This window comes from Lycium barbarum, chromosome 5, assembly GCF_019175385.1.
Source record: "Lycium barbarum isolate Lr01 chromosome 5, ASM1917538v2, whole genome shotgun sequence".
NCBI classification, from domain to species: domain Eukaryota; kingdom Viridiplantae; phylum Streptophyta; class Magnoliopsida; order Solanales; family Solanaceae; genus Lycium; species Lycium barbarum.
The window spans coordinates 119,413,358-119,485,446 of NC_083341.1; the positions used below are offsets into that span (position 1 = coordinate 119,413,358).

At 38.4% G+C, this 72,089-nt stretch overlaps 2 protein-coding genes across 2 annotated transcripts; both read right to left on the minus strand.

Annotated features, from left to right (window-relative positions):
* Positions 1-11,346: 11,346 nt before the first annotated feature.
* Positions 11,347-42,693, minus strand: LOC132641268 (mannosyl-oligosaccharide glucosidase GCS1-like). Its single transcript, XM_060358192.1, has 22 exons — positions 42,268-42,693; positions 41,804-41,877; positions 37,188-37,439; positions 33,114-33,288; positions 30,970-31,056; positions 30,773-30,841; positions 30,595-30,691; positions 22,886-22,968; positions 22,023-22,130; positions 20,882-21,003; positions 20,659-20,766; positions 20,493-20,566; positions 17,021-17,146; positions 16,014-16,081; positions 14,585-14,734; positions 14,460-14,510; positions 14,197-14,253; positions 12,663-12,812; positions 12,386-12,477; positions 12,145-12,254; positions 11,880-11,943; positions 11,347-11,771 (listed from the first exon to the last, which is right to left on the minus strand). The coding sequence occupies exons 1-22, from the start codon at positions 42,544-42,546 to the stop codon at positions 11,624-11,626; spliced, it is 2,544 nt and encodes an 847-aa protein (XP_060214175.1). The 5' UTR covers positions 42,547-42,693; the 3' UTR covers positions 11,347-11,623.
* Positions 42,694-58,193: 15,500 nt separating this feature from the next.
* On the minus strand, positions 58,194-59,405 carry LOC132639688 (uncharacterized). The gene is made up of 2 exons (XM_060356123.1): positions 58,713-59,405; positions 58,194-58,609 (listed from the first exon to the last, which is right to left on the minus strand). Exons 1-2 carry the CDS (start codon positions 59,403-59,405, stop codon positions 58,421-58,423), a joined length of 882 nt encoding a protein of 293 aa, XP_060212106.1. The 3' UTR covers positions 58,194-58,420.
* Positions 59,406-72,089: the final 12,684 nt, after the last annotated feature.

Sequence of the window (72,089 nt, forward strand, 5' to 3'; positions counted from 1 at the left end):
TTCTCAAAACTACTCCAAGCCTTGTATAATAGACTACAAGTCAGTAGAAGTGATTTTGATAAGTGATTTTGATCTAAATATAATTGGAAAATATCCAATGTCATTTACGCCGCAAGGTGTAACTAGTTATGGACAGTGGTACATTCAAGACTGATGATTCTTTGACTGATTATTTGAAGGCGCCTTATGATTATAGGCAATGCATAACTTTAAACGTCCTTGAAATGTATATAGAGAAGGTGCCCATTAATCGACTTGAATTCATGGCTAGGGCTCCTCGGGAAGCCCGAAATAGACCTCGTCGGGAAGTCCCGTCTATAATTCAGGCCGAAATCACTCAAGCGGAACCTACTTATTAACACAACTATCCTGACATGAGTACCTATGAAAGCATTTTGACTAGCCAAATGCCTCTGGATAGTTTAAGTCAGCAATTTGACGGGCAGTGGTAAATATTCATTATTATTATTATCATTATCATTATCATTATTATTATTATTATTATTATTATTATTATTATTATTATTATTATATGTGTAGTGGCACTTGAATGCTACTAATGATGTCGATTATATTATTTAGGGGTTATACACCTGATATGGATCATATCGGATGGTCTCCTCAATTGGGATGGATGAATCAGGTTGGAACATCCTCAGCCTATCCAACAACTCAAAGCGATGGTCCTTCCTCAAGTTTCGGTGCAGTTGATTACTATCGGTACATCTATTTTTTTTAACATCAATAGTGTTATTTGATGTGTAGTAGTTAAAACACCCTAATTTCTTATGTAGGGAGAATGTGGTGGTTGCACCAAATTATAGGCAAAGGCCTGCTATGGATGGTCCGGATTATCCGAATTATATAGTGACATCATCCAGCGATAGTGAGGAAATACCTATTGCGGAGGAAAGTGACGATGAGATTGAGGTTGGAACTAATCCTCAACATCAAGAAGAACTGTTGCAAGACATGATGAATAGTCCGGCACACGAGGAGGAACTGAATTCACAGCAACCATTTGAACAGCAAGAGTCGACTCCGGTTCAGCCGCAAAGCCAATTTTAACAGCAAGAGTCGACGCCGATTCAGTGGCATTTCAATGAGATCCCCTATCTTGATCATCTTCAAGATCGCCCAGATGCCTTTGTCTTTACTAGGGATGATGATCATATTCGGCGAAATTTGTGGAAAGAGTCAGTGGATCTTTTAAAACAAAAGACTCATATTGAAAAAGGGATGATTTTCAGCTCGAAAAAATCAATGCAAAGGACTGTTAAGATTTATTGCATCCAGGGGATGGGGGAGTTTAAAGTTGACGATTCCACACGAAAACTTTGGCGATTGGTCTGCAAGCGAAAATATCAAGGTTGCGAATGAATGCTCCGTGGTAAGGAAACTGTTGAAAGGATGTGGACTATTTCAAAGTTCTACATAAAACACACTTGTGATATGGGTGACCTCCCAGATGATCATTGCAATCTAGATACTAATTTGATTGCGCGTGTATTAGTTGGCGACATTAGAAAAAACCCAAGGTATCCCCTTCGCGTAAGTTTATTTTATTTTTGGTGTTAATATAATGTTCCTCGTTGTTATATGCTGATATTTCAACTTTTTCAGGTTCCCTATTAAAGATTGTATTAGAGTTGTCCTGAAAGTATATAGCAAAACTATTACTAGGAGGAAGGTGTATCTTGGGCGTAGGCGTGCACATGAGATAGTCTTCGGCAATTGGGAGGGCTCTTTCAAGACGTTGCCGAGATACATGGCGGCTCTACAACACTTCAATCATGGTACTGTTGTTGAATGGAAGCTCATATCGAAGCCTGGTGTGCCTGGTAATATTTTTGATTTTGTGTTTTGGGCCTTCAAACCATACATTGATGGTTTTGCTCATTGTCGGCCTGTAATATCAATAGATGGAACACATGTGTATGGGAAGTATGACATAAAGCTGCTAATAGCAGTTGGAATGGATGCAAATGGAACTATATTCCCTCTAGCTTTTGCAATTACAACTAATGAGAGCATTAGCAGGCGGGGTATGTTTTTGTACTACTTAAGGCAACACGTTATTAAGGATCGCATGGGAATTGTTACACGGCGCCTTCCTGAGACTTCTTGGAAGGGAGACGTAAGGCTAAGCAACCGATGATTCCAAGGTTACTGTCCGCCAACCGGGGTCCCCTCCGCACGCTAGATGAGACTGTCAGTGCCGTGCGGGAAAACCAATGTCAAGAGCAATTGAGAGAACAGGAAAGTGAATTGAGAAAGAGAGCTGTTTGCATTAATGAAAGCTATTACAAAGAAAGCAAGCGGTGTCGAGGGGGAGAGAGACCAGTACAGAGAATTGATTGCTTGCTTGAAAGTTTTGATTGCTTGATCCCCCCTAATAATGCTTTAAAAATAAAAACCCAAGTCATAGAACTAGACATAGACTTGCTAGAGAATCACAACCAGAAATACATAAAGTAAGCTACTCTATAATTACAACAAAAGAAACCTAACTAGAGCAGGTCCATGTGCACCCTTGGTCGGAGCACTGCCGTGCGCGCGCGCACTGGGGCGCAGGCACTAGGCGCTGAGTGCTGGCATTGTATCAGAGCTGCATTGTCACTGGGCGCTGGGCACGCGTTGAGGCACGGCCAGCGCAGGGGCCCGAGCGAGGGACATTGATGGGGTGACATTGGCAGAAGCAACCTTGTCACTTGGGGCGACCGAGACCACGGGGCCGTCCATGGCGCTAGGCGCTGAGAGGCTTGCCATGGCGCCATGGGGCGCGCCCAAGGGGTTATGGGGCATGGCTGGAAAGCCGCCCATGACATTCTTCCCCACCTGAGTTGGCGACGTCCTCGGCGCCTTGCTTGCAAGATAGTCATCGATCAGGTGCTTGTAGGCTTTGAGGCTGGTGCCCCTCTCCCACGTATTCTCTTCAGCATCACATCCCAGCCCTTTCACCAGGAACTCTTGGTGATCTTTCCTTGAGGCATGTATGACTCGATCGTTGAGGATGGCTTCTACTACCCTTTTCCCAGTTGCTTGTGGGCCTCGAATACTGGGTATTGTGAGCTGGCTGCGTGAAGGGTCTTATGTGTCTTCTCGAAAAGGTTTAAAATATTCACATGGAACACAGGATGAATTTTCCACCAAGCTGGGGTATCCACCCGGTATGCTACCTTCCCAATGCGCCTCTCAATGGACAGAGGGCCAATGTATTTTTTGCAACAGGCGAGGGTCATGGACCCCTGCAAATAGGTATCTCTTGGGGATCTTCACCATCACCTTGTCCCAACCTGATATTCCACAAAGCGACGATTCTGATCAGCATGTCTCTTCATCCGCTTTTGTGCCTTTACCAGACAGCTCCGCACTATCTCTAGATTCTGCTTCCATTCTTTTGAGAAGCTAGCTGCTCATGGAGATTTGGCCATGTTTGGGGCATTCACAGTGTGTGGGAGTAGCGGTTGCTGCCCGGTAACAATTTCAAAAGCGCTCTTATTTGTGCTAGAGCTCTTTTGTGAGTTGAAACACAGTTGGGCCGCATCCAATAGCTTCACCCAATTCTTCTGCGAGCCGGTAACAAAGTGCCGCAAGTATTCCTCCAACATGCCATTGAACCGCTCCGTCTGACCATCGGATTGCGGGTGAAAACTTGAGCTGTGGCTCAATTTAGACCCCAAGCACTTAAAGAGCTGGGTCCAAAAGTTTCTGGTGAAACGAGAGTCGCGGTCACTAACAATATCCTTGGGAAGACCCCAATATTTGACAGCATGGGTGAAGAAGAGTCGAGCTGTCTCCTCTGCTGATATATACTTGAGTGCTGCAATGAAAGTGGCATACTTAGAAAACCGATCAACCACGACTAAGATAGTCGTGAGATCTCCAACCTTGGGCAAGCCGGTGATGAAATCCAATGAGACGCTTTCCCAAGGCCTCTTTGGGACAGGTAAGGGCTCCAACAGGCCCGCTTGTGTCAAGCGGTCAGACTTGTCTTTCTGGCATACTAAGCAAGTCTTCACATACTGAGCGACATCATCTGCCATCTAGGGCCAATAATATGCACGGCGTAGCAATGCCATGGTACGTTCTTCTCCAGGGTGGCCTTCCCATAGAGTATCGTGACATTCCATCAGGAGAGTTCTCCGCAAATCTCCTCCTTTAGGAACGTAAAGGCGGTTTCCTTTTGCTTTTAGGAACCCATCTTCCATGTAGAACTGGCGAGTTTTTCCTTGACCTGCTAAGTCGACCAAATACTGTGCCGAAGGGTCCTTGGTGAGAAGGTCCTGGATTTGATCTTTTATGGTGGTAGCCACCTCGCTCCCCCTAAAGGTGGCAAGCAGGCATACCGATGCTAGATCGGCCCTTCGACTCAGTGCATCCGCAACATGATTGGTCTTCCCACTTCGATATTCCAGATTGAAGTGAAATTCTGCTAGAAGTTCCTGCCATCTAGCCTGGCGGCCATTTAGGTTTGGCTGGGTCATAAAGTGACTGACAGCCGTGTTGTCCATCTTCACCACGAAAGGGGAACCCAGAAGATAGTGCCTCCAAAGGCACAAGCAATGGACGACAGCCAATAATTCTTTCTCGTGAGCCGCATAGCGCCGTTCCGCATCCTTCAATTTTCGACTCTCGTAGGCCACAGGGTGCCCCTCTTGTAGCAAGACTCCGCCCAAGGCGTAATCAGAGGAATCCGTCTCTACTTCGAAGGGTTTGGTCAAGTCGAGCAAGGCCAAAACAGGGCTACTAGACATAGCCACTTTTAGTGAGTTGAAAGCGTCTGCTCTCTTTGGCGACCAGTCCCAAGGTGTGATCTTCTTGAGGAGCTCTGTCAGTGGTAATGCAATGAGGGAGTAGTTCTTGACGAACCGTCGATAAAAGTTGCATAGGCCAAGGAACGCCCTCAAGGCATGGATATCCTTGGGTGGTGGCCAATCTGTGACAACCTTGATCTTTTGTTGGTCTATCTTGATGCGACCTTCTTTAACAACATGCCCAAGAAAGTCAATCTGTTTTTGAGCAAAGGAGCATTTGGATAGCTTTACGTACAATTCATGCTCCCGCAACCGAGTTAGGACTTTGCTTAGGTGCTCCAGGTGTTCGCCTAACGTTTTGCTGTACACCACAATGTCGTCCAGGTATACCACCACAAATTCATCAATGTATTCTCGAAAGACCTGGTTCATTAGAGTGCAAAACGTGGCTGGAGCATTGGTCAGACCGAACGGCATGACCAGGAAGTCGAACGAGCCATATCTTGTCACACATGTCGTCTTGGACTCGTCTCCTTCAACAATGCGGACTTGCCAATAACCTGTCTTCAGGTCTATTTTGGTGAACACTGTGGCACCGCCCAGTCTGTCAAACAAGTCCGCCATTAGTGGTATGGGGTACTTGTTCTTCACGGTGATCTTGTTGAGGGCCCGATAGTCAACACAGAGCCTTAGGGTGCCATCGTGTTTCTTTTGGAATAGTACAGGTGACCCATAAGGCGACTTGGAGGGCACGATGATCCCCGTGTCCATCATCTCCGTCAACTGTCTCAGAAGCTCGGTGAGTTCGGGTTGTGACATTCTGTAGGGTGCCCGGGCAGGTGGCTTCGCACCCGACACTAATTCAATTTCATGATCGACCGTCCGCCTAGGCGGGAGTCGCTTCGGCATATCTTGCGGCATGACATCCTCAAATTCCTTCATGAGCTCCTTCACAGGCATTGGAATGGGACCCGAAGAACGCTCAATCTCTTCAATACAAAGGGTAGCTAGGAACGTGGGTTCTTGTCGCTGGACCCCCTTCTTCAGCTGCAATGCAGAGATATTTCCTGAAGCCATCTTTATGGTTGTGCATGGGACAATGCAGGATTTGGCCCCGTTTGCTCCCATCATCAGAAGCACATCCGCGTAGGGTATGGGAATGATGTTAGTTTGTCTCATGAATTCCAACCCCACTATCAAGTCGAAGTCATCAATGATCACTACCCGCAAGTCGAACTTGCCTTTATAAGGACACATCTTTACCGGCACTCCTTTGGCTATTCCACCTACCAATTGGGGCGGTGAGTTGATAGCTTTGACACGACCCTTACCCTTTCCAACAACTAGGACAAGGCGTTCTACTTCTGTGGTGGCCAGATAGTTGTGCGTAGCACCTGTGTCTATCATGGCCTTGATATGTTTGCCATTTACTCTCAAGTCGACAAACATCAGGGTCTTCTCCTTTTTGGGAGGAGGCCCGTTGCCTGCCTTTGTCTTTCCCTTCTTGGCAGCTGAGCTTGGGTCTTTCTTTTTGCATATGCCGGCACTGGTACCCTCTACGGCATTGGAAATGAAACAAACAAGTGCATTGAAGGCACCTATTGGTTCAGTTTGATCCGCATCATCCTCATCATCGTCTGTCCCATCATCCAGAATTTGATGGGCATTCATCTGTGCCTGTGGGCATTCCCTGTTCCAATGTGGTCCGCCACAATGATGACATCCTGAGGGGGGTTTCCGCCCCCGATCATTATTATGAGACGCAACACTATTGCTGCCTGAGGAGGAACCTTTAGATTTGGTTGCACTCCGATCTCCCCCACTTCTGCTGGGGCCAGTATTGTAGGATTGGCCCCCTTTGAATCCCCCACGGGCTGGTGGTTGAGGTCTATCCTTTCGAGTATCCACTTGGTAGTCACTGAGGCATTCCGCAGCTTGGATAGCTTTGGGCAAGGAATCGACCCTCTGTCTTTGTATTTCCATGCGGGCATAGGGCTTCAAGCCTTCCATGAACGTAAAAAGCTTGTCCTTGTCGCCCATGTCCCTTATGTTCAGCATGAGTGCAGAGAACTCGCGAACATACTCTCGGACTGACTTCGTTTGCCTGAGCTCCCGAAGCTTCCTCCGTGCATTATACTCGACGTTCTCGGGGAAGAACTGTAAGCGAATGGCTGCTTTTAGTTCTTCCCATGTCTCAAGAGAATCCTCACCTGCCTTAATGGCTTCATATTTCACACGCCACCAGAGTTTGGCATCGCCTTGTAGATACATGGCAGCAGTTGCTACCTTCGTGGGCTCTTCCAATTCTCCCACAGCGTCGAAGTACTGTTCAATGTCAAAGATGAAATTTTCCACCTCTTTGGCATTTCGAGCGCCCTGATAGGGCTTTGGTTCAGGAATCCTGAGCTTCGGGGTTGCCGCGATGATGTTTGCCGTGCCCCCAATAGGATTGCCTCCTCCTCGGAGTAGGCCTTGGAAGGCAGCGTTGACAACATTGAGCTGATTAGTCAAGTTGTCGATGGTTCCTTGCATGGCATTCAGTCTGTCTGCCTCCTGAGTCCTCTGGGCGAGATCCTCATCCTTTTGGATGGCAGCCGCCCGCGCAGCTGCATCTGTGTCAGTAGCTATATTCACAATGTCTTGTTCGGCCTGCCGCATCCTGCAGTCCAGGTCCTCCACCCTTTCGGTCACGGGTCGAAATCTATTGACCGTAGTTTCCAAAATCAAGAGGCGGTCTCCATGGTTCACCATGGTCAGAAAATGATGACAATAGCAACGTGTTCCCTCGTCCGATGTCGAGCCTAGGCTCTGATACCAACTGTTATGCGGTGCCTTCCTGAGACTTCTTGGAAGGGCGACGTAAGGCTAAGCAACCGATGATTCCAAGGTTACTGTCCGCCAACCGGGGTCCCCTCCGCACGCTAGACAAGACTGTCAGTGTCGTGTGGGAAAACCAATGTCAAGAGCAATTGAGAGAACAGGAAAGTGAATTGAGAAAGAGAGATGTTTGCATTAATGAAAGCTATTACAAAGAAAGCAAGCGGTGTCGAGGGGGAGAGACACCAGTACAGAGAATTGATTGCTTGCTTGAAAGTTTTGATTGCTTGATCCCCCCTAATAATGCTTTAAAAATAAAAACCCAAGTCATAGAACTAGACATAGACTTGCTAGAGAATCACAACCAAAAATACATAAAGTAAGCTACTCTATAATTACAACAAAAGAAACCTAACTAGAGCAGGTCCATGTGCACCCTTGGTCGGGGCACTGCCGTGCGCGCAGGGCATGGTGCACGCGCGCACTGGGGCGCAGGCACTAGGCGCTGAGCGCTGGCACTGTAGCAGAGCTGCATTGTCACTGGGCGCTGGGCACGGGTTGAGGCACGGCCAGCGCAGGGGCGCGAGCGAGGGACATTGATGGGGTGACATTGGCAGAAGCAACCTTGTCACTTGGGGCGTCCGAGACCACGGGGCCGTCCATGGCGCTAGGCGCTGAGAGGCTTGCCATGGCGCCATGGGGCGCGCCCAAGGGGTCATGGGACATGGTCTGGGTGACCTCCCAGATGATCATTGCAATCTAGATACTAATTTGATTGCGCGTGTATTAGTTGGCGACATTAGAAAAAACCCAAGGTATTCCCTTCGCATAAGTTTATTTTATTTTTGGTGTTAATATAATGTTCCTCGTTGTTATATGCTGATATTTCAACTTTTTCAGGTTCCCTATTAAAGATTGTATTAGAGTCGTCCTGAAAGTATATAGCAAAATTGTTACTAGGAGGAAGGCGTATCTTGGGCGTAGGCGTGCACATGAGATAGTCTTCGGCAATTGGGAGGGCTCTTTCAAGACGTTGCCGAGATACATGGCGGCTCTACAACACTTCAATCATGGTACTGTTGTTGAATGGAAGCTCATATCGAAGCCTGGTGTGCCTGGTAATATTTCTGATTTTGTGTTTTGGGCCTTCAAACCATGCATTGATGGTTTTGCTCATTGTCGGTCTGTAATATCAATAGATGGAACACATGTGTATGGGAAGTATGACATAAAGCTGCTAATAGCAGTTGGAATGGATGCAAATGGAACTATATTCCCTCTAGCTTTTGCAATTACAACTAATGAGAGCATTAGCACGCGGGGTATGTTTTTGGACTACTTAAGGCAACACGTTATTAAGGATCGCATGGGAATATGTGTGATATCAGACAGACATACTGGCATATTGCACAATATGTTCAATTTGCAGGGGTGGCAGCCACCCTTTGCCTACCATCGTTATTATTTAAGGCATTTGAAGGCAAACTTCCAAAAGGCATATCGAATCCCAGCACTATGCAATTGGATGTGGGCTGCTGCAACAGAGTATCAGGAGAAGAAGTTTAACCTGTAGATGGACATTATTAGGCGGACGAATGAGGAAGCCTTCCATTGGTTGAATGCAATTGATAAAGACAAATGGACATTACACCAGGATGAAGGTAGGCGATGGGGTATGCTGACAACAAACAGCTCTGAGTCATTCAATGGCTTGTTGAAATCTGCACGGGGACTACCTGTTACCGCAATGGTGAGAATGACATTTAAGCAGGTTGTGGAGCGGTTCGTCAGTAGATCAAAAGAGGCCAAAGCACATGCAACAGCAGGTCTAAGATGGATGCTAAAACCGTCAAAACTATTCGAGTACCACAAATATAAGGCTCAGAAACATGACCGGATGGAGTACAACCCTGCAGAGCGCATATTTGAACTCACAACAAGTGTGAACCAAGGTAAAGGAGGTAACGTCCACACAATTTGTGAGATTCCAAGAACATGCACATGCGGCAAGTGGTAATCATATCACATGCCATGTTCTCATGCCTTCAAGTGTTTTATCGCAATGGGAAAGAACTCCTCCCCGTACATGGCTGAGGAATATACAGTTGAAAATTATGCAAGAACGTATGCTGGAAGGTTCTACCCACTTGGTAGTGAGAGTTATTGGCCACCGGATCCATTTTCAATGGTTGCAAATAAAGAATTTATCCGTAAATTCAGAAAGAATGCATACTCGCGTATTCATAATGAAATGGATGTTCCACCAGGGAGATACACTCGAAAATGCTCATTTTGCAATTATGTTGGTCATGATAAGCGCAAGTGTCCCTTACGGCATGGTGGTCAAACTACATTTCGCGGTGGAAGTACCTCTCGTGGTGGAGGAAACTTTCGTGGTGGAAGTACCTCTAGTGGTGGTGGCATATCTCGCGGTGGTGGCGGAAGATCAACTCAAGGGCATTAATTGATGAATGTTTTTTAAGTTTTTTTCTTACTTTGATGATTGTATTTTAAAAAGTTTGGATTTCTTATTAATGAACAAGTTTAAGTATTTTCATTTACTCAAGGTTATGAATGATGCAATTTAATTAAGGTTTTTTTTTTTTGTATGAATGCTGCCATTTTGACTAACTTTTGATTAATTATTAATGAACAAGTTTAAGTATTCGTAAAGAATTTCAAGCTAATGTCACCGAGCCTTCAAACGAAAATGGCGTTCGAGCACTTTTCAACCACTAAAACGGCCATCCGAACTTTTGTGTATCCTTGATGTATTGATCCTACCTTATTAATCGCACAAAAATAAGTAGGGTTCTATATAAAATATTGAAGTTTCGGGATCCCAAAGCATGATTAATCTATGGTCAAAGTACGTTAAAAAGTGTAATGGAAGAAGGGTTAACCAAAAGGGTTGAAAAAAAATGGGAGACACTATAGCGCAGTAAATTACTGCGCTATAGTAGTTAACGAAGCCGTCCCCGTTAACTGCTTTAGCGCAGTAAATTACTGTGCTAAAGGTATTTTGGTAACATTTTTTTTTGTTGGGATATTTTGGTTCAATTTTTTTTTTTTGGGGGCATTTTGGTTCCGGACTCAAAGAACGAAGGTGGATGCTTATCTTGCTGGACTCTATTAAATTCATGAATTAAATAAATCCCGAATCAGCATCATTTTTTTGTGCGGAATGCCCTTCAAATGCATAATTTTTGGCCCTCAAATTGTTGGTCTTTAATTTTTAGCCCTTTTGCCTAATACCATGAGACTTGGGGTTCGAATCCCGACTCAATGAAAAAAAACAAAAACAAAATTAGGCCTGTTCGGGCCAAAGTTAGGCCCTAAAACAGAGTTTTGCCGTGCCTAAGGTAGAGTTTTGCTTCAAAAACTATTTGATCAGAAGAGTTTCAAACTTTGCCTTAAGGTAGCAAAATTCTATTTGAGGCAAATCTACCTTGTGAATCCAAAAATCCACCTTGCGATTTTTTTTTAATTTTTGACTGAGCGGGATTCGAACCCGAAGGGTTCTAACGAAGACCAAAAATTAAAGACCACCCCAAAATAAGGGCATTCCTGCGAATTGCCCAATTAGAATTTTTAAAATTTGTAGATGTAATGTGAAATTATGTCACGGGCATAATAAGTTCTTATCAATTTGAATCTATCACATCGCTGGTTCCGTGCTCGGATAAAGGAGGGTTGCAGTAAGACAACAACCAGAATAAAATTAGTTAATTCAGGGTGAATCCTCACGATACTGATTAATATGGGTAAAACATGAACTAAACCGGCACATCACGGTAAGTGAGGATTTATAGTCTATCTCAACTAGATTGGACTAAAAGTATAGTTATTGCTCGTCCCAGTTTCACATTTGCAGTATGTCAACATAACTCTTTGAGGGAATCAAAGAAGTTACCTTCAAATTCTAGTAAAATGCATTTTCTGGAGATTGGTGGATTATCGGAAACACTGTTACTAGTAGTAGTATACATGTAAATTCAGTATGTCAAAAATGATTGTTTTTTTGCTACATTAGGGTGATATTACCACCACTAAACTTCATGGTAAGCTTCTGCCATGATCAGTAACACAGTGGCTGTCCATCCAGTAAACAGGCGTGCACCTTTTCCTTTCCCTTTCTTCTGTTGATCATATTGTTCCCACAGGTACCCTGTTCGTTTATAGTTCCCAACTATATTTCTGCGACATTAAAAATGCAAACAGTATGATGTATATACCACATCTGAGCAGCCACCCTAATGTTATCAGAAAATTAAGGAACAGTTTCAGGTGGGAGAACACCAGTACCTTATCAAATTGCTCCTCAACTCATTGTATACGGTTTTGGCTTTTTCTCTGTATGGTCCAGGCTCTTCAAAAGTTGAAACATGAATAAAGTAGCATAAGGATCTCAGGAAGGATCAAGAGGTAAACAACTTACATGCACCTAGTATTTACACGAACCAATGAATGCAGGAAATGTGCCCATTACCAAAGAATAAAATGGGTGCGGATAAGTATTTATCAAGGATCAAGAATATCTATAGTAAGATTTTTGTTGTTCATTTCGTACCTTGAGAGTAGTGATGAAGCGACGAAACAATCAAATAATTCAAGGGTATCCAGATTGGCCCTCTCCAATATGGAGCATCATGCTCCGTATTCCGTTTCATATACATGGAGCTGGCACATCCAAAACGAATAAATAAATAAATAAATAAATAATATTGCTTTAAATGTACTTAACAAAGAAACTAACAATAGATAGTAATACACTAGTATAGTGAGAGCACATATATCAGCCGCTGCATCACCTTGTCTTGGATAGGGATCTCAGCCCAAAATCAGTCCACAAAATGCTCCTATTAGAGATAAGGTCAAGCTGACTCTCGAGTATCGACGAGCCCTATATGAAAATAAGCATGCACGAGCAATTCAAGACCAGATCAAACAAGAGATGCCAAAAAAGGAAAAAGAACTAGACATTTTACTGTTAGTGTCTAACCTAAAAAGTCAAATATAAATAAAAAGCAAATCAAGAGTCAAACATCTGGAAATATTATATCGCTGAAATCATGCTAAACAACTTACAGGTGGAATAAGCCTGAGGATAAATGGGAAAAGGCTAACATAACCATGATGAGGAACCAATTGTAGAACAGGTTTTTCTAGGACTTCTCGTACCAACTCTCTCCTTGGGTAGTTGCTTCCAGTCTCCACTATTTTCCAAGTTAATTGAACCTGAAAGGAAAAGAGCGTTGTCAAGAAAAAAGGAGACAGTACCTCTCATTGCCCTAACCCACCGCCAGAGGGGGAGAGAGAACCGATCTTTTGTGTGTGCGCGCGCGGTGGGGGAGGGTTACTGTAAGGATGGAGCGAAATATAGTAAATGGATGAATTAATGCATATTCTTGAAATTCGGGAAAACACTGTGTACGTATAAATATTTTGGAAGAGAGTTTCAAAAATGTATGAACATTTTGGACACCCCTTAAAACGGAGGAAGAAACTATCTTCTAACAACATACAAAGATACTTCCCCAGTCCAATGGTTCCTTCAATATGGTATTGTAGTTCAATGGCAGTTGGGCAGTTTGGTTTAGATTTTGGGGCGCTTGACAAGTTAGAGACAAATTGGCCTATAAGACAGACACATTATTGTTAGGCTAATATCTTTGCTAGGGTTCTCAGTAAATCTACTAGGTGTTTCAGTTAGAAGAATTTGTATTGGTTTTGTAGGCTATAGACTTCCATTCCCAGCAACTTTGTAGTTCACATCTATGTTATGACTGAGAAAATGAAACTTGAGTTAGCAAGCGCAGATCAATCTACAGGCTACTTAGCAAAGTGAAGAAAACAAATTAAGCATGTGTAACGAGAAACCAATTTTTTGATAACAGCAAACATGAGTGCTAAACTCATGTTCTCTTTTGAGCAAGTTATCTGACCTTTTGTCTTGTTCTCTTTTGAGCCGAGGGTCTTTCCGAAAACAGCCTCCTCAGTAAGGTCTGCGTACACTCTACCCTCCCCAGACCCCACATTGTGGGAATTTACTGGGTATGTTGTTGTTGTTGTTGTTGTTGTAGCGAACATGAGTGCTAAACTGAAAATCTTGTCATTAACGACTCAAGTAGGTTGCTTATAAGTTCACTAATGCTTGTATGAGCAAAAGTTGTTTTATGTTTTCCTCCAAAAGCATTTATGAGCTCCTTTGAATTTGAGCTTGAGATGCTTAAAGATATTATTTTGAATTGCACTATGAGGTTAACAGAATGCTTCTAGATCAGGATTCCTCGATTTGGATATAGGAGAACAGAGTCGATGGATAGATTCATTCATATAGGTTTCAGGATTTTACATGCATATCTCTTTACCTTGGGATTCATGTGACAAAAACCCGCCTAGGTTTTCTGAAGTGCAATGTGCTAAATAAGGTAAAACAGCATTCAAAAACATTAGACAAGACTTTCAGTGTGCTAATCATGGATAAGACCATGACGAACCTGGTCATGTTTGGAATGTAGCAAGCACGAATAAAATCTGCATCAATCATCATATACAGTAAACTCTGCCGACTCCGCCCCCCAGGCAATGGTCAGACATGTGAATATGATAAACCACATACCTTCTCCGTATGATTTCCATAATCACAATAAGCTCCATTCTTAGTGTCTAAGTGCATCTGAAACATTAAAAGAACATTTGAGATAAATTTTAATGTTCAATAAGCGCTCCAGACACTTTTAACAGGTGCAGCAGTTACCTTGTGACTATACAGTTACAAGTCAATGATAAAACTTTTCCAGATGGTGGTACAGCCAACTAATAGTCTAAGAGAGCCTCATATCATCAGAACAAATAAGAGAATGCTTTGGAATGATGTCGTACCTGGTTAAGAAGTTCAAAATCTGAGAGTAGCTTTGCAGTCAAACCATACTCCTGAAAGAGTTATTGCAGCACTCAGCAAATTTTGCCAACAATGATGCTTTAAGAAACTTCTGTATTTGTTATACCTTTTGGATATCTTTATCCATCTTCAGAAGCTCTGCTATTGAGTGCATAGAATCTGCTGCAAGATGCATCCAGCATCTAAGGTCCACGTGACGTTCATCTTCACTTGGGTGAGATGCACGTGGATAATCATCCAGTCCAGAGGACAAGGTCTGTCGAAGCCAAAATGGGTAGGTTCTATAGTCAATTCATGCACGAAGCAATCAGCCCCAGGAATGATTAAGCGTGATCACACATTCCATTTAACAGGTTACTTGTTCTTTATGCCATTATCTTCCATTACACTGATCCTTTATTTGTTCTATCCCATGCCTAATTTTGTTCATGCTTCCTGAAAAATATCTAGCTCATTCTTTGTTATGTTTATTATCTAATCGATAATTTAATCAATAAGAGCATCCCTAGGAAGAAACCCTGACAAAATGAGTATGAGCCCGTTTGGATTGGCTTATAAGTTGCTTATAAGCTGTTTTCAGCTTTTTTGAGTGTTTGGCTGGCCAGCTTATAAACCATTTTGTGCTAAAATAAGCCCAAAAAAATAATTTGACCCATTTGGTTTAGCTTATCTAAAGCAGCTTATAAGCCAAAAAAAATAAGTTGGACAACACCAACTTTTTTTTTTTTTTTGACTTATAAGCTGAAAACTTTCAGCTTATAAGCAGCTTTTTTTAAGCCCATCCAAACAGGCTCTATATCTTAACCAAAAGGAAAAACAACCAAGACAAGAAAAGATTAACCCGTCCATAAAGTCAGATACTACTCCTAATTTCTAGACCAAACCCTTAACTAGTCGTGTAATTAAGAGTTGCCCTGTTTCTTTTTTTGTTTTTTAAACGTTTCTCATATCATAATTTAACAGTCACCCTGCCTTCTGGTACTCTTTCTTTTCAGTTGCTTCTTCCTTACCAACACACTCTTCCGATTTAAGCAACAAAATTTCTGACTTCCTCCTCATTATGTCCAGCTTTTTCCCAAAATTCCCCGAAAGCCTCAAATTGTTGTGATTCATTATGATATCTGGTTCTGGTTGTGTGTATCCTTGTTCAAGTTCATAGAATAGACAGAGAAAACTGGTTGCGAAAAGAGACAAGACTAATTGTGAAAGAATGTAAAACTTCGTTCATGCAGGTAGCATGAGGCCTCCCGCCAGAGGCAGAAGCTACTTATATTTTTTACAAAGATCATAAATTCCTCTGATCCCATGTGAGAAATAGATACGGAAGAGAGAATTGAGAGAACCACGAGAAAATGGCTATCCTTTTATAGGTTAAATACAAATTATACATCGATGCGATACCCCTATAGCTATCTCTATTTGGAAATGAAAATTACCCATGAAATGATGCTTGCTATCTATCAGGTTTCGAGAAAAAGGAAGCAAAAATACATCAGTAGAAATGTTTTCAGCGTAGACATATTTTAGATCAAAACCTTAGGATTCAGTTCACGAATCGTTGCAGCATCTCTTCCATGCCAGTAATAGCTCCCCGGTTCCTTTCCTGCAATTGAAAAACTTAATAGGTTAAAACAATCACATGCAACTCAAAGAGAAGATCAGAAAAAGGATCGTGTGTAGTTCAGAAATCTGGGGAAAAAACATGAGCACTGTAAATTAAGCCAATACATTCTTTTCCACCTCACCATCAAAGCTTGATACCTTTTACATCGATTCCTTTTGATAGCAAAACCTTACTGAAGTAGTTGCTAATTTTCATTACATAAATTGCTGAAACCGGTTTTTTCCAATTGGAAAGTTTTCCTCTTCTACTGGTACTTTTACTACTGCAGTTTTAAACACTTCTACAAAGAAGATTGCAACATCCAAAGTCAGCTTCCAAAGACTTATCTGCCAACCGTCAGCAGCAAGCTTGAGGTTATTGTTGCATTGATACAGTCCTGACGGAGTAAAATAAAAGATAATATCCAGCTCATCAAGATCTTAGTGCTCGAAGGTTACAGATACTAGGGCCCAACATAACTCCGTGTAATACCTCCGCTCAACCAATGAAGCACAAAAGTCAAAAGGAAAAGAAAGGACTTCTCCACTTCTCCATCTCCATCTCTTCCCTCCTCCTAAGCCCTCTTTAAGAGATTAAGGCCTTATTTGTTTGCACTTAATGAAGGTCCTAATTTTAATCATTCAGATCTCAGTCATTAAGTATGTTTGTTTTTAGGTCCGAATCTTAATCATTCAGATCTTAACTATTGAGTATGTTTGTTTCTATATTTCAGACATTGAATGGGTCTAAATAGATCTGAATAAGATCACTGGAAAACTGAAGGCCATCTTCTTAAATTTTTCTCAGAAAATGTATATATACAAACTAAAGTTAGGCCGATACCGTAGTAACTAGTAACATCACATTCCCAGCTTATCAACTAGTAAAAGCAGTAAAGATGGACCTTTTCGTAAATTAAATACACAACAGGAAACTTACCAGCCTGAGTAGTGTTAAACCATTTGAACCATGCTTCAAGACGGACAAATGCCCGATCCAAGAAGACAGAGATATCCCTGGCCTCAGCAGCAGCAAACTTTTCTTTTTTCAGCTTGGAGATCAGATCTGCAACAAGAAACTTACTATAAGTCCACAATTCCACGCATCTAACCAAAAAGTCCCTTCTTCTTCCAACTTTTCGATCTTCCCATTCATTCCCTGTGTGCCCTTAGAATTCACAGGTACAACTAATGGGGCTGATACTATCAGATGGAGACACAACACGATGGTGTCTTCTCTGTTAGTAGAATGTACAAAAGAGATAATAGGGCTGCTTGTATAGGGAGGCCAGCTTTATGGAAGAACATTTGGGAGAGCATAACACCACACAACGTGAGATGCTTTACTTCGCTGGTTGCAAGAAGAGCATGTCTAACTCAGGAGGTCCTACAGAAGAAAGGCCTTCCAGTTGAGCCCAGATGTTTTCTATGTATGGAAGCTAGAGAAACAAATAGTCATCTCTTCCTTCATTGTAGATTTACAGCCCAAATTTGGACAATGTTCTTCAGTCAAATTGAAGTCAAATGGACAATGCCTGAACACACTGCTGATCTGTTGAGTTGTTGGATAAGAAGAGGGGGGAGTAAGAGTCAGAAGAAATGGTGGAGAGCAATCCCTGCAATCAGTTGGTGGTCAGTGTGGAAGGAAAGAAATGGAAGATGCTTTGAATATACATCTAATTCCATTCATATAGTGAAATGGAATTGTATTGTATCTTTATATTTCTGGTGTAAAGAACATTGTATAGACGATGTAGATGATCTAGTAGCTTTCTTAGGATCTCTGTAAGTTTGTCTTCTTAGCTCTTTTAATTTTGTCTCTTTTCCTTTTCCTTTTCCTTTTCCTTTTCCTTTTGAAGGTCTCCAGCATGTCCTCAATGCTGAGGAATACAACAGTACCAGTTCCAAAAAAAAAAAAAAAAAAAAAAAGGCCTCAACCAAAGGAAATTTCATACTTTGGTTTGCAAGTTGGGCATGTGGGACATCTTTGCTCCAACTTGAGGGGGAATGTTGATTGTGTTAATTATTTAGCAGTAACTTTTTTTGCTAAAAAATATTTAGCAGTATTTTAGGAGTTTTTTTTGTTTTTTTTAAACAAAAAATGTTGTATTCCTCAGCATTAAGGATATGCTGGAGACCCCAAAAAAGAACCACCTAAGGAAACAAAAATAATTACAAAAAACCTAAAAGATTAACTATCTGTTCTACTTCATCTACACATTCCTCTTTATTTTTCCTTTTCCTAGAGTAACTATAGGAATAACATATTTTCTTTTATTGTAATTGATTGTCTTTCCTTGATCAGTTAGAATTCACTTGTATAAATATGCCTTCTCATGGGATGTTAACACATACTGAAATACAAAGAAGACTTTTCTTCTTTCTCAAAATCTACAAGAGATTATTTTTCAAATGTACATGGCCGTTTTCTATCACATCAAAAAGTACTGTCATCTCCTTCTGGTTTGAAATACTCTAAATGTTCAGGAATGAGAGTCTCAACATCTCTTCTCGACACCATCTGTGACTCCAATAGATGATTCTCTTCACCACTCACTCCTCTTTCCTTAATTATTTTCTATTCTTGTTGTTAAACTTCATAAAGCTACATTATCCCTTTTTTTTTTTTTTTTTTTTTTGGTGTTGTAGCAGTATTCTAGATAGGATGGACCAATATTTGGACTTTTTGGATCTTTTAGGGGGGAAAATGTAATATGATTGTGGAGATGTGATAGCTTTGTCTTGTTCTTGGTCCTATACCATCTTGGTACCATATTAATAAAACTTTTACTTATCAAAAAAAAAAAAAAAAAAACTACATTGTCCCTTTAAGGCTCTTAAAAGCCTCATTTTGTACACATTATTTACCATTAGTATTGCAAGGTAAGAGCCCTCTGCTTGAACCTAAAGCTATGGCATTGGGGCAAGGAGAATACATCCTGCGGACTGGTCTTGTACTAAAAGGTGATTCCAAGTACGGGATTCGGGTATTTTCATTCTCTCTGAAGTCTTTTTATGAGAAACTTTTGGTTAGCGAGGAGGTTAATTTCCCATGTAATGCAATATGGGTTCCAAGTGTGCCGAGGAAGGTGTGTTTTTTCACTTGGCTAGCCACTAGAGGGGTGATTTTGACAGTGGAAAATCTTAGAAAGCGGAAGGTTGTCTGTGTCAGTTGGTATTACATGTGCAAGGAGGCGGGGGTGGAGGACGTGGACCATCTTCTTCTACATTGTGGGCTTACCATGAGATTGTGGTGGGATATGTTTAGGTGGTTCCCCAATTCTTGGGCAATGCCAAGAACTATGAAAGAGTTGTGGGTCAGTTGGAAGAGCGGGAGGAGAAGAAGACGGAGGGCTTGGAACATGGTTCCGCTTGGATTGATTTGGGTAGTTCGGAGAGAGAAACAAGAGAGCTTTTGAAGGAGTAGAGTCAAGCTTTTCTCAGTTTAGGAGTAGTCTCCGCTCCCTCAATTTCTTTTGGTGTAATCAGAAAGTTCCTTGTTGTATAAGGATTGGGTGGAGTTTGTAGAGAATCATATTTTGTAGATTCTTTATCTTTGGGTATATCCCTTGTATATGGCCCTTTTATTTTATTTTTTTATTTTTTTGCCATGATTATGAATGAAAATACTTTTATTGATTTGAAAAAATGGGTTATCAGATAGTAGGTAGCGAATTTTCTCATAATGATGATGCTTATTACCAAACTCAGAGCAGTAGCTTTTTTACTTCAAAAAGTAGACTCAGTAAGTTCCCCTAACCAACTAGTCAAATATTCCATTCCCATTTCAAATTGTTTAAATGAAGAGACCCAGAAGTAAAGTCCAGAATAGACAGGGCAAATAACTTAGGTTGGCAGATCGGATTTTCTAGCATCACCTATATGTTTCAGCAGCTTCTTTTTTCAGATTCATTTGGTCATCAAAACTTAAAACTCTTCTCCCAAATAATGTCTGCATCACTAATATAGCCTGCTAGTTTTACCTTCTAATGATACTTAGATCCATTAACTTATGATGATTAAGCAAGTGGATCATATTTGCACCCAAGTGTGTGGCCCATGAGATCTCAAGTTCAAATCCCAGCAGAGACAAAAACACTAGGTGATTTGTTCCGATCTGTCCTAGCCTTGGTGGATAGAGTTACCTGGTACTATTGCTGGTGGGAGGTGACAAGTATCCCGTGAAATTAGTCGAGGTGCATGTAAGCTGGCCCAGACACCACGGTTTACAAAAAAATAAAAAAGTGGATCATATGATCCTGTACTAACAGTAAATTAACAACCACAATATTGAATTAAAGGACAGCAAAATGATGCTTGCTAAATGAGAACATTGATAGGCTTTCTCAGCAAGAACAAGAGAAGGATATCTTCCCAAGAAAAGTTTCCAAAATAGGTAGAGAAATAAATACCACGCAAGGCCAAAAACAGTGTCGGTGGATTTCCATTAGTTGGATGCTGAAGAACAAATTCTTCTGGGACCTTACTGCAAGGTTGATCACATAGAAGTTTCAAATAGGATTACATGGAATACTATGAACTAGTTAACTAAGCTTAGTGGAATCCGCTATATATTACCTCAAGGCTTCAGCACCTAAAATTAGCTCGCGCGGGATCCATCCATCAATATTCATCAGATCTAGCCAATGTCCAATAATATCCAAGCTAATGTATATATCCCAACGCCTAATTGTTTCAAGATTTCCCTTGTAAGTGCAAATTAAAGGGACTAGAAACCAGTTAAAAGTACTATTATTAAGCAGTAAATAATCAAAAGAAAAAGAACGAACAAGCAACTGACCAGATTAACAGTTGATGAAAACCTTCGTCCCATAGAAAGCCCCTTGGAAAGAAGGGCCGACTTGGAACTGCTGTATATAGCTCAGCAGGCCAGTATAAGACAGAATTATCTCCAGCATTAAGCTGTACGAGTCAGGAGTCGTAGAACTTCATTAGACATCCAAATGGTTATGATTATTGAACAACTGAAGGGCGCCAAGAGAGAAAACAACTCAATTTCAAGAAGTGCTTTGAACATTCAAAGAACTTTTACAACCCGGTACTAGTATTAAGTAAAAGTTAAAACCAATCATCAACTTAGCAAATAACTCCATCAGAACATCCAAAATCTTGAAGCATATACTTGGGGTGGTGCAGGGAAGCCAATTTAATGTGAGCTCCCTGCTCATTAGATTCCTGAAGCCAAAGAAACAAGAAACAGAAGGCAATTTGACTCTATGACAGTTTGGGCATCCTTCAGTTATTTTATCCCTTTTGGGGAGGTGAGTAGCATTAAAAGTTATGGTAAGGCAACTTTAGTATGAAGAAATATATTTGCAATTAGTTTTAACTAGAATAATTACTGTTCTTTTCCCCTGGAGAAGCGTGCATTTGGGGATGAGAGCTCAAACATGAGTAGATGTCCTCATCTACGTTACTTCTTGAAACTCTTTATGTTCAAGATTTTAGAACGCATCCTCCCCTCATCAACTTCTAGTCTCAAATCAAAATGAAACAGCAGGTTATTCCTATAACCACTCAAGCATTAACAGCACCATTTCTAAAATCATCCCATCATAGACTGACTAATGTGACTCTTAAATGCAATATCACCGGAATGTTCTTGCTTGACAAGCATAGAAGAGAAAAAAATATAGTTACTTGAGTAACTTCTTTATGTGTCCATATCTTAGGCTCTTACTTTATTTGTTGGTACATTTTATATGATGATATGCTCTTGATCATAGAGCTCCAGAGATTTCCTTTTTTTTTTTTTTTTTCTTTGAGATGGTAACAAAGAGCTCTGAGATTTCTTGTATATAAGAGAAAAATAGAGTTATTTACCATAGAGAAAAATTAGAGTTATTTAATACTGGTCATTGGGTTATTGCACATGTCAGAGTTTAATAAAATAGCAGGGAATCACAAGCAGGGTTTCTTACTGTGGAGGTTGATGGAAGCGAAATCTTTGACTGGCCAAAGAAGTAGCCAATCCCACCCAACATATTCCCAAGAGCAGCCTTACCAACAGTCACAGGTTCCAAACCAAGCTGAAAAGATAAGACGTAAACATTTCAGCATTATATATTTAGAGAGAGAGATATGTTGCATCGTGGAAGTTTATACAAGGAAAAATGGCTTTCAACTGTAAGTAATACAGCATACAAGAGGTGGTACGATCAGGTCATCAGCTCGATAAACATTCCTTTTTATTATACAAGAAGCTCGATGGACATTCATATTTTTCCTATCATCTGAAAGAACTTGTAGAGTATTCAAAGATTGCATTCGGTCCCAAGTGATCAAATTACATAGTAAACTTGAGACGTGCATTGATATAAATAGAAGAACTTTTATATTGTAGGATCATTGAATTAATTCAGTATGCATTCTTGCCCAGATCCATGCAGCAAATATTAATAGTAAAACATGGTAGTTTCAGTTAAAATATCTACACATTTACAACATGCATGGTGTAACTTACCTAGGTCGTGCAAATATTTGTGCAAGGTAAATTCGGTTAAAAAAATCTCATACTCTTGCACATCACATGAACTGCAAGTAGAAGAATAAAATAACATATGCTCTTCAGGTGGATCCCAGGTCCCCACTGGGGAAGGGTATCAGAGAAACTTGCACAATAGAAGTATTCCCTCCATCAAAAATTGTGACAGCTTTTTGGTGCTTGATTTAATGAACATATAGGAGTTTGACAGTTCATTTTTGAACCGAAAATAGGTCAAATTAAATCTCAAAGTGTGATTTGTCACATAATCTGGGATACAGATTATAAACTGGTTGATACCTCTTCAGATAGGCTAAAGCATTTTTTAAATTTATTGTCGAACTCCTTTTGCTTCTCAGATAGTAAACTAGTCAGCGAAGTACCTGGCACAATGGGAAGAGTTATTTAGGATGAGGAAAGGAATTAATACATATAAGATAGACAATTTCCCCAAACTGAACTTAATCCATATAAAGTTAACATTTTTGGTTTAGTAAAAATTTTTAGTGCAATAAAAGTTATGAACAACATTTCTTGCCTCCTAGAATCAGACAACAATGACCAAAGTCAAACTTCAACTGCTATTGGAATATAGAATAGTCCCAACTAGTTAAGCAAGCTTAGTTAAATTGGCACTTTTATTTAGTCTTAAACACGTATGAGAAATACGGAATATACTATTGTTATCCCAGGGTCAATGAGGAAATTTCACGTTTAGGGACTATCCTGACAATGTAGCAACTAAATTCCGTAGTTTTTCTTTTCGGTTGAGAAAATGGTAAGTAATAAAATGTCGCATGAATTGTGCTTGAAATATTTACAGATGATCCAGCTTCACATCAAGTTTGTCTAGTAGAGGAAAAATTTTACTATGGTAGAGGCATAAGTATGACATGGTGTGTGAGGGAGTATTTAAATGAAAATAAAATGGGGACCCACCAATTTATGCTCCTTACTTCTTTCTTCCTTTCAGTTCTCTCTCCTCCTTCCTCTTTTTTTTCATTTTCTCTTTTGCATCCATTTTAGTTCTCTCTCCTCTTTCCTCTTTTGCATCCATTTTAGTTCTCTCTCCTCTTTCCTCTTTTTTCTCTTTTGCATTTTAAAACTAATTCTATCAGTCGCAGATTAAAATTTGTTAAGATATTTTTCCGTTTCATTAACCAATTTTTTAATTTCTTCTTAAAAATTCAGTTAAACTCTTTTTTTTTTCTTTATCAATAATTGCGTCTGCCCAGAGAAATTCAATTAAACTCCGAACAAGCTTAAAAGAAAATAATTGGCACTTGAAAAAAGTTTTTAATGTAAAAACTGATAACAAAAAATGTAAAAGACAACCGTTTTGGCCAATTAATGTAAAAACTGATAACTAAAAAAGTAAAAGACAACCGATAACCAGCAAGGTCTTTAAACACAACTGTTTTGCCTCCCACGTCTGAAAGGCAAACTGGAGTACTAAAATATGAATTTAGGATATTCTGAAAGGCAAAACACCTTGGGAAATTTATTGGATTGTTTCTTTTTGTATATATTCAATTCAAAGTTGCTACATTCTGCATCCGAGAAATCTAAAATTCAAAGTGTCATCAAAGTAGACCCTGAATCTAGGGGTGTGGAAAAAATTGGTTTAACCGATAAACTGAACCGAAGAAAATGTTATTGGTTTACCGATATCAGGTTATTGGGTTAGAGATTTTTAAACAATTTTTTAATTTTTGTATTGGACTACCAATTCGATTTTCGATTTTTAAGTTTTTATTAACGGTTAAACTGATAACCCAATAAGGACATAAGGTCTTATTAAGATTACATTTTTAAGTATATTTCAGTGATATTTCTATGTGAAAGACGTGAGAGGCCAAAACGGTTGTGTTTGAAGACTTTGCTGGTTATCGGTTGTCTTTCACATTTTTAGTTATCAGTACATTAAAAACTTTTTTCAAGAGCCAATTATTTTCTTTTAAGCTTGTTGGGAGTTTAATTGAATTTCTCTGGGCAGACGCAATTATTGATAAAAGAAAAAAAAAGAGTTTAACTGAATCTTTAAGAAGAAATTAAAAAATTGGTTAATGAAACGGAAAAAGTTCTTAACAAATTTTAATCTGCGAATGATAGAATTAATTTTAAAATTGATGCAAAAGAGAAAATGAGAAAAAAGAGGAAAGAGGAGAGAGAACTAAAATGGATGCAAAAGAGAAAATGAGAAAAAAGAGGAAAGAGGAAAGAGGAGAGAGAACTGAAGAGGAAGAAAACTAAGAAAAAAGTAGGGCTGGGCATAAATACCGAAAACCGAAAAACCGGACCGAACCTAATTAATTCGGTTTTTCGGTGTTCGGGTTTTCGGGTTCGGTTTCAATTTTCAAAAATTTCGGAGTTCGGTTCGGTGTTCGGGGTTTAGGGTTCGGTTTTTCGGGTTTTCGGTTTAAACCAAAATTTTATGTATTAGCCCAAAAATAGTAAATAGTCCAAACCCATGCCCATTAAATTTAAGCCCAAAAGAAATAGAACCCAAGCCCTATTTCAATCTTTCTTTTGTATCTCCAATTAGTAATTACCCAAGCCCACTTCACTCTTTTGTATCAATCATCAGATAACGTATCCCTAATTTTCACTTCTCACTGTCTCAGTCTCAGAGCTTCAAACTTCAGAGCTCAAAGTTTGCACTTCACTGTTCACAGAAGCGGCGGCGACTTCTCTTCCAAGTTCCAGCGGTGACAGAGTAAGTATTTCTCTCTCTCAGTTCTCACTTCTGGCAGCGAATTCTCTCTCTCACACTTCTCTTAATCGACTTCATCGGTTCTTTCACTAGTATATTTCTTAGAAATGTTCAGACTTAGTGTGTGCTGTTGTGTTTTGGTTTTGGAAAAAAGAAAAAGACTTTTATCATACCTGGTGGCTGGTGGTTGTGCTGTTATTTTTTGTTGAGCTTTTGGTTTTTAACGTGCTGGCCTACAATGCCTTATATTTTCTCTTTAATTTTCGTAGATGGCGAATGAAACTAAATTAAATGTTGTCGATTCAACTGGTGGCATACCTAATACAGATGATACTGATAGCAATGATAACTCACTTGACACCCAGGTAACAAAGAAAAGAAAAGAAATGCAATCTAGATCTGTTGTTTGGGGTCATTTTGAGAAGATTGTTGTACAGGGAATTGATAGAGCGAAGTGTAAGTATTGTAAAAAAGATCTTCCAGCTGCAACTGTAAATGGGACAACGGGATTGAGACAACATTTATTGAGGTGCAACGCATATAAATCCCTTATTAAACCTCCCACTCAGAAAAAGATACATTTTCCATCTAAGGATAAGAATGAGATAGAGGACCATTGGGAATTTGATCAACAATTAATTAGGAGGGCTTTAGTTGAGATGATAATTATTGATGAACTACCATTTAGCTTTGTAGAAAAGGAAGGCTTCAAGAAGTTTATGAGTCAAGCCCAACCTCTGTTTCAAATTCCTTCCCGTAGAACAATAACAAGGGATTGTTATGAACGTTACAATGAACTGAGACAAAATTTGAAGAAGTCTTTTAGAGAAGCACATTCAAAAGTTTGCCTTACCACAGACACATGGACATCATTGCAAAAAATTAATTATATGTGTTTGACTGCTCACTTTATTGATAAAGATTGGAAGTTGCATAAAAAATACTGAATTTTTGCCCTGTCATTAGTCATAAGGGTGAGCACATGGCAGAGACTATTAGTAATTGCCTGCTTCATTGGAACTTGGACAAGGTATTTACTATTACTGTTGATAATGCTTCTTCAAACGATGTTACAGTTAGAGAATTGTCTAAACAGTTAAATATGTGGGGAACTAATATAATGGATGGTAAGCATCTTCACGTGAGGTGTATGGCTCACATACTTAATCTAATTGTGCAAGAAGGTTTGAAGGAAATTGATGCTTCTGTTAAACGTGTTAGGCAAATGGTAAGGTATGTTAAAGGATCTTCGGCAAGAACAAGAAGCTTAAGAAATGTTGTGAAGTTCAAAAGGTGGGATGTGCTAAAACATTAATTCTAGATGTGCCTACTAGGTGGAATTCCACCTACGCGATGTTGAACACGGCACAAAATTTTGAGAAGGCATTTGATAGGTTTGATTTGTTTGATGAGAATTTTAAAACTTATCTTGCTACTCATGTTTGTGAAGATGGAAGTGTCGCAGGTACGCTTGGATGTGATGATTGGGTGAATGTAAGGAATGTGATAAAGTTTCTTGAAAGATTTTACGAGCTCACCGTAAAGGCTTCAGGTTCACATTATGTTACTTCTAATGTTCATTTTGAGGATATATGTGAGCTTGATGCATATTTGAAAGCGTGTGTAGCAAGTGAAGATCTTAGTTTGAGTAGAATGGCTGAGCGGATGAGAGAAAAGTTTAGGAAGTATTGGGGTGATCCTGAAAAGATGAACAAAATGATTTTTATTTCTTCCGTATTGGATCCTCGCAATAAGTTTGTGTATGTTAGCTTTGCACTTGAAGAGCTATTTGGGGAGGAAGTTGGAAAGAAAGTAAGCGAAGGAGTGTACGATTATATGAAATCTTTGTTTGGAGAGTATCTTAAAAATTATTCAAGAGCATCTCATCATCAATTGTCTCCTTCTCTATCTACTTCATCTCATGATACATCTGATGAAACTTCTAGTTCCGGGTCCTCTTCAAGTGTGAAATCAAATGCTTTGAGAACTAAGCTTCACTTGAAGAAACAAAAGGAAGATTCTGAAAGTGGGTGTGCTAAATCCGAGTTGGATAAATACATTGGTGAAGAACAAGAGCCAATAGATGAAAGTGAAACCGCCGTTGAGTTTAGTATCTTAGGTTGGTGGAAAGTTAATGCACCTAGATTTCCTTTTCTTTCAGAGTTGGCTCGTGATGTGTTGGCTATTCCGATTTCTAGTGTGGCATTGGAATGTGCATTTAGTACCGGTGGTCGTGTACTTGATTCGTTTAGAAGTTCGTTGACTCCTAAATGTGTGCAATCTCTTATTTGTGTCAAGATTGGCTTCAGAAAGAGACTAAATCTGTTAGTGTGGAAGAAAGTTTGGATCATCTTGAGGAACTTGAACTTGGTAAGATTTTGTATTTTTTTATGTGTTTTAGTGAAAAAATAATATACCTTTTTATGTTGTATCACATATTTGATTAAATTATCTTTAGACATGGCAAATAGTGGAAGAGATCCTTGCATTGTTGATGTATGATTGCAATTTGCTTCTTTGTTACTAGTGGTAAGTTCAATACTTTATTTTGTAGTTTTGTTCTTTTATCATGAAAGTTATATTCTAAGTTTCTAACTTTTGGTTTTATCTATTTTTTGTTATTTTCAAGTTCAACCATGCCTTCTAGAGCTCGCTCACAAGTTTGGGAACATTTTGTGATGGTCAAGACAATGAAGAAGGGCGTAAAGCTAGGTGCTTAACATGCGATGCGATACTTAATTGTAATAGAGCAAATGGCACATCTAGCTTAATGAAGCATATTGAGAGATGTCTTGAAGATAGGCGGATTCACCTTCAACTTTAAGCTTATGTTTTGAATTTGGTAAATTTCGGACTTAATTATGATTGTTATGTGAGACGATGGATTTAACACTTAGTGTTACAACTTATGTTTTGTATTTGGAGCTAAAATTTAGGACATTTATGTTGTTTGGCCGTTTGGCTGTTTGGCTGCTGCTCATTTTATCGTTATGTTGTTTGTGTTGCTTGTTTTTGTCTTGTACGTTGTTTGTTGCTCGTTTGGCTGTTGTGCTGCTGCTGAACTGTGCTGCTGCCACAGTTTCAGCTGTGCTGCTGCCTGCTGCTGAACTGTGCTGCTGCCACAGTTTCAGCTGTGCTGCTGCTGCTGCTGAACTGTGCTGCTGCCACAGTTTCAGCTGCGCTGCTGCTGCTGAACTGTTGTGCTGCTGCCACAGTTTCAGCTGCGCTGCTGCTGCTGAACTGTGCTGCTGCCACAGTTTCAGCTGTGCTGCTGCTGCTGAACTGTGCTGCTGCTGCCACAGTTTCAGTTGTGCTGCTGCTGCTGAAACTGTGGTGCTTGAAAGCCTGAATTGAAAACACCGAATTGAAAAAACCGAAACCGAACCAAACCAATCTTCAAAAAACCGAAAGAACCGAACTAGTTTGGTTCGGTGTTTAGTGTCCACGTTCAAAACACCGAAACCGAAATAGCCGAACCGATGTATGAGAAAACCGAACCGAAGAACCGAACGCCCACCCCTAGAAAAAAGAAAGGGAGGAGAGTGAGGAGCATAAAGTGGTGGGTCCCCTATTTTATTTTCAATTAAATACTCCCTCACTCACCATGTCATACTCATGCCTCTACCAACAACAACATACCCAGTTGAATCCCACAATGTGGGGTCTGGGGAGGGTAAAGTGTACGCAGACCTTACTCCCACCTTGGAAGGTAGGGAGGCATACTTATGCCTCTACCATAGTAAAAATTTCGGTGACTTTGGTCTCCATATGTTCTTCCAAGGCCATGAGTTAGGTCAGCAACTAAAAACTTATAATAAGAATTAACAGAAAAGGATCCAGAGTTCTGTAGCTTCCAAAATATTCTGTCTTCAGTGTTTGGAGAAGGTTTAATTCTGGAAACGTGTATGCCTGGACTAGACGGGCTTAAATAGACTGACATGGACAGTGAGATTCACATAGCCAACCCACGACTTGCTTGGGGTTAAGATGTAGTTGTTGTTGTAATAATCTGCACCTGGGGTGTGGTATAGGGGTCGGGATAACCCTGTTTTCCTAGCTCTGGTAAAGAAGCTAAGTGGTGAAAAGCCAAAAGCCACTAATATCAAGCAATTATTCATAGCCAAAAGCCACTAATATCAAGCAATTATCATACTTTGCTAATTGCTAGTCCTCAATATCTTGGACGTGAAAGTAAGTTCAGAAGCATATTTTAGATACACTGAAAAAGCGAATTCCATAGTTCATTTGTTTCTGAAAACCTTATGCTGATTGCCTAGAATGTGGTATTAGAGGCAGACATAACCCTTCAGACCGTAGTATTTTCTAACTCTGGCAAAGAAATTAAAGTGTCGAAAGCAAAAGCTAGCACCCGTTCATGTTATGCTAGTCCTCAAGCTTGGACGTGAAAGAAAGCTCAGAACTATATATTTAGATACAGTGAAAGAGATAATACACGATCCTTGCTGCCCAAGGAAATATGCTTTCATGCTTTGGTCCTCTCACTCAAACAACAAAAACAACTATGCCTCAGTCCCAAACAAGTTCCTCTCACTCAAACAATTATTTTATTCTGCAAGCATCAGAGAAGCTATCCATGTATCCCAAAAGACACATTTTGTGCCTTGATGTGATTTCTGGCATTGCGTCAACTACACTAAAGAAAGATGCTTCTGCATGATTGTGGCAGCACTATTCAGAAACTAAGAGGCCACCAACATTGACATCTTTTCGTTTCCGAGGATAAGTGACACTTCCAGTAATGCCACAAGCAAGGGAAAAGCAAACGAGAAAAAGAAAAAAAAAGGGGCGGGGGAAGCATAAGATACAATAAGTAAAAAAGAATTACTGGACTGATTTTGTTATCAGGCAGACGAACAAATTGTAAATCTCTTTTCTACTAGACTGCAGGTCAATATTTCTTTATTTTTTTAAAAAAATAAAAATAAAATAAAGTCGTACTCCTCAACATCAAGGACATGCTGGAGACCCCCAAAAAGTTGTTAAGAATAGCCTAGACTACTTACAAAGAGCAGATAAACATTACATTACTACCTATGACAAACGAATGGTTTCTCTTTAATCCCCTTTGACCTCCATCTCATATTTCAGTTGCATTGTGGGAAGGATGCCTTCCTACTTTCCTCACTAGATACATGTTAAGGTCAGAGCAATTTCAATTTTTTTAAAAGATTTCACACTTATCAACAAAAAGAATCTAAAGATCTCCACATATCAACAAAAAAATTTCAAGATTTCATTTTTATGCCAATAATACTCTAATGAGCTCAGCATATACCTGTCAGCCTGCTGGCCCGTTCTTCAATTCTTGAATCACGAGTACTGGTTCCAGAAAGAAAAACAATGTCTGCTTTGAAAGGAATCCTAGCAGAGATCTGGATTAAAAAGAAAACCTACTTAACAAAATCTAGATCAGCCGAAGTGAAGACAGTGCTGGTAATTGACTGAGAAAGTACCTGAAATACTAAAATGTTGGGAGAATCATCAGATGAATCCGAAAGCAGCAAATGGCCAGATTTTCTTGCCTAACCAAACATGGACGAAAAGCAAGCAATTTACAGGTTAAATGGTTAACTACATAGAGTAGAAGGCAAATTATAAGACTTGACATAACTTTCAACAATGTAGCAATAAATATGGATAGTATGCGTACTTGGACTGCCAAATCTGCCTGGACGAGATCAGACAGATTGTGAATGTGAGGTGTCTTGAAGCCAGAATAATGTATTGCAGAAACATCCTACAAGAAGTTTTCCAAATAAGAATCTAACCGCAGATAAATGCTAAACAATAAGACCACCTGTTGAAACATTAAAAAGGGGGTCATAGAGTACAATGTAGAACTACCATTTCAGTTCTTATACTGTTAAAATATAATAAGGTATGGATTTGCAATGTTCAAAAGAATGTCAAAACGATGTCAAAGCAATCTTCTAGAATTAGCAATAAACTACAGGAAAATAAAATTATGCCAACAGAGGGATCTCTGTCATGCAGTTTTCAACTTTTCATGAAAGAAAGAAATGGCAACATAATCTAGGTATTCCCCATCTAATCACAACACCTTAGCGCAGAAGGGATCAGCTTCCCCTATAAAGCCAGAAATATCAGTTATTTACCTTATGTTTAGAACAAAAGGCAGAAATATTAGTTAAATGGAGATTTTTATCCATGCTAAGAAGGAACAAAATACAAGCTTCTTGAAAAGCATCTAAAACGATTAGAATCCCTTGCCTTATATGGTTTACTGATCAAAGCAGTGCATATATATGTAAGAGGTGTTAAAGATGCAACTAAAAGCTGACCACAGCCACGGGATCAAGCTCATTTTAGTATAAAGCAACCTCAAAGCAAACATGCTAATTCAAATTTGACAAATTTCTTCCCTTTGCTAAGTTCCCTTCACGGTTAACTGAAAAATGTGGTAGAAGAAAAGGCATATCTCCACCTGAGAAAAGAGTGCATCCTTCCCTATGGAAACTTTTTTTTTCTTTTGAAATGCTAAATTGCTAATGGTTGTACTTGACACAGCACTAAGAGTGCTGGAAACTATTATAAAGTATAAAAAAAAGTATGTGCCAGACTGCCATCCTAAACATGTACGGATAGTAGACACTAGAAGCTCTAAAACAGAAAGCTGCATCTACCAGTTCAATTTTGCACCAATGATAAAACAAAAAAGTGTTGTTAGCCTATATCTTCTGAATGGAACTATTTTTGTCTTCAAAACACCTCAAGTTCCTCTTCTTCTTTTATTTTTTTCCAAACTGTCCACCATATACAAGCTGGTATAGTATCCCACCATTTCCTCCTTCCTTTATCAGGCCACACTGTTTTTTTTTTTTTCCCTGGTATTCTTTCCTCTAGAAACATGGTAACTAACATTCTAATTTACCCTACTAAAACTAATATACAAAGAAGAAATGTCTGAGAGGTTTTTTTTCTTTGATTTGTGACTCATCTAATTTTTGAAGGAATGACAATGCAAAGCATGACAGGTCAGCATTTCTCTTCTTTACCTTTACCTTCTTCCAAAAGTTTGGAATACCTCCATGCCCTCTCCTTCTTGCACTCTTTTATTTCCTTACCAAGCTAAAACCTTACATTAACCATCATCCTTATAGCTCAATATACAAGAGTCAGTCAGTTTTGGTTTGAATAGGCATTTTTCACAAGCTTTTCTCCAGTTCAATTATCTGCAGGGTTACTTCAGCCTGTGTTCATACTAAAGCAACATATTCCTGGTTCATCTTCATGTGAACCAAAGAATAGACCTCAATATATACTTTTTAATGAATCCATTAGCATCCTAACCAGCAACTTAACCAGAGAAACACGACTCCAAAAGCTGTAAGTGACAAACAATTGGAAAGAGCGATTATTTTGTGCCTAACCTTACCCGAGGGCCACAAAAGACTTCCTAGGCTCCTACTTAGCTATCCACCCTCACAAAGCAGCAGAAATGAAGGACGTGGAACCCTCCTTTAAGAATATAAAAAGGGAAAAGAAAAGAGAAAGGTCACTCAAAGTAACATTATCATTTCAAATATTCAGTATCCTCAAAAAACAATTTTTTAATAAATCAGCATCCTCTTAAAATAATAAGCCTACAAAATTTAGACGAGAGACTTTAGCCCGAGCCTTGTCTCTGAAGAGCTTCGCGTCTTCAGAAGACATATATAAGGCAATAGTTGAAAGGTCACAAAACCATATGAATAGATGCATAATCATAGCTGATTGAAGTTCACTGAAATCGTTAACTTTTAAATTGCAATTGAAAATCTGTCAGCAAATTACCTCTGACAATAAGTGGAGCTGCCAGTCTCCAATTTCAGTACGTGATCCTGACGCTAGTATAGAATCACCATGAATATCAAAGACTCTGCTACCCAAAGAAAGACTTTTCCCACCTTCATCAGCCACATAAAAAAACAAGTGCGCGGTGTTTAACATTTCTTCATCAGGCACGGATCTGTGAACAAATTTGAGTGTCAATCGTTTAAGGGATACAACACATGAGATGTAGCCATGTAGGTACAAATCCATGTACTATCATTAGATTTCAGTTGGAAATACAGCTTCTCGGGAAAGAATATCAACCATGCTTTTAGTGGTCGCAATACTAAAATTAACTTGTGAAGTAAATGCAGCAGAGACTTTTAATAAGAGAACACAATACTCTAATTAAGGTTATAATCATCATCTGTGAAAAAATAACCAACAGCCACAATCACTGCTCCTTCCGCTTTAAAGATGTGGTCTGCAAACAAACTTTCAAGAGTCCAGGCACTCTGATCTAATCCAGCAATTTTAACAAACATTTTCCTAGTGTGTAGTACGCGTGCTTTAAGTTAAAATATGACATCACTCATGAAATTTATTATTCAACTTGAAATTGTCTTAGATATTGTTGATTAGCATGATTGTAGGAGATTTTATTCCTAGCCTAATTGTAGGAGCAGATTTTTTTATATTATTTAGCTGTAATTCACCGTCCTTCCTATTTTAGTCGTAGGACTCTTTGTATAAAAGCTCTCGTCTCATGGGATGTAAAAGCATACTGAAATACAAAAAAGCTTTCTCTTCTTTACTAAAATCTACAGATACATCTTCCAAGAAATACTTTTTTCTGCTTAGATAAAGTAAATTTTATTAAAATCAGAACCAAGATGGTACCGTGTGGAGTACAAACTACCTGAACATTACAGTTTCTCCACTATATCCTCATGTCTTCCCAAAAATTCAGAAAGTGACTCATATTTTCTGTGTTATAACCCCAACCAAAAGTACAAATTGCTTTTTATCGTTAAGATAAACCTACAACAACAGTATCAATTATGTAAACATCTATTCGTTACAAAAGGAATATGATATATCTTTCCCTCTAAACATCCTTTGTTCCTCTCCAACCAAACTGTCCATATAATGCATAATGAACTTGTAGACACAATCACAAAATGATACCAAACAAGAAAGGAGTTGTTGATGAAATATAACTATTTTGATTGATTTCATAAGATATCATTCAATCAACCAACAAGACCTATATATCATTAATTGCAGAGTATTACAACTCCGTTTGGATGTAGATTATGGAGGAGTATTATGAAGGGGTGGGAGGATTTCAGTGGTCATATTTCTTTTAAAGTTGGGGACGGAACCAGGATTAACTTTTGGGCGCATAAGTGGTGCGGGAGAGCGAGTTGAGGGAAGTCTTCCCTAACATAGACCGAGTGTCCTGCCAAAGAGAGATGACGATCCATCAGATTTGTAGGTCACACAAGGGGGTAATTCATTGGGATTTGAGATTCAGAAAGAACTTGCAGGACTGCGAGATGGAAGAGTTTCACAATTTGACTGAGATATTGTATGGGCTGGATAATTCAGCCAACATCTCAGATGCGTGGAGTTGGCGGGCGAGTGGAAACGGTATGTTTGCTATCAGATCTTATTACAAGTGTTTATTGGTGAGAGAGGAATGTACTTTCCCACATGATTCCATTTGATACCCAGAGCAGCGAGGAAGGTGTGTTACTTTGCGTGGTTGGCGGCAAGGGGTGTGATCTTAAAAGCGGAAAATCTGAGAAAGAAGAGAATCACCTATGTAAGTTGATGCTTCATGTGCAAGAGTTCGGGCGAAAATGTAGATCATCTTCTATTGCATTGCAACGTGGCTAATAGGTTATGGAGGGTGGCTCTTAATTTGTTTGGGATGCAGATGGTGATGCCGGGCACAATGAAGGAGGTTTTGCAAAGTTGGACTCACAGGAGGGGGAAGAGAAGACTAAGCTACCGTTTGGCCATAGATTCCAAAAAAAAAAAAAAAACAAATGAAAAACTTGATTTGGGTGAAGTTTTTCAAGTTTTGAAAATGTATTTGACCATAGTTTTTCAGAACATATTTCACTTTTTGTTTTGGAAAACATGAAATATTACTTATACCCATAAGTTCTAAAAACTATCAAGAATACCCAACCATATAAAACATACATACTTCCTAATCCCAAATTATTCAGAACATGATATTTTTATAACAACTGCTAATAACACGCTTACTAGCCATTACAATTCAAATTACAAAACAAAGATCCATTTTTCTCTTCGCAACGGATTTCTATAGTGACAGAGCAATTTTGCCTAGGGTTTCTTCTTCTACTGTTTGGGCACAGCTTAGCTCATTCACTTTATAAAAGAGACTGCTTTAATTGTGCAAACATTGTAGATACGGCTTTGATAGACAAACATGGTAGATAGAATTAGTTAGGTCATAAATAGATGGGGTTTTTTTTTTTGGATGAAGAAATAGATGGGGTTTTTTTTTATATAAAATATAAAAGTTGGGGAAGTTTTTAAAAGTTTTGAAAAGGTCAAAACATAGATATTGGCCCAAAAAGAGGTTTGAGCTAGAATTTGGGATTTGAAGTTTTGTTATCAAAATCTGTCAAAATTTTATGGCCAAACAAAGATTTGAAAACAAATCTTCAAAATATGCTCCCAAAATCTATGGCTAAACCAGTGTTTTGGACGGCGCGCGGCGACAAAAGGCGACAAGGGCCTGCCTCGCCTTAAGGCGCGGCGCGCGGCGAGGCGCTCGCCTTTTTGAAGTGCGGCGCCAATAAATACCAAAAAATTAAAATATTTAATTGCATATGTAAATAATCAAAATCTCACTAGCAATAACATATTAGCAAATATTTCAATTCAAACCTATGTCTTTTTTGCTAGCGTCCGACGATTCCATTGAATTTGAACCTACTGTTTATAACTGTATAACAAAATTTAAACAATTATTGAACAGAAAAAATAGGAGCAAAACAACCACTGCCTCACTGGTCCAAACAGAGAAAAAAAAAACAGAGGAAAAAACAGAGGAGAAAAAAACAGAGCAAAAAACAGAGGAGAAAAAAACAGAGGGTAAAAAAACAGAGGAGAAAAAACAGAAAAAGAAAAAGAGAATAGAAGAAGGAAAAAAAAAAGCAGAGGTGGCCGGAAATAGGGCAGTTGTCGCCGGAAAAAAAGAAGAAGAACAGAAGAAGAAGCAGAAGTCGAAAATACAGGAGGAAGAAAGAAGAAGAACTGAAGAAAAAGAAGAAGGAGAAAGAGACGTACCTGAAACCTTGAAGGAGAAGAGAGGAGGAGGCAAAAAAAACCCTAGCTACTATTTTCATTTAAGTCCTCCACTTCATTTAAGTCCTCCACTTCTTTTAATTGCTTTTTTTTCTAAAAAAAGGCATCTTGCCTCGCCATAACTGGGCGCCTCGCCTTGGCGCCATTAGCGCCTTTCTCGCCTTTGGCGCGCCTTTTGAAGGGCTGCTCACCACAGCCATAAAAGGCACTGCAGCCTCGCCTCGCCACGCCTCTCGCCAAAGGCGAGATGGCGCTCGCCTTTAACAACACTGGGCTAAACAGGAGCTAAGGGCATGGAGTGTTGCCCCCTTGGCAACCATGTGGATTATTTGGAAAGAGAGAAATCGGAGGCCTTTTGAAGGGGTGGAACAAGATTTTATAAAAATGCAAAGTAGTATGTTGTCTCTAGTTTCGTTTTGGTGTACTTATGAGGTCCCTATTTGTATAGAGGATTGGATCTCTTTTGTTGAGAACCATATTTTGGTGTAGGTTCTCTTTGGTATGTCTTGTACATGGAATTTCCACATTTGTCAATAAAATTATTTACCTTATAAAAAAAATCATTAATTGCAGAGACAGCAAATGACTAAGCTTTGCATAAGACAGAGCAACGTGTTATTTCTTTACTAGAGAACCTGATTGCAAGCATATTTCTAGTTTGACTGACACGACATCCACAAGAGCCAAGTATTTGCATGTCAGGCTTAAGAAAGGAAGATTATGAGAGATGGTAAGGAGAAGTACTCATTGCTCTGCACTCCAATTCGAACAGCCCAGTCTCCACCATAGCCACTACCACGATCCTTGGATTTAAGAAAACTAGTGGTCAAGGACATTGTCTGTTCAATCAGAACCTGATGTCCATAATCCCGTCCATTATGACTAGTCCAGCCATATTGTTTCAACTCATCTGAATCTTGGCATACATGACGCATGAAATACCTCCCATCCTTGACTCCAATCCACATTAAGCCAGCAACTAATGACTGCGGAGTCCTGCATTTTATATATAAGAACATATAAGTCAAAGTTCTATCAAAGAGTATATTACAAACATAATTACAAAAGAAAAAAAGAACCATGTAGTATACAAACTATAGAGAAAATGATAGAAGAGTTGACCAAGACAACACCAGTATGGGCGTCCTCATTATCGGTAATACTTTTATTTCCTACACCAGACCATAGCATTTGATGCATCAACAATTCCATTGTCTAGACAGAAATGCTCAATTGTGACACAATTAGTAGTAACACCAGGATGTTAGGCATTATAGCATCGTATTTATGTCCATCATTCTGTTTCCCCTGACTCGGAAACAGCCATCCTACCTTGGTAGGAGTAAGGTCTGCGTACATTCTACCCTCCCCAGACCCCAAGATGTGGGATTTCACTGGGTTGTTGTTGTTGTATTCTGTTTCCCCTGACTTCAAATATTCAAATGGAAATGGTAAACTATTACACAATTAGTACAGAACTTTACCATGTTTTTTGCTATCTCTGCACCAGATCTCACAGCTTGGCACTGGTTGCATTCATTCATCCCATGATATTAGGAATCAGGCAAAGCGGGGTGAAATGACAGCACAGTTTTGTAAGATAGTAAGATGCTTTCTTCAGATTATGTCAGCAGAAGATGAACTTGTTTTATTCTTATGCTAGAATTACAATAACCAAGAAAGACTATTTATCTACATTCATTCTATGATCTTTTTTATTTTTTGATAAGTCCATTAACTCTATGATATTATCTTATGAGGTCAAAAGATACCATTCAAGTCCTTATGAATCCCTCATATCTTAAATTGTGCAACAGTTATTGAGTTCAGATTTGCCACAATTCGAGTACATCATAGTAATAAGCAATTAATATCATCTTTCAACCTACAATGTTTTTTTCATGTTTTTGTTATACAAGTTTCAAAATTTGAGCCCTTTTATTTCAAACCATGCAGGGAAAGAGAAATCCGGGGTGGCCAACATCAGTAACCCAGTTATTATTATTATTATTATTTATGAAGAGAATTTCATTAAACGGCACCCAGAAGATGCATAGCAAGAATATACAACAAAAGAGTGTCTGCTCATATACAAAAAGTTATTGAACAACTGCAGAATAGACACAATCCAAAAAAGTTACAATACTAATTACAACAGCCTGATTGAACCAACTAAATAAGTTTTTTTTTAAACTGGTAAAGTTTGAACCAACTAAATAAGTTGATTAAACATTTAGCTTTTAACAGTGAGATCAAGAGTTTAAATCCCATCAACGCATCTATAAATCCTCTCATTCTAGATGCACCAAAAAATTGAAGCAGGAACCATTGGCCAAGTTTTTTGTTAATGGGTTTCCAAATTCTCGTAAGCATCTTAATTCTTAATATTGTAAGGCATGACCCAGGCAAGTTAAAAAACTGATAAAAAAGACTCTGTATGTCAGTTGCTACTGTACAGTGAATTAACAGATGTCTCACACTCTCAGATTCCTCCTGGCACATATAACGTTTATACACTATCTGAAGACTTTTTTCAACAAGGTTGTCTTGACCACATACAAGGTTGTCCAGATAAGACCATTTACTTTTATAGGGAATTTGGTCTTCCATATAAGCTTCTATGGCCATTTGTCAATCAGTTCCTTGCAGTGTTATCAAAAGCAAAAAAGCTCAAAGGTCCATCGGGGCTTTAAGGGCAAAGCACAAATAAAGCATGGGCTCTAGTGAAAAAAGGTGCAAATGGGCCCAAGACTAATAAGTATAAGCATGAATAACAAAAATGTGGACAAAGAAATTAATTTCTTTTTATGATACAGTGAAAAGTAATTGTTTAGTGTCACCACATCAGAAAACGCTCAAGAAAAGTTTGTCCTAGAGCCTTGATGACGACTCTGAAGTGCGCATTAAGCGAGGCGGAGTGTTGAACATGTTTTGAGCCTCGCTTTAGGGCTTAACGCGCTTTAAGTGCGCCTTTGACAATGCTGGTTCCTTGTTGAAGCATATATTGTCATATCCTGTTTTGACAATGTAGGTTCTATCTTTGGATTCTCCCCATTCCAACATGTCCTGCACCTGAGAGTTGAACTTAAAATCTAATAATTTCGTAAGCAATCCCAGCAGGTCATTAGCTCCCAATCTTGGATATCCCTTCTGAACTGCAGTGCCCATGAGTTATCTTGCCAATACTATGCAATAGTGGACTCTTTCTTGCTGGCTAGTAAAAATAGACTTGGATTAACCACCTGTATTTCCACATTGAAATACGAGTTCCATTCCCAAGCTTGAGGTATGACTTGAGTTGGAACTCACCCCATAACTTTAAAATGTGTTTCCTGGGGCCTGAACCATGTGGCGACCTACCTTGTATAGTATACCAATTGTTTGTCACCCCATATTTTGCTTTTATTACAGCTTTCCACGGCTCAAAGGTTCTCCATGTTGTACCTCCAATGCCATTTCATTAACATACTCTTTTTGTGGAAGGTGAGATCTTTTATCCCTAGCCCCATGCTCTCTAGGGAGACTAACTCTTTGGCCATTTAACCAGGTAGAACTTGTGAGTTTGATTGCGTCCTTCCCATAAGAAAGCTGTCCTTAATTGATCAAGCCATTTGTTAACATTCTCACTAATATCTAAAAGTTCAAAAGATTTTCTCCCGCTAAGGAGAACAATCTCTTCTCCATAATGGAACAAAAGTTAATTAAAAAATTCGTTGGCGATAGCTAGAGGTGGCAAAATTAGCCCATAAAATCATAACCCGCCCAAGTTTGAGCTGCATACTGACCAACCCATTTATTAGCTCAGCCCATCAAAATTTGAGCTGATAGTTAGCCCAAATTGATCCATGAGAAATCTTGTTAAAATATTTTCAAAAAGACAGTTTTTTTTGTTTGATCTGTTATATATAGCCATAATAAGGAAAAATAATAATTTTTATTAGGTACTAAAAAACTATAAAAGAACAAATAAAGTAATCAAAACTTAGTACGAATTGGGCGTGTTGGGTTTTGATCCGCATTTTAGCCCATTTTAGCCCATTTCAGCCCAAGCGACTTTTGGGCTCAATAACCCACCCATTATTAACTCAGCCTATTTTGACCCACCAAATTCAGCCCAACCCGCCCATTTGCCACCTCTAGACGATAGCCATCGAAATAATTCAAAAAAAAATCACGTCTCCCAAGAGAGAGAATACTCAGCTATCTCTTGAAATTGATTGGTACCCAAATACTAATGAGATGGAAGGACAGTGATTTTCCTCATCAACAAAGACATGATTTTTTTTATTATTTTTTTTTGATTAAGCACCGGGTGTCCGGGTCTCTTTGAGCCCCGACTAATCCCGGGGGTGCACAGGCCCTCGGCAAGGAGTTTCCCGCAAGTGCACCACGGGTAATTCAGGGTTTTACCCCAGTCCGATGGCCCTCAGAAATTGTTTGCACCTAGTGGGTTTCGAACTTGAGACCTTGAAAGGGAGCACCCCAAGGCTCAAGCCAATTACCACCAGGCCAACCCCTGAGGGTTACATGATTTTTTTTATTATTATTATTATTATTCTCATTCCCATTATTATTATTATAGTTAGTGATATGTCAGTTTCCAGATTATTTGCATCAAAACCTGAACATGGACAATTTAAAATTAAAAGAAAAAGGGAAAAGAAAGAACCATCTAACGCAATCTATACAAAAAACATGAAACTTTCTTGAAGCATCAATCCTTACCTTGTAACTTACTACTGCCATATCTCAATCTCAAACTAGTTGGATCAACTTTACCTATCCTCAGCATCCGTTCCACTATATGAGGATGACTTAATTCCAAATACTATCACGAGGATTCATCTATATTAACTAATTTTATACTCACTATCAACCTACAGCAAGACTTAGGACACTTCTCACATGGCACCACTATTAATATTCTTTCTATTTTTTAATTATACGCAAAAGACTACCTTGAGATACAACCCAAAAATATATAAAATAAAACAAACTCTACCCGTGAGGAAATAGTTTAATGATGTTGCGAAGAAAAGGAAATCTATACACAAGTAGTATACTAAGTCGTAGAAAATCAGTCCATGTGAAAAGAATATACATGCCTCACACACCAACAACAACATACCCAGTGTAATCCCACAAGTGGGGTCTAGGGTGTGTAGGATGTACGTACACCTTACCCCTACCCTTTGTGGGGTAGAGAGGATGTTTCCGATAGACCCTTGGCCCATAACGAAATGATTTAGAAGCGAGATTGTAAGAAAAATAGGGCAGCAAAGTAGCAAGATACAAAGCAATAGATAGGAGTACACATTGAATGATAAGAAACTATGCAATAACCAAAAGAATATACATACCTTGCACGAACTCCAAAATAAACCTGAGGCCTGTAAGTACCCCAGTACAAGCTCTCTCTATGCTCTCCTTGAAACTGCACCAAAATGTGACCTTTAACCCAGTTTTAAAATAATTTAAGAAACAAAAACTAACATTAAAAAACTAAAACAAACAAAAGAAAAAATTACTCCCTTAGTCCTTTATTACTTGTCCATGTTTGACGTGGCACACCCCTTAACTAGCAATAAATAAAATGACAATTTGACTATATCACCCATGATTATTTCAAATCATCTAAATAATTGAAATCAATCAAACATACTTTAAAAGTTGTGCATAAAAATGGACTGAGGGAGTAATTAAAAAGTTGCCAAAAAAAAAAGAAGGAAAGAAACATTATTTTTCAAACGGACTAAGACAAACAAATTGATACAGGGGAAGTAATTATGAAAATAAAAAGAGAAGACATCAATTGTTAATTTACCATTGGAAGATCCATTAGTTTAGGAGCTGGAAGTGGAGTGATCACTCTGAGTTTTTGAGGTTTCTCCATGTGATTATTAACGACTTGATATATGGAAAACGTGGCGATCACGAAGGCAACAACTGCAAACCCTAAAAGGAACTTGAGGTTCACACTGAAAACGCGAATTAAGGTGTTAGTATTTCTTGTTTTATCCTTGCGTGTAGGATTAGGAACTTGGGTGGTGGAAGATTTGGAAGCAGCTCTGCTTCGAGTACTTCCACGTGAACTTCCCGCCATTGTTCGTCTCGTTTGTTGCCAGTTTCAGAGCTTTAGGGGATACTGAAGTGAAGTGAAAAATGGGTGAGGAAGAGGCACGGATGTTGAGCTTTGGGAATTGCCCTTCTTCTTCTTTTGGGGGTGGTCTTTAGATTTTGCCCCTCAGCTAAACCGTCATATTTCAAAAATCTTTAAATTTTACCCTTCATCTAAACCTCATGGGTTTCAAGTTCGAACCCCCACATAATTAAAATTTACACTTGTAAAGGAATTACCAAACTTATGCCGGATTCGGCATACTTATGTCTTATGGGCAGACTTGGCATAAGTATGTCGGGTCCGACATAACTTTGGTAATTCCTTCACAAGTTTATGCCGGGTCCGACATAAAAGTTTACCCATTAAAAGTATGCCCCCACCAGCATAAACTTGTTAAGGAATTACCAAACTTATGCCGGACCCGGCATACTTATGCCTTATGGGCAGACTTGACACAAGTATGCCGGATCCGGCATAACTTTGGTAATTCATTCACAAGTTTATGCCGGTGGGGCATACTTTTAATGGGCAAACTTTTATAGTATGCCACATAAGGCGGAATTTTTCCTTAAAGCATAACTAAAAGTTTGCCTTATAAGGCAAAGTCTATACCTTAAGAAAAAGTTCTGCCTTATGGGGCATATGCCATAATTAAAAGTCTGCCCCATAAGGCATAGTTCCTTAAGGAAAAGTTTTGCCCCATAAGGCATAACTAAATTATGCCTTGAGGAAAAATTATGCCCCCTCCGGCATAACTTTAGTTTTTCCTTAAGGACTTTATGCCGGATCCGGCATACACTCCCCCAGCCCTGCTTTGCGAAATTATTTTATATTTTATGCCTGAGCGGGGTTTCGAACCGAGAACCTCAGGTATCCAAGCGAAGGGCAAAATTTAAAGACCACAAATATGAGGGGCAAAATTTAAAGACCACCCCCAAAAGAAGGGCAACCCGTGCAAAAAAATGCTTTGAATGTGGAGTGGGCAATTGGCGCGAATGCCCCTCTTTTGGGCTGGTCTTTAGATTTTGCCCCTCAAAATGGTGGTCTTTAATTATTGCCCTTCCGAGCAAAACCAACATAGTAAAAAGACATTACTACCCCTAACCGTTACATATAAAACACAAAAATCGTTATTCTCAAATCCTTCTATCGTTAACCCAGCCCAACTTCGTTCCCAAGCCAGATTTCTCAACTATTCAAATCGTTGTTTCAAGCCAGATTTCTCCATTGATTTTGCTGCTACAACATCAGTAAAATGTACAAATCTTAATTCAACTCAATTTAACGATTTTATTAAGTTTAGATTGTTAATATTTGAAAAAGATCATCTTCTACGACCTGATTATTAACAAACAGATGACATACAACTCAGATTGAACATTACGCATGATAAAATTAATCAGCAAAATAGAATCGATTGGATTTAATGCTTTGTTCTAATTTTAATTACTTTATACCTTAATTAAATTAGTATACAATGCTTATTTACTTGAAATTGTAATTATAGTAAATTCAATTTAAATCAGGCAATGCTTATCGATTTAAACTTGAATTAAGGTAAACTGTGTGCAAATTTAGAACAAGTATGCCGGAGGAGGCAAAAGTTCAATTTACAAAAAGAGTAGTATGCCGTTAACGGCAATGTTCTGAACCAATTTCGTAACAAGTATGCCGGAGAAGGCAAAAGTTCTGGTTTATATAGAAGTATAAATTAGTCCAGTTGCATCAATCCTCTAATTGGAATAACTGTTGCAGGAATTTGATTTAAATTGGATGAAGGTAGAGGAGGTTTTCATTTTTTTTATTTTTTTAAACAAAAACAGTTACTGCATTATCATCAGCAAAAAAAAAAGTGTTTATGCCGAAGGAGGAAAAAGTTCAATTTACAAAAGAGTAGAGTATGCCGTTAACGGCAATGTTCTGAACCAATTTCATAACAAGTATGCCGGAGAAGACAAAAGTTTCTGGTTTATGTAGAAGTATAAATTAGTCCAGTTGCGCCAATCCTCTAATTGGAATAACTGTTGCAGGCATTTGATTTAAATTGGATGAAGGTAGAGGAGGTTTTCATTTTTTTTAACCAAAAACCGTTACTGCATTATCATCAGCAAAACAAAAAGTGCTTATGCCGGAGGAGGCAAAAATTCAATTTACAAAAGATTAGAGTATACCGTTAACGACAATGTTCTGAACCAATTTCATAACAAGTATGCCAGAGAACGCAAAAGTACAGTTTACAAAGTAGTAGAGTATGCCATTACAGACAAAGTTCTGAACAAACTTCTGAACAAGTATGTCGTAGAAGACAATACTTCTGTTTAGAAGCCATTAAAGTAAAATTCTACAAACCTAAAGAAACATACACTTCATTAACATATATATATATATATATATATATATATATATATATATATGGTTTTCTAGCTGCTGATTTTCTAAGATAATATTTCTTTCTATTATATTGAGGATAATTTCTATTATACTGCGTTCGGTATTTTTTATATATGGGTTTGCTCCCATGGATACTAGGTGTTGAAATTCCATTGGAAAATTTTCTTTATAAGCTTCCCATAAAGCTTTGGCTGATTCTCCTAAAAATGTTTCTAAATATTTATACATTGTTTCTGCGTCTGTTTCACTATATGTTTTTATATAGTCTGCTACTACTATTCCTTTCCAAAGATCATATATATATATATATATGTCCACAAAACATAAACTCCTAACTTCATAAGTACCAAATTACCATCATCAGTTCTAATTTCATGTGTACCCATTCCAAATTGCCCCATCGTCAACTTGGCCAGTGTGCTGGAATAACCTCTGCCTTACAAATCGAAATTCTCTTCGCAAATCATCATTTTCTCTACTTAGAGCACCGTAAAGAGCCCTCAGAAAATCTATGTCTCTTTTGATATCAACAATTTCATGAGTAATTTGCAAATTTGCAATATTAGGATGGATTTGGTTATGAAGATGGGCATGTTCATGTGCTTGCCCATGGCCACCATTAACATGTATAATATGTTGATTTTGGTTCATTTTGTATGTGATTATATCTGGTTTTCAGAAGTAAAGTGTTTTTTTTTTCCTTCTTCCAAAAGTTGTGTTGGTTTATATAGAAGTATAAATTAGTCCATTTTAAATTGGAATAACTGTTGCATGGATTTGATTTAAAATTGGATAAAGACAGAGGAGGTTTTTCTGTTTCATGAAAATAACTGTTGCAATTTCATTGGAATAACTGTTGCAGAAACAGTTACTCCGTTTTTGAAGAATGCTGGTAGCGGCAGAACTTTTGTTTACAAAATGGTAGAGTATGCCGTTTCAGGCATACTTTATGACTTTACATACAAAGCCTGCTGGGGAGGGCAGAACTTAAATTTTCAAAACTAACAACTTAAATACATTTCATTTTGTTTTTTTTCTCAAGTGAATCTCTCTTTATGCAGGAAGTTTAACAAAAAAAAATGACACCAAGATGCATCTACATAGCCTTCAACGGCAAATGGGACGCCGCCTACAATTATGTTAATCATGAAACCAAGCTAATGCTTGTCAATGATGGTGTAAATTTTCAACAATTCACTCAACAGATATTTGCGGGGCATACACAAGATACTCAGCAAAAAGAGGCCAACATATGGTTTGACACCAGTGAGAAAACATCCAAAGGGATGCGTGTAACAAACGACATTGATCTTCACACTTGCTTGTACCTGCTCAACAACAATGACAACTTCAGAAATTCCCGTTTCATATTAGAGTTCAATTCAGCTGATGCGGAGAACAACCCATTACAAGAACATCATAATGAATCTATCCTAATGACAGAAGGGCAAACCATAAAGGAAATTGATAGACAACTCTGCATTGCTTATGAAGAAGACATGTCTGAAGTTGGATTGGATGACGAACAACACAGCCCTATTGGACATAACCTTGGGATTCCACATGAGCAGAGCGAGATAGTAACTCCTAACCAGACACCTCAGCAGCTACAATGGCAACCACCAAACATTGAGCAAGTTGTAAACAATGACCTTTCTCAGCATCCAACTTCAATGAATGTTGTATCACTTACTCCGAGCATGACAGTTGAAGAGACACAAACACAACCATGCAACAAAACAAAGACACTAAAGAGGAAGAGGATACAAAATGATACACAAATTTTGACACCTAGTGCATCAATTGATCAAATAGAAGTTGACATTTTATTCAAAGACAAAGATACCGTGAAAAAGTGCATGAATAACATTGCAATTACTCGTCATCAACAGTACAAGGTAGAAAAGTCATGCACGCAATGGTATTACATCAGATGTGTTGACCCAACCTGCATTTGGCGTTTCCACAGTTCAAGGTTCAGAGGATTAGAACTTTTCAAAGTAGTTAACTTTGAAAAGAGACATAGTTGTTCAATAAATTTTATCACCTCTAACATGAGGAATGCAACTTCAAAAGTCATAGCGGAATACATTACAGACCTAGTACGCCATACACTACAAGAGATAACACCCAAATTTGTCATTGAAGAAATGAGAAGCAGATATGGCTTGCACATTGGTTACCACAAAGCATGGCATTCCCTCCAACACGCTTATAATGTCATAAGAGGAAGCCCAGAAAATAACTACACACTTCTACCGCAATATCTTCACATGATGAAATTAAGAAATCCTGGAACAGTTGCTAACATCAAATGGACCGCTGACAATAAGTTTAAGTATGTTTTTTTCGCGTATGGAGCATCAATTGAGGGTTGGAAACACTGCAGACCAGTAATGATGGTGGATGCAACCTTCTTGAAATCAAAATACCGCGGTTCTCATGATAGCAGTAGCAAAAGATGGAAACAACAGCATATTTCCTCTCACATTTGGTATTGCAGACTCTGAGAATAATGAATCCTACAGGTGGTTGTTCAGACACGTGAAAAAGGTGTTTGGCACGCGCAAAGACCTATCAATTCTTTCCGATCGCCACTCATCAATTGCAACTGCAATCAAAGAATTGTATCCAGATACCCAGCATGGAATATGCATCTACCACATGGAGAAGAACTTGCAGAAATATTTCCCATCCGAAACGATCCTATCACTGTTCTACAGTGCAGCAACTACCTACAAACAGGCAGAGTTTCGTACCTATATGTCACAGATACAACAAATCGACCCAAAAGCTGCAGAATACATAGAAGAAGAACCACCGGAAAGATGGGCACGTTCATTCCACACCAACAGGCGTTACAACATGCTCACAACAAACAATGTCGAGACAATGAATTCTGTATTGAGGAAAGCAAGGGAGTTGATAATAATGGCATGTATTGATTACATCCAGAACAAGCTGCAAAATTGGTTTTACCAGAGAAAATTGGACGCAACAGGACCGTCCCATGACCTGACATGTTGGGCTGAAAAGATTCTGCTTGAAAAGATAAGTAGAGGCTTCACAATGAAAGTAAGTACATTTTACCAACACACACTTCAATATTAGTTTGGTGATGCATAGTTTAATTTTAATCAAACACAAAAGTTATGCTGGATAAAGGAAGAACTATGACACTATTTTTATACTTCGTTCTGCCGGAAGGGGCAGACACTTATTTTAACTAGCATGGAATTATGCCGGTAAGGGATAACTATGACACTGTTTTTATGCTCACAATGAAAGTAAGTAAAATTTACCAACACACACTTCAATATTAGTTTTGTGAGCAATGTATAGTTTAAAATTAACCAAACACAAAAGTTGTGCTGGACAAAAGAATAACTATGACCCTATTTTATACTTAGTTCTGCCGGAAGGGGCAGACTCTTATTTTCACTGTACAAGAAGTATGCCGGAAAGGGCATAACTCTCATATAATCTGAAAATTGCCACAAAAAATATCACTCATTTATATTGTCAATTTCCACAGGTAGAAAACATAACTCCCGTCAAATTTGTTGTGAAAGATGAAGGATATCAATACAATGTAGACCTGAAGAATATGACTTATGAGTGCTTGGAGTTCTAAACTGACGAGTTACCATGCACACATGCCATGACAGTTATCGACAAAAGAAGTTTGCCAAAATCTACATACTGTGCGGACTGGTTCAAGAAACAAGCCTGCCAAGAGACATACAAAGGTGAAATACTATCAGTTGGAAATCAAGACTCATGGATTATTTCACAAAACATTATGGATATTAAAATAACGCCGCCTGATGTTAAAATAAGACCCGGAAGAAAACAAACAAAAAGATATCGCCCAAAAAGAGAATCGACCAAGTACACATACAGATGTGGTAGATGCAAGTTCTTTGGACACACTAGGGCAACATGTAACCACGGTCCAGCTCTCAATCCATATTCAAGAAGATACAGGAAGAGGAAATTGTCATCCTAACATCACACTCTTATACATGGTTTATATGAATTTATCTTATGATTCTTGACGCATAATGCACACTCTGCCTGAAAGAAATGACAAAACTTTGGTATTACTAAGACTGAGACTTCAAGCATCTTATCACTCATTTATTCTTCTGTCCATTCTTTCTTTTATTATTTTCTTTTATTAAGTTGTTATCTTCTTGTTGCTGATAATAAAAGACTATATAATAGCAACAGATAAATGTCCCTACATGAAATCTACAATTCTCTACCATAAAACATTGAGGAAAAAGAAAAAAAATCATCAACTTTAATTATCCAGTTTTATAATTTATGCCTCATGTGGCAGGTATAACAATTTTTGCCGGGAAAACAAAATTGGTATCTCAAAGACTACATCCTGGTAAGTTTAATAGATGTATGCCTTGGGACATAACAATATTGTTTCTGTCTGATGTTTTCAAGTTTTACATTTATGCCAGAATCGGCAGGTCTTCCGCTTACAAAATAAATAAGTATGACGTTAGGGGCATACTTATGTGCTTTGTTATTTATAAAATATTTTAAAATGCTGAAAAATTGGATAAAACATTAAGCACAATACAGTTAACACTAAGTAAAATATTTCATTCATTAATACTAAAATTTCATTCATACAAATTTTGGATTGGAAAAAAAAAAACAACAACATAGACTAAAAATAAAAATTCATTCATACTAAAATAACAATTATGGGGTCTCAACTAATCCCAATAAAATTCGTTCTGACTGGTGAAAAAAGTTAAAAGGTTTTGTCTTTGTTGCTGGTTGTGGCAAGTTCTCTGAACTTAATTTCTGCCGGAAAGGGTGGAACTTCTGTTTATAAAATGACAAACTATGCGGACCCCGGCAAACTCCTATTACATAACCACCATAAAGTTGTGATTTAAAGGGCATAACTTTGGTTTTCAACAAAATAACAGCTTTACGTCACAAATAATCCTCAATAAATGCATTTTGGCTGGTCAATAACTTCAAAGGGTTTGTCTTTGTTGCTGGTTTTGTCAAGTTTTCTGAACTTAAATTATGCCGGAATGGGCAGAAATTCTATTTACATAATGAGAAACTATGCCGACCCCGGCAAAATTCTATTACACAACCACCATGAAGTTGTGATGGAAAGGGCATAACTTGGATTTTCAACAAAATAACAGCTTTTATGAACAGAGAAGTTGAGATTAAAAATGAACACCATCAATTTACAAAGGGGCTTAAAGTTGAAATTTATAACACAAACAAACTATACAATCTTATAACATTTACAAAAAACACAAGGGCGCACGAAAAAAAAATTACACAGTGTAAAAATAACTAAAACAAACTATTTTTTTCCTTTCTTCACAGATCTAGCTCAACTAAAACAAACTATTGTTTTGCTTTCTTCACAGATCTTGCTCTCCTTTTCATCTCATATTCATACTCCATATCGTTATGCTCATGATAATCACTTCCAGCTGTATCTGGTGGCGTGTCATAACCCTTTTTCAGCTTATCTTTCCCATGACAAACCAAATTGATTGACCACTCTTTCATGTAGTCCATCAAACCAGAACCATCCCAATCAGCAGGATTTTCACCACTAATCAGCATATCAGCAAACTTGATCAAAAAACGACCACAATTATAATATCTGAAAGTTATAAAAGAGAGATGTTTTAGAACAACAGAAAACCAAAAACAATTAAAAAAAATCAACAAAAAACAATGGAAAAAGCTAAAAAAGATAAGAATGAAACGTACGATCCTTGCTTTGGAGAGGCAGCCCAGGTATATGTCAGATTACTGAAGTTATTGTATGATGGCCTGAATAATTGAAAATCATTAACCATCAACAACTTAGGGATCATACCACAGTAGGCCTCGAGAATGCAAACCAAACGATCATCATTATGATTGAGTGAGTTATAAACTACCAATTTATGCTCATCAATCATGAAAACAACAAGTACATAATGAGAAATTGCTTTAGGATCATCAGATCCTGGGCGAATAGGAATTAATACCCTGTCGACATTCTCCCATGATATACCACATTTTCCTCTTTGCCCATACACAATATTACTCAGCAAAAATGCATCATCACTGCCCCCAGCAAACCAGTGGTAATTAACCGAGTCTTGGTAGTATCTATTGATGTCAAATTGCACAAGCTGATCAAACATCATATCTATGGTTGTGTACTTAACAGCATTGGCAGCTAGAGGATGATACATCATTTTCTTCCTTAAATAATATAGCATCACATCAATATGCTGTGTTAAGGAAAAAAAAATAGCGATTCAGCAATAAAGAAAAAAAGAAGAAGCAAGAAGCAATAACTAATAGAAAAATAAGAAAAGAAAAAGTAAAAGACAATCACGAACCTAATCATTAAGCGCATAGACATCATGGTACAGCTCCAAAAAAAACATCATATATTTTGGCTCAACATCACCCAACTTATAAACTTCACTCAGTTGGTTCAACTTTCCAGGATACATTACCTCATCTTCTTCCCTGATTAAAGAAAAGGGAACAAAAATTAGAAAAATACAAATAGAAGTTTGGTTCACAGAAAGGAAATTTTATGAATAAGGTTTGCCGGAAGAGGCAAACCTTATGCTTCAAAAAGGGAAAAGTATGCCGGAAGGGGCAAGATTTAGGTTTCAAAAAGTAAAAGTATGCCGGATTGGGCAGAAAATAACTTTCCAAAAGAGATGAGTATGCCGGAGGAGGCAGAACATGAGTTTGCAATAAAATGTGAAAGTATCCCGGAAGGAGCAAGAGCTAAGTTTCAAAAAGTAAAAGTATACCGGTTTAGGCAGAAATATAACTTTGCGAAAAAAGGTAGTATGCCGGAGTAGGTAGAACAAGAGTTTGGAATAAAAGGGGGGATTATGCCAGGAGGGGCAAAAATACAGAGATTGTACTTAAAAGACTGAAAAGAAAAAAACATAAACCCAAAAATAAGCAAGAAAAATGCAAGAAAGCACACAATAACTAAAAACTTACCCAGTAGGCCGAAAGCTACTTGGTGGAAGATTTCGAGGATTGATAATTTTTTTCCAAAAGTTCACGACAAGTTTGCTTTTGAAGTAATGGCATAGGCACATCTTTCTGTACTGTTCATCCCAGTCACTTTCGTCCTTCCGTGACCCAAAAGGAAGATCGTTTGGTCCAGAATATAGCATCCATCCGGGTGCCGGGGTATCACCCACTACTTTCCTTTTCCTCTGGCGCCTTGTCTTCAAGGAAGATAGCACTTCCGCCACTTCAACAACAGGTTCTTCTTCAGCAATAGGAGGGGTTTGACTAACAGTACTCTTTTTGACAGCGGAAGAAGCGACATTTACAATATCTTCAAAGGACACATATCGAAAATTGTCCTCTATTCCTTGAGAGTTCTCACCCTTTCCATCAACAACAGCGGACTCCCTTGGAGTACTGACTTGAACTGGGTCTGCATTGGCTGGTTCGCTCCTCAATGGCTCAACCGCATTAATAGGCTCGGGCAGGTCTGCATTGGCTGGTTCGCTCCTCAATGGCTCAACCGCATTAATAGGCTCGGGCATAACACCAATACGAGGAACAACAGCGCGTTCATCACCCCCGTTAGAAACTTGAGCTTCAGGTGTTTCACGTCTTATATGCTCAAGATTTTCAAGTGTTGTTTGCTCAAGATTTTGAGCCATATCTCTTTTTGGTGGAGATACAATGGATTCTTCTTAATTGGCGTCACCAAACTGTTCACCGCCCAATTGTTCCTCCACAACAACTACATAAAGTAACAAATTAAGAAACACAACATCCGCCATCAAACCAAAAATATTAAAATAAAAAATTAACAAATTCTGCAAGGGGTAAAAGATTGAAAATTATGTCGAAACAAGCAGAAATTAGGTTCACAAAAAGGAAAATTTACGAACAAGTTCCGAAAAATATGTCGGAAGGGGCAAACCTTATGCTTGAAAAAGGAAAAAGTATGCCGGAAGGGGCAAGATTTAAGTTTCAAAAAGTAAAAGTATGCCGGAGTGGGCAGAAAATAACTTTTCAAAAGAGATGAGTATGCCGGAGAGGGCAGAACATGAGTTTGCATATAAAATGTGAAAGTATGCCGGAAGGGGCAAGAGCTAAGTTCAAAAACTAAAAGTATGCCAGTGTAGGCAGAAATATAACTTTGCGATAAAAGGTAGTATGCCGGAGTAGACAGAAAATGAGTTTGCAATAAAAGGGTTGATTATGCCAGGAGGGGCAACACTATCATTTGCATAAGCAAAACAGAAAAGAGCAAACAAAGTGTTAAAAACAACAAAGTATAAATATAAATTTACCGAAGGCAATTCAGCCTCAACATTTCCAGTTGCATTTCCTTCAGCTTGAGATACAATGGATTCATCATGATGAGGCGACACCAACGTATCACCCTCTTCTATCCTATCATCTCTGGCAGGAGATAAATCTCGTTCGAGATGATCAGAAACCACCACATCGTCATCTTGAATTTGCTCAAGATTTTCAAGCATATGTTCTTTCGGTGGAGATACGTTGGATTCTTCACGATTGGCGTCACCAAACTGTTCACTGGCAAATTGTTCCTCTACAACAACCTACATAAAGTAACAAATTAAGAAACACAACATCCATCATTGAAGAAAAAATATTAAAATAAAAAATTAACAAATTCTGAAAGTGGTAAAAGATTGAAAATTATGTCGAAACAAGCAGAAGTTAGGTCCACAAAAAGGAAAATTTATGAACAAGTTTTGAAAAATATACCGGAAGGGGCAAACCTTATGCTTGAAAAAAAGGAAAAGTATGCCGGAAGGGGCAAGATTTAAGTTTCAAAAAGTAAAAGTATGCCGGAGTGGGCTGAAAATAACTTCCCAAAAGAGATGAGTATGCCGGAGGAGGCAGAACATGAGTTTGCATATAAAATGTGAAAGTATGCCTGAAGGGGCAAGACCTAAGTTTCAAAAAGTAAAAGTATGCCAGTGTAGGCAGAAATATAACTTTGCGAAAAAGGTAGTATGCCGGAGTAGGCAGAACATGAGTTGCAATAAAAAAGGGGATTATGCCGGGCAAAACTATCATTTGCATATAGGGAAACAAAAAAGAGCACACAAGTGTCAACTACCAGAAAAGTGTGCCAGGCAACTTAGATTTAGAAAACAACAAAGTATAAATGTAAAATTACCAAAGGCAATTCAGCCTCAACATTTTCGGTTGCATTTATAGATTCAACTTGTTCAACATCTGTCTCCTACCCTTTTCAACATGACGAGGAGAATCAACATGTCGACGAACATTTTCAGCATCAGAAGCACTTTGGGATTCAAAATTTAACCCTGTTTTTTTGCAAAGCAGAAATCAGCTGATCCATCCGGGCCTTCTCCTTCTATTGATTATTCAAAATCCTATCCAATTTAACATCACAAACATTTTCCAGGAACTGCGAAAATAAACAAATACAGCAAAATGTTAAACTCAAGCGAAAAAAAAAGGAACAAAACTTTTACAGGAAAAACAGAGAGGACCCATGAGAAATACCTCAATGCGATGCTCTAGAGAAGAGCTTTCAGTGGATTTGCCAGCAATATTGGCATCTTCAGATTCACTTCCATCACCACTTGAATTGTCCGGAGATTCATCAACCACCCCTTTACCTCGCTATTGAAATAAAATCCATACAACAATAAAATAAATAATGACATCAAAACAGAAAAAAAAAACCACATTAAAAGTTGACACGAAAAGTAAAGGGCAATAAACACCATTACCTTTCCACTCGTGTACTCTTCGGATACAAGCAATTTCTTCACATTATTGAAATGTGGAGATTTATTGCTGACATACGACAACATCAGAGGTTCACGACAATTGCCAATAATATCAACATATTGTTTGCGATAGTCATTGAACATAGACCAAACCCAAACACTAAAGCCAAAAACAAAACCAACAACACCATAATCAATGGTATGTCTGTTTATCCCTTGCTTATATATTGATTTGAAACACCTCAGGAGTTCGGCAAAACACAAAGACCCCCATTAAACTGCTCAAAAAATTCACTGTCCTCTATGTATACAATATGCTGCCACAATACCTTTTTATCAATTCTACCGCCCAATAAAACACGACCAAGAATGTATACCTCTGCTAGCATCACCGCATCAAGGTCATCTTCAAAATCTACATTTTCAGCACTCATCACATTCGTCAAATCCCTCATTTCCAAATTCCTTTTACCATCTTCAACACCAAAATATCTTTTCAAAAGACGACTGCCATTGATTTTATTATATTTAGCATAGAAAGATCTAGGAGGTTCAGTAATTGATAACCCAGTGACTCTCTTAAATGATTGGTCTGTAAATGTCACAAGTTTATCTTGTATATTAAAATGCATTTCATTTGTTTCAGAACACTGAACTTCCGACAACAACATAAAATTCACCAAGATAACCGACATTTTTATATTATGTAATTCCATAAATTTCCCAAAAGGACGATTCTTCAAAATTACCAACTGTTCTTTTGTAAGAAATTTCTCAACAAATTTAACAAACTTTTCATCCCCTCGCCATACAACACTGATGCGTGTGTCCGTCCACTCTTCCGGAGGAATATAATAGTCAGCAACTTGTCCAAATTGTCGTCTCATGATTTAGCACACTGACATGAGCAAAACATAAAATTCAATCAAGAAAAAAAAAGGGAAAAAAAAAACACATAAAAAACATTACCAACAAAAATACATTACCACAATGCATTACCAAAAACGTAAAAGGAAAAAAAAAACAGAAAACCCTAGTCAAATAAAATACAGACACAAACAATTGAAGGAAATAACTTATCAACAAGTAATAAAATAGTAACTTATAACTTACAGATGAAATTGAAACCCCACTAAGAGAAATCAATGAATGATAAAGATGATATAGGAAACGTGACAAAGCAACTGCCTTCTTAAGCTTTAAAGTGAACAAGCGAAAATAAAAAGTAAATTACAGGAAGAGCGGGCAAATATATATTGAACAATTTTTTTTTTAAAACTGCACACGTGCTAACCACGTGACAAAACTTATGCCGAAAGCGGCATAATGTAAGTGTGTTAGGAATAAAAGTTTGCCGTTGTAGGCATAACTGTGTGGCTTTATATAAAAGTTCAAATTAGTCCATTTTAAATTGAAATAACTGTTGAAACGATTGGATTTCAATTGAATGAGGATACGGGGAGTTTTGCAGTTTTTTCTAAAAAAAAAAACAAAACAGTTAGTGAAATTTGAATTGAAGTAACTCTTGCAATTATTGACAAAAATACAAAGAGTTTTTCAGTTTTTTTTTCTTTTTTTTTTTAAAGAATTAATACATTTTCAATTGGAGGTAAATGTAGCAATACCTATTAGAGATATTGGGAATAAGAGTCACTTTTTCATTATTATTTTTTATTTCTAGCGAAAAAAAAACTGTTACTACGAATTTAGAAGTATGCTGGAAGGGGCATAATTTCTGTTCCCAACGGATAAACTTATGCCGGAGGCGGCAAGATTAAAATTATTGATTTTTTTTTTTAAAACCAAAAATAGTTACTCAAATTTAAATTGGAGTAACTGTCGCAACTATTGACAAAAATACAAAGAATTTTTCAGTTTTTCTTTCCTTTTTTTTTTTAAACAAAATAATTAATACATTAATTGGAAGTAACTGTCGCACTTATTCGAGATGTTTTGGAACAAGAGTCACTTTTTAATTATCTTTTTTATTTTTAGGAAAAACAATTACTTCCATCTTAGAAGTATGCCGGAAGGGGCATAACATCTATTGACAAAATGGCAAAAGTATGCCGGTTAAGGCAGACTACAGAACACTGTTTGAAAAAGTGAAACTTCATGATATGTACAGAAATGAAAGACCAATTTACATATACATCATTCGAAAAAGGGAGAAACACAAAAACATAACACTTGCCGTAAATAACAACAAAAAAATCAATTCACTTTCCTAACTCTTCTGCAGTACAGTATATATCTTCAACAGCAGAACTCAACCGTTTCTCAACTGGAATACTGCTTGGTGTAAGCAAATACCAATTAGGATAACCATCATCTTCTTTGTTTCCATCTTCACATCTCGGACGTTTTTTACTACCATCATCTTCTTTGTTTCCATCTTCGCATCTCGGACGGTTTCTACTATCTTGAACAGCAGTTGCTGCTTCATTTACATTTTGTGATGCTTCATTAGAAGAAAACACATAATCTCCGCATTGAAAAGCATTATTAATTGCAGCAATTTCTTTAACGCGGTCTTCATTTTCTTTCACAAATTCCTTTTCAAACTGAGAAAGAGTTTGAGTTTTATCAGACAGTTGACTTGATGAAGAAACAATAGCATCACAGAGCATATCGAGCATGGGAGACGTCTCATTTTTTGTAGACATTGCTTTACAAAGCATATTCTCCTCTTTTCCAATATGTGCATCTAACTTCACCTCATCATTCACTGAATAACCCAAATCAGGTTGTCTTTTACCAGATGCACAAGCTTTACAAGATTTATTTTCGCTATGCAGTCGAACTAAACTTTCAACACAATGCATCACATAATCAAATTTACTTTCCAAACTGTTAAGTCTACTTTCTAAACAAGTTCTTTTAGCACTTTCAGAACCTACTACACATGACTTTGTTTCATCATGTACACGAACTAAGCTATTCACAGCATTAATCGCGCCAACAAAATTTTTATCCAATTCTTCGAAACGGCTATCCAAAGACTACAAAAAAACAAAAAAACTAAAATTTAAACAAACAAGAAAGGAAAATGAGAATAAACAAAAACAACGAATGCAGCATGCAAAGTATACATATCATATTAACAAACTCAAAAAAAAAAAAAAGCCATACCTTTACTTGATTGACAATTGTAGATCGTTCATCATCAAGTTGCTTCTTCACACTAGACAAAACACCCTGTATAACAGATCAATAAAACAACACATTACTTTTGATGTCACTAAATTAATGTTGAACAAGTATGCCGGAACCGGCAGAACTGAAGTCTGAAAATGAAAACAGTTTGCCGGTAGGGGCAGAATTCAAATATGAAAGGAGAAATGTATGCCGGAAGGGGCAGATTTTAAGTTTGCAAAACCAAAAAATATGCCTCAAGAGGCATAAACTTTCATTTCCAAAACCAAAACAGAGAAGACTGCAAAATGTGTTACCTACTAAAATTAGTCTCAAAATGAGAACAGTATGCCGGTAGGGGTAGAACTGAAAATATGAAAGCAGAAATGTATGCCGGAAGGGGCAGATTCTACGTTTGCAAAACCAAAATGTATGCCTCAAGGAGCATAAACTTTAATTTCGATAACCAAAACAGAAAAGACTACAAAAATGTCTCCTACTAAAATACTATACCACAAGGCCTCTAACTCAGAATTCAGTTAAACAACCAAAAACACAAAAAGCAAAGTACAACTTACATCAACTATCTGAGAAGTAACTTCAGATGGCAAAACCGCATGGGAAGAACAAGGGCCTGAATCATCAGGAAATTTAAGTGCAACTGGATAATCCAGCATCTCTTGTTCCGTACCAACAACAACAGCATGGACAATAAATTTCTTGAATCTCTATAACACAATATAAACACATCAATTTAGACAAAAACACAAAAAATAACAAGAGGGAAAAAGAACCAAGAAAAAGAAGCATCAACAAAAGGGAAACACATACTTTTTCAGCATGGAAGAAATTATCAGTAATAACTTTATAATCAACTTGCTTTGAAGGACCCCAAGACAACATACGAGGAGACTTCAGACCATGAAAACTTGAAAACCCTCGAAAGATAGGGAAAACCTCCAACAGCCACACATTTAAAGCGTAAGGGAAACCACTAATCATATAACGTGTAGATGGCATGCTCTTGAAAGTCTTCACACAACCACGAATCGACGGTACCAACCAATTAAAACTAAGAGAACCCCAAGGATAAGACACCCGAAGACTGTCATCGTCAATTATCTTCATTAGATGACCTTTAACAACACATTTCTCGTTACGACCCAACAAAACCCTCTCCAATATATAGACCTCAGCAAGTCTAACAGGATCACTAGATCTTTCCCAAAAACCACCAGTACGATTACTTGACTTGATCTGTAAGAAACTCTTGAGATCACACAACCTTATTCTATCCTGATTTGGAAAATAAAGTCTCAACAATCTATTTGGTCTGCTAGACACAACACTAAAATCGCCAACACAAGAATCCAACCCAGTAATAAGATGGAAAGACTCAGAATCAAATACACACACGCGATCAAAAATCTTAAACTTTAACACACTATCATTACTAGATGAAAGTTGCGATAAGATCAAGCAATGGAAAATACTATCACTCAGGCGGACATTAACCAAATCCATAAACTGTCCAAACACACCCTTTTTCAACAACTCCAATTGAGAGACACTCAAAAAGGACAAAATCAAACTCCGAAAATGAAAATCACCACTCCACATGCCACCTCCTTCAACCCAGTGTTCAAACTTAACCAAGGGATGTTCCTCCTATAAAAGAAAAATTAATGTCAACAGAAACCAAGAGTTTACATAAGAATAAACCAAAAATGAGAATGAAAATAATTAACATATACCATAATAAAAAATCAGCCCCTAGATTGGTACACAAATACTTGCATAATAGAAGAAAGAACCAAAACACATAAGATTGCATAAAAAGCCAACATTATTAACAAAACAACACCAAAACACATAAAGATTGCATAAAAACCAAAATTATTAACAAGACAACACCAAAAAACCAAGACACATAAATTAACTTAATTCATGAAGTTATGCCGGAACCGGCATAACTTCAGTTTCAAAAAGCAAGAGCTCTGCCGGACCCGGCATATGTTGCCTCAGACAAACACATTCTTCACAAAACCCAGATTATTAAACAAAAACAACAGCAACAACATAAAACAACTGTTCACAGGCAAAACTTCAAAGATTCAACAAAGAGAAAACCAAAACTCATATCAAAATCAACTAAAACATATTACGACATTCATAATACGACATTCAAAAAACCAGAATATATACATGGAGAACGAAACTAAAGTTCAAAAAATCATACAGACACTGTAAAAAAAAACACTATAATTGTAAATAAAAAAGGATCAATTAAATATAAAAAACAACGAAGACAAAGATATCAATTCAACAAACAATAATTTAACATAAAAACAAATATTGAAACGAGCAAAAGATCCAAATTCGTACCTAAATTTTAGAACAGATAAGACAGACACAAAACAGAGGAGGAACGAAGAAGCAAAATAAGAAAAGAAAAGGGCAAATGACGAAATAGAAAGGGTTTTAATGGGGTAAGGGTAATTTAGTCAAAAAAACATTCATTAAACAGGCGGAAGGGGCAAAAATTAAAGAAGGCATAAATGAGGGGCAAAATATAAAGACCAGCCCAAAAGAAGGGCACTCCGCTCAAAAAAAAGATGTGGAGTCAACCTGCTAGCCCATAATATAAACAAAGGACATTTGAAAAAATATACTAGGTCATTTGCACTTCTTTTCCCTCTTTTGTGTTCGTCTCTAATTTTTTGTCCCTCGTAACAACTACTCCCTCTGTTTCAAAATATTTGTTTGGTTTTGACTTGACACAAATTTTTAAAAAATAAATAATACTTTTGAATCTTATGGTTAGGGCTATTCACAGTTTGATTAAAAACCGATCCAAATGGAAAATCAAAACCAAACTGATTAAATAAATAGATATTTACTTGGGTTAGGTTTGGTTTGGTTTTGAATTTTTAAAAACCGATAATATTTGTTATGATTTTGGATTTACTAAAAGTAAACAGAAGAAAAAACCGAACCGAACTGACAACTTTTATACGTAATTTTTATAATTATATATATACAATATATTGGTTTTTATAAATATTTTTATATACTTTTTAAGAGAATTTTTATTTATCTTTAATAGGCTAATGAACTTTATACTGTAAGTCGATTTTAAAAAAAGAAATTCATGAATTTAAACTCATTTATTCAAAGAAACAATTATATGAGATTTGCCTAGATTTACTTTTTGTATTTCTTATAAACTTTATTCACATAGTTAAAATCATAAATCTTAAGTCATTTTCTCCATGATGCAAGAAACTATAGCTACCACAATAGGGTAATAACGGATTATAAGTTGAAAAATGATAGAAAATTCTCTCATAATTGTAGGAAAAAAACATGAAAGAGAGAAATACCTGTAATTTTCTTAAAAACCTAAAGCCCCACGCAAACCCGACCCAAACCGACTACAACCAAACCGATGGATATGTATTATATTTTGTTTGGTTTGATTTTAATAATTTTAAAAACCGATTAGATTCGTTTGGTTTTTGTTTTAACCTAAAACCGACCCATGAACACCCCTACGTAGTTGTGGTCTTATTTTAATATAGAAGTGCTATTGGGACACCATGAGTGGAAAGTAAAAGAGTTAGACATTTCTTCATAATATCTAACTCTTTAACTTTCCACTCATGGTGTCCCGATAACACTTATATATTAAAATAAAAGGCGACACTGTGTAACTGAAGGCACCGATTATCTAAGTGTGGAAAAAAATTCTTACCCTTCATGGCACTCTAAGTCATTTTTCTATTATTGATAAATATCTACATAGATTCACCGTTCTTCTCAACAAACAGAAATTAAGCACCTCAAGGCGTTATACTTGGTTTGGTGACCTCTTAATCATGAAGTCTTGTAACTTGCTATTTTAATTCCTTTGACTCCACAAATTCATAATATAAGTACCAAATAAAAATATACTAAGTTTCTAGCAGTATATCGATATCAAAGTCTAACTCCCTATTAGGTGATACTCTAGAACTTAAAGTACACCAGAAACCCATTAATCACTAAAACTAGTTCAATAGTTGGTTACTCAACTATGAACTCGAGTTATAATTAGATACAACATATACCTTTTACGCATTATATCTAGAACTTTTACTAATGGGGTAGTTTTGCATGTATACGTACCAACAACAACACAACAACAACAACAAGCCCAGTATAATCCCACCATGTGGTGTCTGGGGAGGGTAGAGTGTACGCAGACCTAACCCCCACCTTGAAAGGTAGGGCGGCTGTTTCCGAAAGACCCTCGGCTCAAGAGATGAGAGCAAGAGAGGAAAAACAAGACAAAAGGTTAGATAGGACGAAGCATGTCGAAAACAATATGAAAGCAAGGAATAACAAAAGTGAGAAAGTCATGGTAGAACAGCCCGGAAAGAAAGGAGCATTAACTACTATAGATAACTAAGATAACCAAAGTACAACGGCCCAACAAATATAAGCAGCAATCAAATGCAGAAATCAAATGACAATAAACAAATGAGCAAAACTACAACTACTATGGTGAAAGGATTAGCCACCTAGCCTTCTATCGTAATTTGAGTCCTCCACAACCTCCTATCTAAGGTCATGTCCTCGGTGAGCTGAAACTGTGCCATATCCTGTCTAATCACCTCTCCGCAATACTTCTTCGGCCTCCCTTTGCCTCTCCTGAAACCGTCCATAGCCAACCTCTCACACCTCCGTATTGGGGCATTTGTGTTTCTCCTCTTCACATGCCTAAACCATCTCAGCCTCACTTCCCGCATCTTGTCCTCCACCGATGCCACTCCCACCTTGTCTCAGATATCTTCATTCCTATATACGTACCAAGTGACTCCTATATACTCTGTCAGTCCCAGTTTATGTGATACACTTTTCTTTTTAGTCTGTCCCAAAAGAATGATACATTTATATATTTAGAAATAATTTAACTTAAAACTTCCCCGTTTACCCTTAATGAAATTATTTACAACCATGCAAATATATATGGCTTATTTAAGACCACAAGTTTGAAAAGTCTTACATGTCTTCTTAAACTATGTGCCTTGTAATGACTCGATAGGTCGTTATGTGCCTTTTGACCATTTTGCTCTTGTTGATCAATTCCCGAGATTATAAAGCGTTTCTAGTGAAAACTGAAGGATTTAGAATCCTTAAGTGAAAGCGATTGACCTATAGTTGACTTTTGGGTAAATGGACCTTTTTCGGATTTTCGTCGATTCTGTGAGGCCCGGTGGGTTGATTATAACTTGGTGAGATGGATGGTTCGATTATCGAGGAATTTGATTGCATTATGGGTACTTGGTTGGAACTTGATTTTATCCATTAGGGGTTGACTTGGTAAATTAGACTTTTGTTGGAAAACCCGAGGCCACGGGTGAGTTCGCATCGTGTTTTTATGTGTGTGTGTGCATATCTAGTTTGTGTATGGGGGGCCTCTGATTGATGTAGGAATTTCGGGAAAGACTTGCAAAAAAACCAGATTTTGTTGGTTCTGGTGTGACCGCTGCGGCAGGCTTGGTGCCGTTGTAGCGGGACTGCCATGGCGGGGTTTTGACCGCCATAGCGGTGGCAAGGACTTTCTTTGATTCCGCCATGGCGAATGGTCTGACCGCTATGGTGCAGTCCCGGCCGCCACGGCGAGGGATGGCCTTTAATGATTTCCGCTACGGCGGGATTGCCATGGCGATCCTAGTGACCGCTGTAGCCGATCGACGGGACTAGAAACTCATTTGATATTCCTAAGTTCAAACCATTAGTCCAACACTTGTAAAATCTAATTCTAAGAGCTTGGGGAGACTAATATTGAAGAAACTTGGTGGTATCATCTTTGGGGGTAAGTTCCAACCCATTATCTTGCTTATTTACCTTTCTTCTTTGAGTTTCCATGGTAGTTTAAGGTCCTAGAGTGGTGGGTGATGAGACCTAGGCTCCTAGTCATGAAACCTGTAGTATAAATTGATTATTGTTGATTAACTTACTATTTATATCATCTAGAAGTGTAGATTAACACATTCTAGGATTGAATTGCTTGATTGTCTAAGAATCTAATTATGAGAACTAGGGTTTCACCCAAATTTGGGGTTTTTGACTAATTGATGAAATTGAAGGGTCTAATGTGATTAGAAACCCAGGAATTTAAGGATTATGATTGTTGGGACTATGGGTAAGGTAATTTCACCCTTAATTTTCCATTTTGCCCTCCTGACTCATTAAGGGTCTTTTAAGTAACCTTTCCCGAATTAATTTCTCGTTCGATTAGTTGGTTTTCATGGTCATTTACTTATTTGCGATGTTATTTACTAAACTACCATCATTCTGAGGTGCTTCGAAAACAGAAGGCTCTTGTGGAGTAGTTCGTGGCTCCTGTTCTGTATTCGAGGTAGGTTACAACTGACCTTAGTTAGATTTTATTTAGCGAAATGTATACATTGTGTAGAATTGACAGGAGAAAGCATGGATATGTATTCAAACATGATTTCTGGTTGGATATTACCTAGGTTGGTATGACTTCTGACTATGTGGGTTTGTCGCCGTTATTTACATATTGTGATTGGTGTGTTTGTATTCGTACTGTGGTGATTTGGGATGGTATTTTATTAGGTTGGTTGATTGTGGATTATTGCCTTGTTATTGTGATTAGGCTTGTTAACTTAATTGTTGTGTTGTGATACGTGTTGCATTCATTTCTCTCTTGTTGTGTTATTTATCATCGGAGAAAGGAAGGATAATGAGATTAGGCCTGAATCGTGTTGTATAATTATGATGATATCATGCATCCCATAAATTCTCATTTCATATGTATATTGATATTGAATTATGACTTGGTACTGATGATACATGAGAAAATGGAGCACTTTGGTGACACGAGACTTAGTTGTGAGGTGTACTTGTTATATTTGGAAGTAAAAGGTGTCATAGACTCTTTATGTTGATTGATATGGTTTGTATGATTCATTCCATGGTTGAGCTGATTTATCTAAGTCCTGATATGGCTTATAGCATTGTGACTTGTACTTTCATTGGCATTTGATTTCATTGATTTATCATGCTTACTTTTGAGTTGGAGTTTCATATTGGGGTTCTAGACTTGAACCATATTTTGAATACTCATCTTGCATACAATATATGTATATAAGTCACATCTGATAGGGATATATATATATATAAGGCACATTAGACAGGAGGTGAGGATGTGGCCTATTTGTGAATCGTGATACGAGATCTGTTCCGGAGCGAGTCGACTCGTGATCCGATGTATATTCTGGAGCGAGGGTACATGTCTCTCATGGGCCATGACTATTGAACTAACAATGCCTTTAGCATGTGTGTACAGATTTGAGGTATTTGGTCAATGCATTGCATAACATTGCATTATATTCTGCATCATCATATGGCTCTTCACGTTTGATTTGGTATGGTCTGTTTGTATGATTGTGGTGGCATAGATTGGATTATGGACTAGGTCAGATTATGGAGTAGTGACTCTGTCTAGGTTTAGAACTTAGTTTTGTGATTATCGTTTGAGATTATTGAGACTCGACGGACTTGTGGTTTAGAAGTTTAATCTTAGGTTGTGATTCAGTTATGAGATATTCTGTGACCTTGGTTTGGTTATTATGTGCTTGTCTGCTTATCTTGTTGATTTTATGCTTATATGCATACTCCGCAAATCCATGCCCAATCTAGGTCTAGGATCGTAAATAATAAGCCCTATGGAGTGTTTTAAGGGTTAAGAGTGGGAAAAATCAATTTCGGATAGAATTAGAAAACCGTGGGCCAGGGAAGGAAGCGGACCGCTATAGCTGTCAAGGGACCGCCATAGTTGTACCGCTATAGTGATCAAATAACTTCCGCAGCGGTCGATACGGGGCAGTGACCGCATTTTTGGTCACTTAATTTATTTTACCCTCCTTTTTAATAAAAGACTCCCAGAGGCTGCTCTTAGGTTTCCATATGAAAGAAAAACCCTTAACACTAAGAAAAAGAGACCTTTCTATTTCCTCCCCACCATTCTCTATGACTATTACCTCTCATGGATTCGGATGAAGGTTAGGAAGATGAGCAATTCATGGGGATTCAATTAGTTGTTCATCAAGTAGGTAGGTTATGGTTTACGTGAGTTAGACTTTGATTAGCGAATCGTATATACTTTTAGAGTTGACGGAAGACTGCATGATTAGGTCTTCGGACATGGAGTTTGGATGGACATATTCTCTAATATAACTAAAATCATGTGTAAATAGTAGCAAGGGTAACAATGAATAATTATTGAATGGGGAGTGCTATCATCACTGAGAGGTACTTTGTTGTTTAAACTATGCATCCATAGGAGTGAGTAATTTCCGTCTTTATTCTAGTTGTATTGAAATATTCACATGGTTGTCTTTCTGGTTAACAAGAGATTCGTATTGAGAGGACCTAGGTATTCAGGATTAGTACTACGCCCATCAAGGGCATGATTCATGACTTGTTTGATTTATTGCATCATTGCATTGCATGGGTTATGAGGAAATACATGGAGCAGGAAAGGCTGAGTATGAGCATTTGTGTTATCTGGTCTTACGGTTAATTTGGGTACGAGAAATTTATATGATATGGATCCGCATCCGAGGTTCTTTCTGGAGCAGAGGATTTATGGCTCGGGTCCGATGAGTATCCGGAACGAGTGGTACATGGACACCATGGGTCCTCTGCAGATCATGACTACTGAGCAATGACATCAGTTAGCATGTATGTACAACGTGGTTGGGCCCTTGCATCATATTCTGCATTGAACTACATCTCATATTTCTATATTATGCAAGTGTAAACTGCCAGTCATTTATATTGCTTATTCACCTCTATGATTTCGTTGAGGTTGTGTGTCGAGTGGTGGCTAATATAGAGATAAGTGTAGTAGCGGATTTCATACAGTGAGCTATTCCCTAGGTGCATCACATCGTAGTAAGTAAATTGAGTAGATGAACTTCATGGACAAAAAGGGTAGAAATTAGAGGATAGGATGAACGTGGAGACGAGATTTAATAAGTTGGATGGAAGGAAGGGAACGATTGTGATTAATTAGAACACATGTAATTCTTGGGAATAAAATAAGTAAATTGTTGGAATAGAAGGGTAGAGGGTGATAATGAAGGAACCTATATTGACAATTCCGAGAGCCTTGACTTATTTGTTTATCTTATTGACTTTATATTGTGTTGCGTGAACTAATCTTAGTCGACCTATGATGTTTACCAGTACGGGTGGTGTACTGATACTACTCTTACTACATTCTTTTGGGTGTAGATATGTTGCAGGTTTCTAGTGAGTTTCGTCGTGTAGATTTATCAGGCATCTTCATACAACCTCGCTCATCTCACTCCAGGCGGAGGCTATGTCATTTATTTTGTCTTTCCGTACAGTAGGAGCTCTTGTACCTGTCTAGACTAGATCAAAAAAAAATTCTTTTCAGTTTTATTATATTTCAAAACATAGTCTGTACGAAGCTTTTACTTTAATCTTGTGATTTTTAAGAAATTGTTTGTTGTAAACTGGCTGAATGTTTGGTTTGGTTAGTAAGGGTTTGCCTACTAGGTTAGTAATATGGTAGGTGCCTGCACGACCCGTGGGTTGGGTCATGACAGTTGGTATCAGAACTTAGGTTACCAGTCTCACAAGTACAAGAGCAAATGTCCAGTAGAGTCTTGTGGAATGGTACGATGACCTCCGTACCCGTCCGCAAGAGGCTATAGGGCATCTATAAAGTTTCCCTTTTATTCATTCTATCGTGCTACCCCATTATTGCGTCGCCTAATTGGATCCAATTGGTATCTAGTTGATTCCAATTGGTATCTGGTTGATTCCAATTGGTGTCTTGATGGGAAAATTGGTATCTGTCAATTCCAACTGGTATCTCTCTATCTATTGATTCAAGGATGACTTCCCATGAGTGGGTGCGCTCTAATCATGTGCACGAACGAAAATTTTTGTGATAAGTGTAAGATTTACAGTTTGTGTGCTTATTTTAGGACGGTTGGCAAGTTAATAACGCGTTCGTACTCGTAGGTGGAAACCATGTTTTTACGCGCTAAGCAATTAAGTGAACCCCTACGCGATTCGAGCTGGTGGGCAAAAGTTTCACCCATTAGCACTGTAGCACCGCTGCAGCGGTACGGGGACTTCTACAACGGGCTCGCTATAACGATCATCGGACCGTTATAGTGGACCTAAACTTCTGCAAGGGTCCGTTATAGCGAGAATCTCACCGCCATAGCGGTACCGCTGGAGCGATCAAGCGACCGCCATAGCGGTACCCTAAGACGAATAGCCTTTTCGTTTCTCCCCTGTTTTTCCAACCTAAATGATTTGTCAACAAACCAAGAAGAAAAGGATTCCAAAGCAAATACATACATAAAAGCATCTGCCCAACTAGGGAAATTGTCTTATGAGCACCCTTAAACTGGGGCACCCGCACCAAAATAACCAAAAGTAAGGTTATCCAAACATGCCAAAAACAACCAAAAACAAGAAATTTTCAGAACATTAAGCCCTACCAAGGAAATGATTACCAAAGCTGATAAAAAAAAGGAGAGGGTATCTAAGCCACTCCTCAGCTAGTCGCCTCATCAAAACCATCCTCCAAGTCACTAGAATCCTCGCTGCCAAGTCTGGACGCGCTAAGAAATGAGAACTAGGAGGCATATTTGGTAGTCACCTTGGGAGGCTTCACCTTCGGGACTAGGGCCTTCAAGAGATTCTTGACACCTTTCCATATCTTCACTAACAGCTTGTCCCTAGCCCGACTCTTCTTCTTCTCCTTGTCTAAGTCATCCCGGAGATATATGTGGGCCTGAGCCAGGGATCCATAGGCGCCCTGCAAGGCATCCACAACCTCTTCCATCTTGGTCTGGGTCTCTATGTACCTCTTTATTTGCTCAGTAGTAAAATATCCAGTACCCGCAGCACTGCTAGACGACCCGGCCTCCATGGAAAGCCGCACAAACCCTATCATGGTCGCCTTCACCGCAGCCATATCTACCTCCATACGCTCCAGGGTGCCCGGGGTCTGTGACTGACCACTCCCGGCCTGTGGGCCACCGCCGTCATCGCTGTCATCCGAGCCAGTCCTATTTCTTTTGCCTCTGCCCCGTGCTCCCTTGACCTTCAGTAGGTCCAAGGCGACATCACACTCCACATAGAGGTCCCTAGGCTGCATAGGCACCCCAGCATTGCGGCAAAGATAGGTAATCAAGGATGGAAACATCAAGCTCGGGCCAGCCTTGGCCACAAAACCTCGCCACTCCTTGATCACCTGTATCCCCACATTCACGGGCACGTTATCCAAGATACAAGCCACCATAAAGGTCTATGGGTAAGTGACATCAGTAATATTACTCGAAGGGCGGACCCGTCGGGCAACGAGGTTCAGCCACCTCCGAGCCTCAGGAGTAAAGTGTCGACTCTTAATGGCCGAACGGGTGACAACCCAGGTAGCCTTCCTCCTCTTTGACTCTTTCACCAACATCCTCACCAACCATGGCTCGTTTCCATCACGGTCCTTGGTCCTAAGCTCATCCTGTGAAGGGTTGGGCAGCCCATGAACAACATTGAGGGCCTCAGCACCTACTTCTACGTTGACCCCTCTGATAATAATTTGCGGCTCTGGGACAATCCAATCCACGATAGGGAGCATAGCATAGAACTCCCTGACCCAGTTACAGTTGATATTCCCGGGCTTCTCGACAAACTGACCCCAACGCATGCGGTGTAGAGTCTGATAGAAATCCGGGGCCAGCTCCTCCACCGGTCCATAATGAAAACCCGCTCGTGAAGTAGGACCTTAGTCTGCTGCTCCATGTAACGCCTCTTACAAGTATGGGAGGGGAACTTGATGTATGCGGGGGAAGCTGGTGGTTGTCGTCCTTCTTGTTGTTGCTGTGAATCTGCCATAGTAGAGTGAGAGAGTTAACCTAAAAAAGAGGAAATCAGAGTTAGAATAATGTGGCGCTAAGAGTTAGCAGTGATATACCATGCATGGAGAAGTATAAAAATCCCAACTTTCAGTTCTGCCTCAAGCGGCGACGATGGTATGACCGCTGCGGCGAAGCCGCTATACAGTAAGAGGGCCATTACAGCGGACAAGGCGTCACTATAACGTTGCCTTGTCGCTGTAGTGGGATCACTATAGCGAGCAGGTGACCGCTATAACGGTTACCTCCTAAACAGAAGGGCCGCTCCTAATGATCAATGGAAGGACCGCCGCAGCTGCCCATGTTCTCCAGTCCGAAAAATTCCCTAACCCAACCTTTAGCAAACCCAAAATTTCGCCATGGTTTCCCTATTTTTGTCATGGATTAAGTAGTATGATAACATGCATGACTTTTACAACCTATAACACCCTATTCTAACTACAATGGGTACCAAAATTTTAAGCAAGAACATCGAAAAATTGCATCACTACCAAACATCTGTTACACCTCGGAAAATTTCTCGCTAACGTACAGTGAATAGGATAGCGAAGGTCACGACGTATACGATGATTTGATAAGTAATAAATAGCATTAGATAACCCTAATCGAGATTTAATGACATTTAACATAAGGGAAGGAAGTTGTTAATGGAAGCCCGGACATGTTGTGCGTCGATTTACGAGCATCGAATTAATGATAGCTTAATGATGCTTTAGAGAAGAGTTATAATGCCCCTTATATGGTTAATGAAGTGTGAAACAAGTGTTAAGAAGGTTGTATAAGGATTGGAGACCAAACGAAACGACGAGAACAACTTCGGAAAAGCTGTGAGTTACACGACCACATTATACGGCCGGTGGAACTTTATACGGACCGTATAACCCAAAAGCAGCAATGGTTTCCAAGGTGGTGAACCACGACCACTTGTACGGACCGTGCAATGTTCCACGGACCGTACAAGTGTTCGTGGAAGTCCCGACGGGCTGAGTTATTCCAAGTATTTAAATGTGATCCCACTTCATTATACTCATTCTCCTCACTTCTCCACTTCTCTCCAAGCTTCTAGAGGGTTCCGCACACACTTCATATACAAGAATACAAAGGAAAGCAAAGATCAATATCAAGAATTCAAGTGAATCAAGTGCAAGAAGCTCACTAGGGTTCCTCCAAGTCAAGAATTCTCTTGGGAGTGAAGCTAGGGTTTTCTCCAAGTGAAGTATTGCCAACCAAAACCCGTTCCTACGCATTCAAAGGTGAGTTTCATGATTTTTCCATGTTGTTTAAGGTATGGAAGAGTTGAAACACTTCGATTATGGAAGGAAATGGAAAATGGATTACAAAATATGGAATTTGTGGTAATTGTGAATAGTAGATTAATATGAATCATGAATATTGATATGATTGTGATTGTAATTACGTTATGAATAATGTTAGGAGCATGAGAGAAACATTAGACGAGAACAAATGTAACGTTGTATTATGATTATGGATGACCTTGAGAGGAAATTGTGGGGATTGGATAATGATGAATTTGACTAAAGTCATTGATGATGATATTATGAGTGTTATTATTGACGTTTGGGAGTTGATATATGATATGGGGGAAAGTAGTAGAAACAAAGGAAATGCTGCCCAATTTTCCCTAGAAATAGTAAGCACGTTTAAGTAATCGATTAGCTAATGTTAATGCGAATTCTCTTGAAGGTGAAAACGTGAGCATTGGAGGAGGACAAGTAAGCGATAGAATAGCAAAATGAAAGAGGTATGTAAGGCTAATCCTTTCCTTCTAAGGCATGAATCTTCTTAATTTTCCATGATCTTCCTATATGATGGAAACTATGAGTCCAAGAATATACAAAGCTACATACGCATATGATTAAGAAAGGAAATACGATACGAACATGATAATGATGATGATGAATATAAGTATGAAAAATCCTAGAGTAATATAAGATGTCCATGAAGCAAATGATCCTAAGTATTGTTTCATTGATGATTTTCCTTATGTACACTCACCTTAAAATGCTAGTTCCTCCAAGGTGAGACATGATGATTATGACTACTCCATAACGTAGTCGGGGGTTCACGACCTTATGTCACCTCGACATAGCCATAGTTGCCTTCAAGTTCTAATGTATGTTTTGATGATAAATGTATAATGATTCTAAGTCATGATATGTCTATGAGATGATCAATAATGTAAGTTTATAATATGCCTATGCCATGTATGAAA

What these genes read in the sequence shown, in the direction of transcription:
- LOC132639688 (XM_060356123.1), bottom strand. Translation starts at nt 59,405, where the DNA reads ATGGATTTGGTTAATGTCCGCCTGAGTGATAGTATTTTCCATTGCTTG. An exon ending in ATTTCTTCCATGCTGAAAAA is followed by an intron (nt 58,610 to 58,712) that starts GTATGTGTTTCC and finishes ATTGTGTTATAG; the next exon opens with AGATTCAAGAAATTTATTGT.
- LOC132641268 (XM_060358192.1), bottom strand. Translation starts at nt 42,546, where the DNA reads ATGGCGGGAAGTTCACGTGGAAGTACTCGAAGCAGAGCTGCTTCCAAA. An exon ending in TCCTCAGGCTTATTCCACCT is followed by an intron (nt 12,478 to 12,662) that starts GTAAGTTGTTTA and finishes ATTTTCATATAG; the next exon opens with GGCTCGTCGATACTCGAGAG. An exon ending in GCTTCATCACTACTCTCAAG is followed by an intron (nt 11,944 to 12,144) that starts GTACGAAATGAA and finishes CAACTTTTGAAG; the next exon opens with AGCCTGGACCATACAGAGAA.